Source organism: Vitis riparia, unplaced genomic scaffold (genome assembly GCF_004353265.1).
Source record: "Vitis riparia cultivar Riparia Gloire de Montpellier isolate 1030 unplaced genomic scaffold, EGFV_Vit.rip_1.0 scaffold627_pilon_pilon, whole genome shotgun sequence".
Classification (NCBI taxonomy): Eukaryota; Viridiplantae; Streptophyta; class Magnoliopsida; order Vitales; family Vitaceae; genus Vitis; species Vitis riparia.
The window spans coordinates 33,351-105,439 of NW_023269717.1; the positions used below are offsets into that span (position 1 = coordinate 33,351).

Here is a 72,089-nt window from a genome sequence, read left to right on the forward strand (position 1 = left end):
AATTCAAGAAAATAAAAAATAAATCAAAACTACAAAATCAAAATAAAAATCTAAAATTAAAAAAAAAATACTAATTTTCTACTTAAAATTTGCACTTTTTAAATTTATTTTTTTTATAATTCATTTTGCTTTTAAAAATCATTTTTAACATCTAATTCTTTATATATATATATATATATATATATATTTCTTGGAAGGATTTTTTAAATTTCATTATTTTTTTAATGTTCATTTTGTGAAATAACAATGTCCATTAAATTTCATCTGAATTATATAAAATAAAATTTTAGTAACAAAATATAAAAATGTTTTCAACTACTAATATGATAAGACATGATATTATAATAAGCATGAAAATTGTGCATATAAGACAAAAAACCTAATTCATTATTTAAAAATGTTAAAAGAAAAATTAGAATGAGAAAGAATTAAAGAACTTTTTATAAAAATTATTGATTTTTTAACCATAACAATTATTAATATATTGGTTCATTTTTAAATACTTTCACAAGAATACATTTTAACTACAAGTTATTTTAATTTATTAAAAGATTTTTAGGAAATGAGCTATTATCCATTTATTATTATCTTATTTTTCAGAAAATATTTTCAATCATTTCATACATGTTTTCAACTACTAAAATTATTGTTTTTATAGAATAAACAAAGAAGCATACACTTCTCCTCCACTCATTAAGTCAACTATTACAATCACCATAATATTTTATTCACCTACCAATATCTCATTTCATTTAGATAACTCTCTCAACAAAATCATTTCCACAACACTTTTTACTCTCCTATGATATTGAATATTTTATTCCATTTAGGTGACTCTCAACACAAAGAAAAGTAGGAATGTCTTCTTAGATTAACTGAACAAAGACTTTTTTTTTACTTTACAATATGTATAAAAAAACAATTATTTATTACAAGGAATGTGGTAGAAAGGTCATTTTATTTTTAAAGAATTTTTTTAGAATTTCTTAAACATTTACAAAGAATAGAACCTAACAATTTTATTTTTAAAAAAATTGATGAATTCAAAAAAGAAATAAGAATATTATTTTTTAAGAAAAGTTAATAAACTACTTTATTCTTGAATTATCTAAACAAAACTTACTAAAAAAATTTTATCCCAAATTTATTTTCAAAACTTTCTTATTGACAACTATCTCATATATAAATTATTTTATTAAATAGAGAAATTCTTATTTTATTTTTTTTAGAGAAAAATTCACTTGTTTATTAAATATCAAAGAAGTCTATTTTTATGTCTATTATATATATATATATATATATTTTCTTATTTTCATACAAGAAATTTCCATTTATGCCTAAAATACTTTTAGAAAAATCATTGCCAACAAAATTTTATTTTTAAAAATTATTTTCAACATTCTTATTTAAAAAAAATTATCATTGGATTATTTTCAAAAAAGATAGTCCTAAAAAAATTAACCATTTATAACCCAATTTAAACTAAAAAATTATCCCCAATATTATTTTATATTCCTAAATTATTTTCAAACAAAATGACAATTATTAATATTTTGATTCATTTTTAAATACTTTCACAAAAATATATTTTAACCACAGATTATTTTAATTTATCAAAATATTTTTAGGAAATGAGCTATTTTCCATTTATTATTATCCTATTTTTCAAAACATATTTTCAGGCATTTCATTCACATTTTAAAATTTCAAATACTAAAATTATTGTTTTTATAAAACAACAAAGCATGTAAATTTCAACTACTAAAATTATTGATTTTATATAATAAACAAAGCAACATACACTTCTCTTCCATTTACTACTTCAACTATTACAATCACCCCAATATTTTGTTCACCTACCAATAATTCATTCCATGTAGGTGACTCTAAAAAAAAGTCATATTTATAATACCCTTTACCACTCTGATACCCAATATTCTATTCCATTTAGGTGACTCAATACAAAGAAAGTGGGAATGTTTTCTTAGGTTAACCGAAGAAAACCCTAAATAGCTTAAGTGCTTTTGGATTAATTGAGCATCATCTTGTAGTAGATGTCAATCTCTGTTGTTAGACTTCACCAAAAAGCTCCTAGCACGATGGAAAAAAGTATCAAATATAGTCAAGTCTTCAATAAAATATTATTTCGTGTGAAAAAATATTACAAACTAGTGTATCTCTCATTCTCAATTAGACAAAAATTTTAAAAATCATTCATTTTTCTTGTTTTCATTTGTTTTAGGGCTTATTAGCTATGAAATGAAAAATATGTTAGAATGTTAAACCTAGTTTTTATTTCCCTGGAACTCGATAAAAAACACCATTTACAAAACCCACATCATAGATATACTAAATCAAGAGATATAAAATAATTATACTAACAAAGATTTTTGCATTAATAAAAAAAAATGAAGATGATAGTAAGGGATTTTGACTTACCCGAGATTTTACGAAGCAAAGAATATCAATTATGGGTGTGCCGACCATGGGTGTGAGAAGAAGGAGAAGAAAACGATGGTTAGGGTTAAGCAATAAGATCTTTTATATTAGTTAATGTATATATGGAAACAATGAACTTTTCATAAATTGTTCCTACTCACTATTTTAAAAAAGGGCCCATTGAGTTATAAAATTTTAAAAATTTTATTTCATATGGTGTCACTTCCAAAAAATGACACCATAAATCTAAAATTAGCATAATCTAACTACCCTAATTGAAGATTTTTTATACGATGTGTCACCTTTATAAATTTTAAGCTCAATGGTGTCATTATTTTAAATGTGACACCATCAATAGTGACATCATAAATTATTTTTGTAGTAGTGAGGCTTTATATGGCCTTAAGCAGCGCCCCCCCCCCCCCCCCCCCCCCGGGCATGGTATACCAAACTCAGCACTTCACTTCTTGGCTGGGGATTTCAAGCTTCTCGAGCTGACAGCTCGATGTTTATTCATCATTCAACACATGATGTCCTTATTTTACTCATTTATGTAGACGACATACTAGTAACTGGTAGCAATTCAGCTCAGGTTTCGTCATTTATTACTCGGCTCAATTCTTCTTTTGCTCTTTGTGACCTGGGCTATGTCAATTATTTTCTGGGCATTGAAGTAGTTCGTTCTGGTACTATGTTTCATCTCAGTCAGCACAAGTACACACAAGACCTCTTATCTCGCACAGCCATGTTAGACTCCAAGCTTGCTACTACTCCGGGATTGTTAGGACAAACATTATCTCATCTTGATGGTGAACCTCTCTCAAATGCCACCTTATATCGCAGCACGGTTGGTGCGCTTCAGTATCTTACCCTTACCAGACCGGACATTTCTTTTGCTGTTAATAAAGCTTGTCAATTCATGGCTACACCCACTACTACTCATTGGCTTGCTGTGAAATGGATTTTGCGATATCTCAAAGGCACTTTATCCTATGGCATTCAGATGCAGCAGTCCACCTCATTGGATATTCATGGATATACTGATGCCGACTGGGCATCTTGTCCAGATGATAGAAGAAGCACCGGTGGCTATGGCATCTTCCTTGGTCCGAATTTAGTGTCATGGTCTTCCAACAAACAGAAGGTTGTGTCTCGCAGCAGTGCAGAATCTGAGTATCGTGCTCTTGCGTCTGCTACTTCAGAGATTATTTGGATTCAATATGTTCTACAAGAACTTTGTCTCTCTTCCTCCTCTCCACCTCTACTTTGATGTGATAATAAAAGTGTAGCTCACTTGGATGCAAATCCCGTGTTTCATGCTAGGACCAAACACATTGAAATGGATCTTCACTTTATACAGGATCATGTTCTTCGTAAACAGCTCGTCATTTAGTATCTTCCTTCCGCTGAACAGGATGCTGACATTTTCACTAAACATATTTCAAGCTCCCAGTTCCTTAGTTTCAGAACGAAGCTTTCTGTTGTTCCCTCCCCTGTGAGCTTGCGGGGGGATGATAGACGATACCTAGCTGATCAACAAGAAAATAACTGTCCGGGGTTAGCTGCAACAAACCGAGATCAGGTGCAACAAACCAAGGTCAGCTGCAACAAACAGAAGCCGGTTAAGAACGTCTTGAAGAAGGAAGTTAGTTAGTTAGGTTGTTGTAGATATAAATATAAGACAACGTCAGTGTACAAAGACTTATCATCTTTCCTAATAGACAATGAGAAATATTGGTTTTTCTAAAACCCAGTTTCTAAAACTTTCAGAAATACATCCCTATAGCATGCCTTTTGGACACAGATATTTGGGCATGATTTGATCTGTATACGCCCCTATGAACTGGTTGGCTTGTCCTTGGGCTAGTGCTATTAATTTATTTATCTTCAGTGACAGCTTTTTCGCGCTCACATGGCTATCACTTGGGATCATCTGGTGGAAGATTAGTTTGTGGCCTGATATAGCTGGTATTTGACATGCAAGGATCATACACACGTAAAGACATGATCGGTCAGCCATGATGCCCTCCGGAGCAGAGCGGATTTTGTATAAAAAGCCACCCCGTGTTGGGCTTTGTGTTATATCCTCGTTAGCAAGAGAACAAATTGGTGAGACAGCATTGTTTTGGAGTTCTGATTTATTGGAATTGGTGTGCAATTAGCAAGGTAATTGTTTTGGGTAGAAAGGGTTGAGGGATGATATTTGTATGGGTCAGTGGAAATGGAGATGTTCGCGTTTGGGACTGCCATACTGGTCGATGTGTTGATCAAGGCAATCTTGGTGCTCAAATTGGATTTTTAATGAGCCAAGGCCCATGGTTATTCGCTGGATTAAGGAACCTTGTTAAAGTAATTAAATTAATTTCTTTTGAATTTGATCAATAAGGCCCAGTAATTGTTTTCTGGACAATTCAGTTAATCGTACTGCTTGTGTTGGTGGTTCTTCCAGGCATGGAACCTGAAAACAGAAATGCAATACAGTATCGATGGGCCGGTTGGGCAAGTTTATGCGCTTGAGGCAGCCACTGAAGATGTGCTTTTTGCTGGGATGGAGGTACCTAACTAGCTACTTAGTTTACGGACTAACAAACTATCTTGGCTTTGATTAATGTTTAAGTACTACCGACCTCTTCTTCTGTTTGAAAGCCACCATGGTCACATCTCTTACGTTCACACCTTTTCCTTTAGTTTAATTAATTAGAGCAAATTATTGGCTTCTTAATTGTTCCCAATTAATTTAATTTCCTTTCTTTTGCAGGACGGAAGCATATTTATCTGGAAATACAATCCCGAAAGCAACTCATTTCCGTTGATTACAATTTTGAAAGGTCACATTGCAAGTAGGATGCAAGTCACTGTATTCCAGTTCAATGGATAATATGATTCGAGTAAGTCGATGTGATTAATTAAGCTCTATTCCTTGTTAATTAGTTCTTATACCAAAATCAAGTGTTTTTAATATTTTCCAATAGTTATGATCAGAATATTTCATCAACTCTACTTGATTTATCCATGGGGGTGTTAATTTGGATTAATTGCTTCATTTTCCATTCATTATTTATCAAATTTCATTAATTTTCTGTGGCAATCAGAGTTGGGATCTTGACACACTAACATGTAGTCAGACACTACTCGGGCACAGTGCAGCTGTCACATCTCTCGTACAGAGCTGGAAGGGGTGTTTGTTGTCTTGTTCTTTGGATCAAACAATTAAGGTTTGTTAATTTGTTTCTCAGTTGTACTTATTGTCTTGTCCTTAATTTCATTTTTCTTCTTAGATTGGTCTTAATTTCCCAAGGCAACAATATTTGTCCTAGAAATTTAATTAATATCTGAATGTACCATATCTTATTGATAAAAATTTTCTTGTTGCAGCCTATCCTGGCACTGTTTGGGATGGACGATGCATATGATAAACCCATATTGTGTTGCTCTTGCAATGATAATTCTGCCATATTATATGAATTACCATCGTGAGTGCATTACCCATTTATTAATATTGATGTTTTTCACATCCGCATATAGTCATAATTAATTCATATGATCCGTCTGTTGATGTAGGTTTACTAAGAGGGGAACGATATTTGGTAAGCAAGAAGTCGGAAGAATTCAATCAGGTCCAGGGGGGCTTTTCTTCACTGGTGATGGGACTGGACAGGTTGCTGTGTGGAAATGGCTTACTCCACGCACTGTTTTAGCAGCTAGCACTTCTTTCCCTGGAAATTAATTAACTCGAAAAAAAACTCCTACCTGCCTTGACACCTCTACATAGGAGTCCATAAATATGCCACATTGGCAACTTAGTTAGAAACCAACCCCCACCCCTGTGTGGCTGCAGCCTGCAGTGTAACTGAATTGCACGGAGTTACAAGTTCTGGGACACCTGCAAATGAAGTGGTTATTTCCAGCTTATACTTAACACACGCCCAGCACGTTGACTAAACCCTGGTTGTAGGTTGAAAATTTGAATTTCTTGGCTTAATTTCTCATCATTATGTTGCAAGATGGATGGAACGCATGGATTTGTGTTGGGACACCTTGAATAGAAAAAAAAGAAAAAAAAAAAAAAAGAGACTGCTAAGAGCCTTTGATGACCCGAGGGAGAGGTCCGAGGGGGATTTTCTGCCCTGGTGCCCTAAAATTGTCCGGTTTGGGAGTCACCGACTTCGATCTTGCTACATGGGTCAGAGAGGGGATTAAGTAGACCACTGCTGGTGTTGTACTTACGTAAGCCTTTCCGATTCGGGAGGAAGCCCGTAGGGGACCCTTTAAATCCTAATGCCCTAAGCCCAGAAAGGGTTGGGAGCCATTGGTGGAATCTCGCTACAGGGATCGGATAGAAAGCCAGTATAAGCAGCATTACACTCCAGCAATAAGCAGAAGCAAAAAAACAAAAGAGGAAAAAGGTGCGTTCCCGGCCAGCTTATGCGAGGATTCCATGGCGCGATATATAAACGGCATGTAACAGTTGAGGACATACAAATTTGATACTTACAGCCAGGGGTTAGTATAAAAAATTAGCACTCAAGTAGAGGTTGGAAAGGCCTTTATAGAGCAATTGTGGTGTTTCCGCAGGCGGGCTTTTTGCAAGGAAGTTGCACTCAGGTGTGTTGTTGTGCATATATCGGTTAGGTTGCGGGAGTAGGTTCCTTTGATACATAGATTGTTTAGAAAAGGATTTGCAATTACTGGGGGTGTCAAAGCTGATCAGTTTTGTTTGTAATATAACCACCATTTATTGAATGAGAATGAGAATCACAAGTTCCATTCATCATGCATAGAACAATTACAAATATAGAATCGGTTAATTAATTAAAGAAGTAGATGCTATATATAGAATATATAAAAAGTATAATTAATTAATTAAAGAAACACATATTGATACAAAGTGAATGAAATTATTTTTATATTATATTTTAATTTCCACTTTTTGAAATTTTATTTTGTTAAATTTGAATTTGAATTTATCCTCAAATGGCATGAAAATTCAGCCCCACTTCACAACTGTTATTTAAAAGAGTTTTATGCTCTACGAAACAAAAAAACAAGAAAACATGATTAATAATTAGAAAATAAAAAATATTTTAATTTTTATGCTTAAAAACAAAAAAATAACATATTTTAATCATTTTCAATTGTTTTCACTACATTGTTTTTAAGAAACAACAATTTAAAAAAAAAAAATTGAAAACGATTCTCAAATAGACTCTGACACTTCTGACTTCTAAGGCTTGTTCATTATTTGTTTAGTTGTTTAGTTTCAATTTGTATTGCTGCCAAATTAGGATGGACTCGCCACTCATGTTTGGAAATGAGGTTAGTGTTAGGCAAAATTTGGGTTGTCATAAAATTTGGTTAGGGTTGAATGGGTGTTTTGATCTTGCCATGAATCCTATGTTCATAATAGGATAAAATTATTTCAATTTCAATACATTGATCTACTGTGAATTTTTTAGTATTATGTGTGGAAATGTTTGTTGATTCCTTATTAACACCTTCAAGGTAAATTCAACTAGGTTTCTTTGGCTCGAAGGCTGTGTGTTCTGTATTCAAACACCCATCAACATCAAAGCGTTGTGACAATTTGAATCTCCCAGACCATGTTCTTTCTGATCCTGTCCGGCCCATTTTTGGTGTTCAAGGCCTCCCCCTTTTTGTGGGAAGTCTTTATCATACAGACCCGAGATGAAATTTGAAAGGATCCCTGGCTTTGGCCCATAAAGCAATACACCAAACAAAACGCTAAGTGGGTTGGGTGGGGCCTATGGTCACCCAAGCCCAATCCAAATTAAGAAATCCTTAAACCCGATTCCACGTGATAGCGGACCAAACTTGCTAGTAATTGTTTGGGTTTGGGCTGCTGATTTATGGAATGTCCACCCTACAAACACAATCCTGTTCTGTAATTTTGGTTACGTTATAAAACGGGGACTTGGTGACCTCGCAGAAAACCATGACGGAAACATAGTAAATGATCCAAAGAAAGAAAGAAAGTCGCAGAGAATTTATGCCTGATTCTTTCAGTAAACCAAAGAAATGGAAGGGGAAGAAAAAACCAAAGAACATGGGCCCTTACATTAAGATTCAACTACATACTGTAATGGTGGAGAGTTGATGAGGTACCTGATATCCATTGTGCTTGATCAACTCCTTTATCCTATCAACAATGTAAAGGAATCCATCCGAAGTGATGGTTGTAGCTGTTGCTTCTGCATTTCCCAGGTACCCTTTCATCACACTAGGACTCTTCACCCAGCCCTGTTTCAGTATCCACCACCTTGGCACAAAATCTTGGAAGGAATCTTCCGCTGGAGCCTGCACACGCTTGGCTTGCTAATCGGTTACAAAGTCAGTGGCTGCTCCACAGCTCTCTGTCAGCCCATATAGCCTCTCCTGAGCTCCACCCAAGGAAACTTCTCCCTGAAAAACTTCATTGCCGTATTAAACCTGTTAATGTTGCTTCAATTCTTTACTTGAATATAGTTCTTAATTCGTAGTTTTTTGCTCTGCTTGATTTATGTTGATCATATAGAATAGTGATGCTTAATTAGTGGAAAGACAGATGCTTGAAAACTATTGATCATATGCCTGAAATAAGTTGATTTAAGTTGAACATATCCAACTATGATCATTTACTGCATTAGTGAGGAGGATTAACTTGATTTAAGTTAAAAGAGAGGACAGAAAGAAGACCAGAGAAAACTTGGGTTAAGGTAGTCAGAAAAGATACAATTGTCTGATTTAGCAATGGAGGAACTGTTAGGATGTTGCTCTCATGGTAAGAATGAACTGCATCAAGCATGGACTTGAAATCAAACTTGGGCATCAAGGATAGTGGCAGTTCCATATGAGAACAGCCCATGGTGTAGTTCATATTAATATTTTAATCAAAATATTAGATAGAATTTATTTAATACACTAGAAGGTTTTTGACTTCTCACAATGAATGGACATCAATGAAGGTTGGTGAAGAGTCATAAACGTGAGTTAAGGACTATTTGTATATGATATAGAAGCCAACTGGTCATTAGAGTAAAAAACTAGTTGGTCTAGTTAACCACCAAGCTAGCACTTTAGGTAATCGTTAGAGGGTTGAATGTTCATATTTAAAAAAAATATGAAGAACATGACATTTTTATTAGGGATCCACGTTGTTTAGTTGTTTTTAGTTTCAAAATTAGTTTTTGGCTATTAGGTTATATTAGGTTTTTATTTTTTTCAATTTATATTTTTTCTTTTATTGGATTTCACCTATTTTGTGTGGAGATTTTTGTTGGAATGTGATTGCTAAAGTCCAAAATTTGGGTGCTATAATGGAGTACCTGAATCATGATTACTACAGTACTACCAGAACACCATCTAAGTCTTGCACTAGTTTACAAGATGACAAGGTACTACCTTCATCCCAGACCTATATCAGAAATTAGGAAAATTCTACAATGCCTCATTCGGTACCATGCCTCCATTTTTTTTCAGCCATTGGATGAAAATGACTAAATCTCAGCCATCCAAATGGAAAGGAAAAAAAAAAAATTTCAAAACCGGGTACCTCCTCCTCCCCCCCCCCCCCCCCATCTCTCCTCCTTTTCCCCCCTAATTTGCTCTCTTCCCCTCCATAGCTGGCTGTGTGGCTCTCATCTTTGTTTTCTCTCCCTTTTCCCATTTTTCTCTCCACTGATTCTCCACGGCTAGGTGAAGACCACGCTCGGCTGGGTGAAGACCACGGTCGGCTCTCATATTTGTTTTCTCTCCCTTTTCCCGTTTTTCTCTCCATTGATTCTCCACAGCTGGGTGAAGACCACGACCGGCTCTCATCTTTGTTTTCTCTCCCTTTTCCCGTTTTTCTCTCCACTGATTCTCCACAGCTGGGTGAAGACCACGGTCGGCTCTCATCTTTGTTTTCTCTCTCTTTTCCCGTTTTTCTCTCCACTGATTCTCCACAGCTAGGTGAAGACCACGGTAGGCTTCAATCGGTATCAAAGACATCTCCACAGCTAGGTGGAGACCACCTTCGCCGTCAACTGGGATCAAAGACGTCTTCACAGGTGGGTGGAGACCACCATCGCCATGAACCGGGCCAACCTCCTCCAAGCCGACATCTTTGACCTCATCAAAGAAGTCTCCCTCAAGGACCGCGAGCTCAGGATTGTGGGCGAGGTCGGTGCCAAGATCCGAGTCTTAGACTTCATTTCTCCCGATGTCCAGGTCAGCTATTTTTTCTGCTAGATTCTTCTTCTCGAAGATTTAGGGAGGATGTTGTAGTTGTAATGGTATTTGTATTTTAATTGGCATTTGATTGATTGTAGGAAGATATAAATATAAAATTTATTGAAACGTGAAAAAAAACTTATGTTGAGATAATGTGGTGGTGAAAGTATGTTTGATTTATTATATCCGAAATCATATTATAAAAATCGACTTAAATGATTTGATTTAATTTTTAGGAGCGAACGCGATGGTCTTGAAGTTGTTAGAAATCCAAAGAGGCCTATCGGCGCTTGGATACATTACTAGTAAGGGAAAATAGAAATATGTAAAATAATATGTTTTTTAATGTAATTTTTGTGGTTGTTATAGTTAAATTTATTTCAAATTGTTTTGTAGTAACGATCAATTAGCCATGATGAAAGAGAAGGACAAAGGAGTGAAGATAAATGATGATGTAAGGAGTAATATTACTATGTCTAATCTAATTACATTTTAAAATTAGAATTTAAATTATGTGACCAATTAATGTAGTTGAGGAAAAAATTGGGCAAGATGTGGAATGCACTTTCAAAAGTAGAAAAAGAAAATTTCATGGCAAAGTCCAGAGAAAGTTCAAAACAATATTCACTTCAAAAGGGTGTGGTTCCAAAGGTAATTTTTTTTTGTAATGAATATTTAATTTCTTTACTTATGTATTTGTTGGAAATTATATTAATGTAAACATGTTTGATGTTTGTGTATCTTTTCAGTTATATCTTTAGACTCGATGCTCCCCTAAGCGAGTGATTAGAGTGATTGAAAAATTAGAACCAAAGCAAAAGGCAGCCATAGAAGAAATAGGATTTGGTAGCCTCTTGCAACTTCGATGTAGGAAAATTGATCATGGGTTATGTCTTTGGTTGATAAATAGTTTTAATCCGAACACTTATATGTTAAAGTTGTATAATACTTGTATCAAATTATCCCCCATTGATGTTGAATTTATTATGGGATTGAGGGCAAGAGGGTTCAAGATTGGCATGAACAAAGATGTTAGCCATAAGAATGATTTATGTAAAAAATATTGTGATAAAAAAGGGCGATTGCCATTAGTGATGTTAGAAAATCAAATTAGGGAGGTTAAAGAGGGTGGAAACAATTTTAAAGTTCGTTTTGTATTATTTGTGTTGGGTGCATTATTGTGCCCAACAATGAAGCTTTTTGTGAATCGTTCTTTCTTACATCTTGTGGAAGACATCGATTCAATAAAGAAGATGAATTGGGCAGAATTTGTGTTGTCCTATCTTGTGCACGGGATTGAAGAGTTTAAGAAGAAACAACAAAGTGGGGTTTGCGGTTGCTTATTGTTTTTAATGGTAATGTCCTTGTAATTAATTTACATCATAGTGAAATACGATTTTGTTTTAATATAATTTATGAACTAACTATATATCTATGTCAAATATACTCGTAGTTATTCTACCACAAGCATATATCGTTTGAAGAGAAATTTCTACCGCTATATACTCGACCTTCTCCTCGGATTACTGCTTGGGGAGATGATGAAGTATTGGACAGGAAACGAAGATTGAAAAAACTTGGTGGATATGCAAATGAGAATGTAAGTTATAGTTTTGAAAGTCGTTTACTATTGCTTTAAGTTTTAAGTGATTTAAAATCTGATATGTATTATATTTTGATGAATATATTGTAGCTCAAAATATGGGTGATAGAAAATGAGATAAGGGATTGCGTTGATGGAAATGCAACGACAATGGCGAGTGAGAATGAGGACGATGAGAAATTTGTAATCAATCTAAACAAAGATGTTATTAAACGAGTAAGTGTTTTACAATATTCATCGTGACTATCTATATTAGCATTGAACCTTTGTATTATGATGTTATTAATCACGTTCGTATATATCACTAGGTTGATGGTGAGAACTTAATGGAGATGGATAAAACCTTTCAACAATTAAAGACACATCTAATTGATATGGCTTATGGTGCAAGTAGTAGTAGTTGTGATCAAATTTTGGCTAAATTTGAGAATTATACTACAGTGAAAGGTCTCTTCCTTAGGTCAAGTGGAAAACCTTTGAGAATGCACGAGGAAGGAACGAAGAATGACATTCTCTCATGCGAGAGAAGTTTGGAAGATACGAACAATATGAATGTGAATGAACATTATCTTCACACTTTGTCAAATGAGAAGTTATGCAGTGAGGACTTGAATGAAAAGAATGAAGATGCATATGCTACATCAATTGAAGTGCATATCATTCCAGACGAAAATCAAAATATTTTACCACTTTTAATCAAAAGGAGTAAAAGAGATTATGGAAAGGTATGTATCATATAAAAGAAAAAAATATTTTCTTTACAACTACTTAACCATTACATAGTAAATAGATGTATATTAATGGCATTTTCCATATTAGGAACCATTACGAGCACTATGTGGTTATCCTAATCATGTCATGAAAACACGTACATCAAGGGAGAGGAAACCAAGTAAATTCAAGGTCTCCCCGTTTGTACATAATTTAAGGAAGATGGTAAAACGCGAAGCATCAGAGATATAATACAAATAGTTTAATATCATTGTTCTTATTTTTGATACTTAACATATATAGTTAATAATTATGTCTTGTTTTCGATTTAGTCAATCCCCATGTCCATTCGTAAAGACGTGGTGGATACTCAATCATTCAATGTACTTCAATCTCTTGTCGCTAATTATGTTTTCAATAGAGCATTGTCAAAAAGGTTTGTCATGTCTAGAACATTCATAGATGTGTTGTTACAATTTTAGCCTTCATATGCTTCCAATTTATTCAAGTTTGTTTGAACATATTATTATTTTAGTGAGCTTCTTGTTGACTTTGGTCATGAACATGGAGTTCGTGGAGATTTTCAGTGCTTACGTCCTAGACAAAATTTGATGGATGTTGTAAGTACCTACTTCATTTATATCAAATGCATGCTATATTAGTTAAATAAATTTATTGAAGTTATTGTTCAACAACAAGTAATAAATCTAGAAGCCTCAAAGCTAAATTATTTTGAAAGACAATTCATAGGCATACGAAGTATAAGATGCTATCTTCCCACGACATTTTCAGTAAGCTCATATTTCTCTTGTTGTTTACTTACATATTAAGTACAATATACTAATGTTCGTATTATGTTTTCTTATTAGCAAATGATTTTGTACAGGAGTCCTCATCCTTTTTTCGATAGAAAAACATCCATCGTGAGTAAGTACATTAGCGAATTGGATGATTGCGAGAAGGTTAGTAATTATTTGTAATGTTTAATTGCATATATGAAATTTAGAGTAGATATCATTTTCACCTATAATATACTATATTTTTTGTGGCCCAACTCATATATATTGTTTTCCTACCTTTACAGCTATTTATTCCAATGCATGACGATTGCCCTGGTCATTGGTATCTGTGCGTCATTGACTTCAAACACTTTGATATCTAAATTTTGGATTCATTACGATCGAAGAGTCGGGACGAGTTCCGGTTTAAGAGTGAAAAAAGTGGTATGCTTTCTCCTTTTTGTTTTCCTTTTTATTTGGTTTTTTTTTCTCTTCTATATTTATTAACCACTTTCAAAATAAATTAGGTTGAATTTTGTCAAACGTTCTTCAAACTGTATGACATAGGGAAAGATGTCTTCCAATTCTCTATTGATTGGGCTCCTTCGATTCCGACCCAAGATAATGGGTTAGTATGAATACATAACTCACATTAATATTCTTTTTCTGATGTATAATTAGACAACCATTCAATAAGTTGTTTTGCTTTTCTTTTCTCTTTCTTAGGTGAGACTGTGGAGTGCATGTCATTAGACATATGCAGAGATTCAAAAATAGTGATTCGATGACAAGATCCGACTTTTGTAATTCTATTAAAATACGTCGAGAAATAGCATGTGATTTAGTTTTACATGAGGGAAATAGAGAAAAACAAACCATTGTGGCTATTGTTTGTACAAAGACGTCGACACGAGCAATGAAAAAATTATTATTATGATATTTTTTATTTTTCTAATATTTATCATTTCCATCTCCACATATCGTCATGTTTATTGGGAAGTTGTAAGATTCGATAACCATACATTATTAATGATTAAGTCCATTTTATTTGAATATCCAAATACTCTTCTTTCAATATGGTAGGCAAAATGAAATTGTAATATATTGGTATCATTCATGTTTGACATGTGTGATTTTGTACGATCTTTAACCTAATCAGATTTGCAAATATTCATTTATCTATGCTAAAAATATATAGTTAGTACATTAGTAGACCGGTTGACGAATGACGTTCAACCGGTAAGAACCAGTCCAACGATTTAGCTAAGTCCACTTTTCATAGGCATACACATTATGCCTACCGGTTGAGAACATTCCTCATATGGATAATGACCCTATGGATGCAGTATGAACTCGTTGAGGATTTGTTCCAACCACCTCAAACAATTTTGGATGCAGAATGACCCGGTTTCGGCGTTCAATTGAGTGATTGAAGATTTTTCTAAAGGGAATGAGCAATTTTTTGAGTTGTGGAAAGTGGTTGATCAATGAAGAAATTGTCTCAACCGATTGACGAATGATTTGACCAGTGGGAACCGGTTGACAAATATAGCAAACTGGTTGAGGAATTTTCTCAATCGGTTGATGGTTTTTTAACCAGTGGCAACCGGGTGAAGATGGGTATCAACCGGTTGAGGAATTTGCTCAACTGGTTAAGGGTATTTGTAACTAGTGGCAACCGGTCGACGCAACCGGTCGACCGCCTGTATCAACCGGTTGAGGAAATTTTCACTAGTGGCTACCGGTCGAGGAATTTTCTCAACCGGTTGAGGAATTTTCTCAACCGGTAGCCACTGGTTAAAAAAATCCTCAACTGGTTGAGAAAATTCCTCAACCGATTGAGAAAATTCCTCAACCAGTTGAGGATTTTTTTAACCAGTGGCTACCGGTTGAGAAATTTTCTCAACCGGTTGAGAAAATTCCTCAACCGGTAGCCACTGGTGAAAATTTCCTCAACCGGTTGATACAGGCGGTCGACCGGTTGCCTCCTGCAATGCTATTGTGCAATTTAGGAGTACGACTACCGTCCACAAAAAGGGTATGAGTTGTACCAATAACTTTTCACTACGTAAACATTCGACAAGGTACCATTAAGTTCAATTAAAAGGGTTGAAATTGATGGAAACCGGCATTACAAATTACCTAACTACGATTTACCCATTTTGAGTAAAATCACTAAATTTACCTATTTCATATGAATTACATCATATTGATTACTTTCCTATAGTTAACTCATAACCACCTAATTGTCAAACTTTAACCACAATTGAATTTAATTAAATCCGCATAATTAACCGTTTTTTTTACATGATATAAATGAATCGGTTTCTCCATTTACCAATCATTTTATTACTTGTTATCAATTAAATTATAAATGTAGAGGATATTGCATTCTATCAATCAACTTGACTCTTGATCAAAATTCAAACTTTTCATTAAATAGTTAAGTTAAAAGTACACATTACTGGAAGTGATAACGTCAACTAATATAAATACTGATTTAATACCTACCATCTCTTACTCCGTTAAGGAATAAAAAAAAGGTTGCATATCCTTTTCATTTGGATATTTGTTTGGATCCCCACCTTGACATGGTGTTGTCATATTTTGTTCATGTTGCTGAAATCTTGCTATCTACACATGCACATTCCATTGTTTTTTTTAGCTGTCCAATTCCATTCCAATTAATTAAACCTAATCATTAAATAATGCATAGCTCAAATTCATGTCAAAAGTGTTTCTTTATTCTCGATCTTACATTATTAAGTTCACCACAATCTATGTACATGTCAAATCGGTCATTCGACAAATGCTCTCCTAACATTCCCTACATTTTTCAATAATTAAGTGTTGTCAATTATTATTGAATTAGATGTTATCAATGTTTGGAAATTATATAACAAGCCTATTGTACATACATGCATGGTTGCAAAAATGTCAACTGATGAATTTGTTGAAGGCATCATTTCCATTTGAATGTCACATTGGGAAGACAAATAAGTTTCCTCCTACGTACTCATAATTCCATCAAAACAATTATGTTAGTCATTTATGTAAGTACAACTACAAAAATTAATCTTAAGGGCAATTTTTTATTGAATATGACATACCATATAACCCGGTTGAGCATTTTGAGGGATTGTAGCTTCTGGACACTTTCGAATTGTGTGACCCACTCTTTTACAACGACTGCATCGTCTTCCCTTTTGAACATTCATTGCCACTTTGCCTGGATTCCCTTTAGTCTTCACAATATTTGGATCACGAACTTGGTTAGTACCTGTCGCTCCATCTGCTGCTATTTTCTTCCCTTTCAAATTACAGTTATAGAGTTCCTCCATTCTCGTCGTCAAATTTTGTATTTCATTTTTGGCCTCTATAAATGAAGATGACGTATCTGACGCAAAGTAGGAGAGCTTGTTGCACATCGAACTCAATGAACCATATCGTACAAACCGATCCATGTCGTTATCTGTCTCATTCACTGGTACTGATCTTGTATACACCTTTGCTAACTTTGTCCACCTCTTCATAATACATGACTGAGGAATCTCTTCCAAATGCTCCACCTTCATAACCACCACCATGTGGCAACATGGGATGCCAATTGACTAAACATCATGCATGAGCATTTTAACGTTACAATATCCGGGCAAAATTGTACTTCCCAATTTAAGTTCGGGTGTCTAAACTTAGATAATGTGTATGCCCGCATTGAATGATCACTTACAAGACCTACCACAAAGAATAACTCTGTATTTTTCATCTCCTCAAGAAATTTAAGGAAAGATTCTTTCGTGTATACCGTCGCAGCATGATTTTCAATTATGGATAGTTTAGTTGAAAGCACGGGTGAAGAATTGTTCGACTCGAACTCTGCCTTTGCCTCGTTTTGCCGTATTCTCATTATGGCTCTATTAAATTGTTGTACAAACTCATACAGTCGCAAGCGAATTTTTAAGAATCTATTTAGATATGCATTCATACTCTCACACCTTTGTGTGGTTCTCATCCCTCCAAAGAAATTTCCACGTAAATACGCCTCTGCCCATCTTTTACGTTTCCCATATATCTCGGTCACCCAATGATTCTCATTAAGTCCCAAATTTGCAACCATTTCATGCCAAACCTTTTCAAATTCTTCTTCATTCCCACGCATGAACATGCACCTTGCAAATATGCTTGAGAAGTCCTTAATATGCACATTCGTGAATGCATTTCGTTGCAAATGCCATAAACACAATTGATGACACGTATTGGGTAATACTTTTTTAATTGCCTTACGCATAGCTTTATCCCCATCGGTTACAACAGATATGGGTTTCTTATTCATCATTGCATCAAGAAATGTCTCCAACACCCATTCATATGTCCCAACACTTTCATCTATCAATAACGCACAACCAAATACAACAGTTTGGTGGTGATGATTAACACCGACCAACACTACTAGAGGCTTTTTATAGGCATTTGTCCTATAGGTTGTGTCAAATGCTAGGACATCTCCAAAACACGCATAATCCATTCGAGCGGTTGAATCAACCCAAAACAAATTTGCTAGTCGACTTTCTTCATCAATGTTGAATTTATAAAAAAATGAAGAATCCATTTCTGCCTTTCCACACAAATAAGCCAATGCCGTTTCTGTATCACCGTCTTTAATTTCACTTCTATGCATTGCATCAATGTGATTGTATATATCTTTTTGTGTGAAACCGACGTGCCCATGTCCCCCTGATTGTTTGACCATATAGTCCATAATTTGTGTGGTTTTAACACCTACTTTACGCAAAACATCAACTTGTGCCTTATCTGGATTGCTTATTGTTCGATGAGACCGAAGGAATTGTGTGTTGATAGCATCGACCAAATTATGATTATGATCTCCCATAAATTCCTTTACAATCCATTTTCCATCTTTCTTATTCAAGCCTACACGAAATGCAGCTTCACATCCAACTCTACTCAATGATCATGGCTCACGCTGTCGCTTGTCATTTTCAATAAACTTTGTCGCTCACTGTCCTTCTCTAGAACACACCCACTTTCGAGATATTATATCTCCATTCTTGTCTCGCTTCAAATCATCTTTTCGAATACTAAATCCGGCTACTTTTGCTAACATGTTGTAAAATGTTTCAGCCTCATCTATGCAATCGAATTGCAATTTGTAGACTTCTTCATCTGCAATACCCTTCAACACCTTCTCTTTCAAACCGTTTCCACCCAGGTGGTAAGTGCCACCGATATATGCATCGTCATTGACGACGTCCTCCTCCTTCACTTCAAACTCCCGCTTGATTGTTTTCTCCTTCACCGATTGCATCATCTACATTACATAAATAACGTAAAAAAGTGCCCCAATAATACTTTAAAAAATTGTCGTATCACTATTGTATCAATTGATTGCATACTTGAAGATAAACCGAATTCGACAACGTCATCTATTCTCATTTTTGGATAAAATTTGAGAATTTGAGAAATTATATAACCAGTGTAGAATGCACACATGATAATTTCCCCGTGATTTTCAATTTAAAAGGTCATATGTTGCAAAATTGATACTTGTCTGCTATACACAATCATAAGCAAAACTTTTTAAAATCATTAAATATCACTTAATAATCATTATGTTGAGGAAATAACTTGTGAAAATGAAAATGTGACACCAATACCCTAAAAAGATGGCGTTAGACAATGATCGAAGTTTGACATCTATACAGAAATGCACCATAATTTAAATTGACCTCAGACAACCAAAAGAAGGAATAGTTAAATTCAACTTCCTAGACATGGTTCTGCTGTTGAGGCTAAGGTTGTAGTGCTTTTGGAGGTCCTTGTGCAAGAACAATATTTCAGATTGTCCAACTTTTTTGTGGTAGGGGATGGTGTTGTTGGTCTTGATGAGCATAAAAAAACAATCGGTACAATTGTTTGGTTCCTCGTAAACCGAATCTATTCTCTTCCCTTGCTCTAAGCTATTATAATGTGGAAGAAAGTGGTTGACCTACAAATTAGCCGGATGCATTTTGGTGCTGCTTACAAAATTTGGCAGTGTCTACCGGTTGAAAAAATGTATCAACCGGTCTTATGTAACCGGTCGACCGCTACATGTTCACTATTATAATATGTTAACAGAGTAGCTAATTGTTTGTTTTCGTTGTTCATTTCATTAAGGCCTTCATTCCTTATCAGAACGTTAGAATGTTGCCCTATTTAGGCATACTCTGTTAACAAAAATTCCATCATTAATCTTAGTTGCCATCTTCAAGGAGTTTGGCAGTCACAATATTTAATACCTCTCATGCACATTCTTTAAAAACATGGAAAATCACTTTTATATAATTCTATCTAAAAGTATGGAAGCTTTTGGTTACGCCGCCAAACTTATTCCAAACTTACCCCATATTGGGAGTCAATAATACACATTTCTTAAGGTTGATTCTCTCCTTTTAAGTCAGTTGAATATGTATTACCCTATAATTTTGATGATAGTGTGATTTTTAAAGCCAACATGAATCACTTATATTAAATAAATTAATGTCAACTGTTCAACAGATCACTTATGCATATTACTAACAATGTGCTATAGACAATCAAAATCCAAACTCTTTAACATCATTACATACCCTTTAAAAATCACTATTAGGTTTTGGGAATATTTCCCCATCCATTTGAAAGATGAGGGCATTCAACTTAAAAAATGTATTATGGATTTGTTTACCTAATATTTATTGAGTTAAAGATCATATTATTATAATGGAAAGTCCAAGTGTGATGCAGCTTAACCTGAAGATTTGTCTTCTGGATGTTTCTTGTAACCTGTTCTCCAACAGATAGCAGACCTCGTTCAGTCTCCAAGCTCCTTACAATATGTTCCATTCCAAATATATACTAACATATGTATGTGGTTGTTTGATGGAGTTATTACATTTTTTAATAGGTTGCCACATGTTGAAAACCTACCACCACAATGGTACACTTGGTGGTTGATAGTTTGGATATTTGCATCAGTTTTTTAGGTGCCATTAAAAATAACATTTATAGCAGGTGGGAAAGTCAGTCTAATGTGGAAATTTTTTACACCCATTTGCAATGGATATATCTATAACTTAACAAAATATAAAGGGGAGATATGGACTTAATTGATAATATTGACATTTCTTACTGTTGTTTAGCCTATTTATTGTAACTATGTTTTCATACTGTTTCCTACTTACTATATTTTTTCATCAATTAACGTGATTTATTTTTAATTAATGCTTCCTAATATATCCTAGATATGAGAAAGGTTAGTTAATTAGACTTAATTACGTAAAATGAGATATGTTATGATATTCTACTGATGGAAATTTTAAATAAATTCATATTCATTAATTTATTACAGTCACCATGCTATATCGTACTTATTCGAACAATTTGTCATACAACCATAATTAATTTTAATGGCCCTATGGTAGTATATGTTAGTTAATAACAATTTTAATCTAATAGGTGTAACTATATCTTAGTGAGTTCATTATACTATATTTTTTCATGAATTAACGTAATTTATTTTTAATTAATGCTTCATAATATATCCTAGATATGAGAAAGGTAGGTTAATTAGACTTAATTACGTAAAATGAGATATGTTATGATATTCTACTTATGGAAATTTTAAATAAATTCAGATTCATTAATTTATTTCACTCACCATGGTATATCATACTTATTCGAACAATTTGTCATACAACCATAATTAATTTTAATGGCCCTCTACCGTATATGTTAGTTAATTACAATTTTAATCTAATAGGTGTGACTATATCTTAGTGACTTCATTATACTATATTTTTTCATGAATTAATGTAATTTATTTTTAATTAATGCTTCATAATATATCCTAGATATGAGAAAGGTAGGTTAATTAGACTTAGTTACGTAAAATGAGATATGTTATGATATTCTACTTATGGAAATTTTAAATAACTTCAGATTCATTAATTTATTTCACTCACCATGGTATATCGTACTTATTCGAACAATTTGTCATACAACCATAATTAATTTTAATGGCCCTCTGGTAGTATATGTTAGTTAATTACAATTTTAATCTAATAGGTGTGACTATATCTTAGTGACTTCAGTATACTATATCGTACATATCAGAAAGGTTAGTTAATTTATATGATTTAATTAACTTAAGTTGTCATATTTTATTTTCCTTAATATAAATTTTGTGAAATTAACTTCAATTAATTTATTTCAGGTACATCAAAATATTTATTCATTTAATCCATTATAGGTTTAATGAGTTCATATGGAAACTATTAAATTATAAGTGTAGCAAATATAATGTAAGACATTAAGTTAATTAAAATTTAATTAGTTCATAAACTGGATGTCTTTCCATATACTAGGAAGGTCAACCGATGTTCAAACCACTTGTAACCCTCAGCCCCTTTGTCTTCTACTCTATTCTTCTTCATCCTCGCGCAAGACCTGAACCCGTCCGTCTTCCACTTCAGTCTTCTTCATCCTCACACAATACCTGAAGGCCATTGGGAATATTCATGGCTCCAAAATGAGCACCGGTCGAAGCATCCTCCACTGGTTGGAAAGGGAAGAGAACGGCGGTATCAAGGATGCGCGGGACCAACAAAAAGACCTTCGACCGACAACAAGCCAGCGACAGCAACCAGCACGCCTTGGATGGAGCAAAACGCACCACCAACAAAGGAAAACGGCCGGCCGTCGAAGCAAGTCCGAAGGTTCGTAAGAAGGCCACCTTTGATCAATCTACGTTTGCAACCCCTGACCTAGCCCAACGATTTCATTTTCACTTTGCGAATCGGACCGTAATCCCGGGTAGGAACATTGATTTTGCAAAGCTCAGTTATTTCCATTTCGATGTGCTTTTCGCGAGAATGGGTTGGCTTCCTATTGTCTCCGTCAAAGAGTTTTTTTTTCCCAAGGTTGTCAAATGTTTCTACTCCAATATGACATTCGAAGATGAAGGACCCATTACTACCACGATTAACGGTGTACAAATCGTTTTTGGTGTTGCTGAACTTTGTCAGATTTTAGAGATTCCAAATGAAGGGGTTTGTTTGTATGAAGCCAAGAAGTGGCCAAGGGTGGAAGGTTTCAAACTTGTAGAAGCTATACAGAGGCTATGTGGTTACCCGAGATCTAGTAGACCAACTTCTCATTTGTTGACTGTGTTGAGTCGTATCCTACATCACATGATATCGTACATTTTCATCCCTAAAGGAGGGCACCGAGATGATGTATCTTTCTTGGAGGCTTTTTTGGTTGACAGCATTCTCACAGAATGAAAGGTTAATATTGGTTACATAATTTTCCAACATATGAAAGCATGTTCAATCAACGAAGATTCAGTTCTCCCCTATGGCATGTTTATCACAAAGATTGTCAAATACTTCAATGTCAATTTGCGCAATGAGACAGACGGGAAAAAACTCAAATCATTTGATACATATGATCAGGCTTCACTTCGGCGCATGCATTTTGTTCGGAAGAAAGATGGTTCATGGGCAAGGAAGTCTTCCGTTCCCCCCTCAGAGGTTGATGTGTCTTCAGACAATGGGTCCTTCGAGGATGAAGAATATGAAGATCAGGATGTACAGGGAAGAACTTTTGCAAAAGCAAATGTCACACGAATACTGTTAACAGGTGGTGAAAGAGCTAGGGCGTTAACAAATCATCCTTCACTAATTGGACCGGACGACTCTGAGGCATCAGATAACCTCAATGCCCAGATTAGCTCCCTTGGTACCCGCTTGGAGGAGATTGTATTAGCCAATGACCGATGTTTGACATCTTTGGAGAATTGCATTGATGGTTTACACGAGGAAGTCAAAGAGGGTATGCAAGTTATACGAGGCCAGCATGATGAGATGATGGTCTTCTTGCAATCCCACTTCCCGCTTTATGGACCAGACCATATATGACCCCTTCTACATTTTGTACTAGTTTTATAGTTATTAAACTTTCATTCTGTTTTTGGACATTTGGCTAATATAAATGACCTTTTGTAATTATGACTTCTCGTATTACTTATGGATGTAGTGATCGACCATTCACATAAATGGCGTAAATGTATTCGCTCAATGCTGATGATGGTATATGGATGATGTATTTTCTTCTAAATGTATATATTATATCTAGCTTATTTTGTTTATAGCTCTTGATATATAGGTTATTTTCATCTCTTTAAACCTTCTTCTGTAGATTTAAAATTATTGGTGGACATCACATAATTTAGGTTCCCATTTGGGTGCCATGAATATTTTTGTGTTTTGAATATTGAGTCTGTAATCCCTGGTTTCGGATGGCAAAAGGAAGGTTATGACTATTTCCATCAAAATCATAGAAGAATCATGCGTTAGGAAGGTTATATTGAGTATTGGTTCCTCATAAAACGTATGTATTCTCCTCCCTTGGTCTAATCTACTATAATGTCTACGAATATGGTCAGCCTACTATATTTTTTTTTCATAAAACTTGGGCAGTTTCAACTGGTTGAGGCAATGCATCAACCGGTAGTAGTTTGTTTTGGTACAGGTAGCAAGTGCCCATTTTGGTTTTGCAAAAAAAATTGGCAGTGTCAACCGGTCGAGAAACAACCTCAACCGATCGCAACTTGGTTTGCAACTGGTAGCCACTGGCCATTTTGGGGCGTGCATCAAGAAATGACCAGTGTCTACCGGTCGAGTTCACAGGTCAACCGGTTGCACATAACCGGTCGACCGGTTCAACTTTAATGCATTTGATGGCACTTTAGTTGCAGTGAAATAAATTCTTGATTTGGATTCTCAAGGGGATGAGGAATTTTCCAATGAGGTTGAGATCATAAGCAAAATAAGGCATAGGAACCTTCTTTCTCTTCAGGGTTGCTGCGTTACAAGTGACGACTGTAAAGGTAAAAGGCGATATCTTGTTTGTGATTACATGTTGAATGGTAACCTAAGTGATCATCTTTTCAACTCTAGCAATAGCAGGAAGGAACTAACTTGGCCTTAGCGAAAGAATATAATTCTTCACATAGGAAAAGGACTCGCTTACTTGCATGATGGAATTAAACCTGCCATTTATCATCGAGATATAAAGACGACTAACATTCTTTTGGACTTGGAAATGAAAGCAAAAGTGGCAGATTTTGGGTTAGCCAAGCAAAGTATAGAAGGTCAGTCTCATCTCACCACAAGGGTAGCTGGTACACATGGATATCTAGCACCAGAGTATGCTCTCTATGGACAATTAACAGAAAAAAGCGATGTTTACAGCTTTGGGATCGTGATTCTTGAAACTATGAGTGGGAGGAAGGTGTTTGATACATCAAGTTCTTCCATGGTTTTGATCACAGATTGGGCTTGGATGCTTGTGAAATCAGGAAAAGCGGAAGAGGTTTTTGACGACTTCATAAGAAAGGAAGGGCCAAAAGGTGTCATGGAGAGATTTGTTCTCGTTGGGATTCTTTGCGCACATGTGATGGTGGCTTTTAAACCTACCATTGCAGAGGCTCTAAAGATGTTGCAAGGTGATATTGACATTCCAAGATTACCAGACAGGCCATGGCCTCTTAGCCACGAGGCGTTTCGATCTTCTTTACAGTGTAGTTTTTTAACAAATGAGAGATCAAGACCCAGCACAAGCATGAGTACGATCTAAATTTTATCTGCAAAGCTTGGAAAGCTTTTTCCAAGTGAAAAATATTCAAATATGTACCCTGGTAGGTAGGAACCACCACCTCCCAAATCAGCTCTTCAGAGGTGCCTGTGTTGCATATTTTTCTTCTTTATTTTTTATTTTTCCATTCTTTAAGTGTATACTGCAACCCTCGATGTACACAAAATTTTATGATAGAAACAAGATTGCATTCCTTCAATACTAAAGAACCACATGGTTTCCTAGATTGAAAAAGAGCTTTGCTATAAATCTCAGAAAAATTTTGACTCATTAATCAACTAATGAAAACAACATTATCTTCAACTAAAAATCATAAAAATGATCACCAAAAGATTATGTTTTCAACTTTCACTAACATCTTTTGACAGTAAGGATGATTTTATTTCCAAAAGATGTACAAGGATGTATAACAGTGTATGGTCTTGGCAGGATTGAGTTGTAGCAAGCCTAGTGGAACTGAGTTTAAGATGGGGGCTTCGTTTGAATTTGTCCTCTATTCTTTTAGGCTTATTAATATCATTGACATAAATATCAATTTGTTTAATAAAACAGCCCCTACATACATATTACTTTTTTTCTATCATTTTTTTTAAAGTTCTGATTAATTATGTCTCACCAATATTTTATGTCTGCAAAATAACGAGGTATTCGTGTATCCATAAAAACTTATTTTTTTAATTAATAAATATAGTTCGAAAAGAAGTTAACACTTTTGAAATTCAATAATAATAATAATAATAATAATAATAATAATAATAATAATAATTTTAGTTCTTTTCATATATTAATTTGTCTTTTATGATTTTTTTTAATAAATTTTTTTTTTTTTTGTTTTTGCCTTTTCTTCATTTTTTTGTTTATTTTTTCATAAGGTCTATAACTTTAAACTAAACAAGCTTCAATATATATGTTTGTAATAATCTTATATTATATTAGTAGTTAAAAACAATTGTATGTCATTTTTTTTTATGTTTACTAATAAATTTTCAATATTAAAGTTAGAATCTATAAGAAAATCAACAAAAACAATATATCAATTTAGAAATTATGAAATTTAAAATTTATATAAAAAGGTTAAAAGAAAAAATTATTTATAAATATTAAAAAAATGAGAGTTAAAATAAGATAGTGGTTCTATGAAAATTTTAAAAATAACTAAGATATGAAAAAAAAAAAAAAAAAACAAGTTAATTGTAAATTGGTGATAAGTTTTAATAAATAGAGATCAAATTTAGAAAAATTTAGATTATATCTTTTTTATTTAGATTTTATTTTTAATTTTATTTTATTTTGATTGGGTCTTGCTTAAATTCTAATACCATAATATTTGATAATTTTTGTGATCATTGATTCAACTTTCAACCGCGGTCCATAAAAGGAAAATAGAAGAAAAAAAGAAAAAAAAAAAAAAACTCTTTCATTTTATTTTTTAATTTTAAAATATAAAGGTAAATTGTATCTAAAATCAGATTCACCCTTCACTTGACCTGAAGGGTCATAAATGAATCCGAACAGGTGATGAAGATATTACGGTCTCTCCCCTCAAAGTGGCAAACAAAGGTCACCGCTATTCAAGAAGCTAAAGATTTGACCAAGCTACCTATGGAAGAGAACTCTTAGGGTCATTAATGACTTATGAAATCAGTTTGACAAAGCAACTACAAGAGAGTGAGTAAAGACAAAAATTGGGGATTTCAACTGAAAAGGGTAGGGGGAGGATCACGAGACAAGGAAATGGCCAAAAATCGATGCGTTGACCGTGTTGACCGTCGACCAAGCGGTCGACCGGGTTACAAACCGGTTGACCGGTTCGTCGGGGGTGAGAATTTAAAGCGCCTCCTGCGCCTCAGTTTCTCACCCATTTCTTTTGGTTCTTCAACCCTTGTGCCGTTCCAACTGCCCTCAAGGGTTTTTTTACGTCATTACAACCTTCTGAGAGGTACGGATTGGATTGTGGAGGCTAGGGTTTTGGATTTTGGGACTCTAGGCTTCGCATTTGGGCGATTTCTTCCTCAGTTGGCACGTCAGAGCCTGCGTCAGTGTCTTCCCGCGCTTGAGGGCTTTCAGGTGTGTGTGCATCCCTCTCTTCAGCCTCGTCTCCTTCATCTCAGCCTTTCGGATGACGCCTAGGAGAGAGTCAGTCGCTTCTAGGGCTCAGGGTAAGCGGCCTACTGAGCCATCTCAGCCATATCAGTCCGAGGCTCGCCGAAAGGCGAGGTACGACACCGCTCTTTTCGGCTCTGTCAAAGACTACTAGAGATATAAACAAAAATTCGCCCAGGAGAAAGTTGTTCCAGGGAGAAGCATCAATTTCTCCCAGCTTAAGTACTTTGGATTTGAGGAGATATTTGGACGGATGAGATGGCTGCCAGTGGTGACTATTTTGGAGCCTATCTTCCTGACTCTTATTCGCACTTTCTACTCACGGGTGACCTACGGGGTTGGAGGACCGATCACTTCCACTATCAGAGGAGTTGAGATCACCTTGAGTCAGGAGAGCATTTGCCGGATTTTCGATATACCATCAGTTGGACTCAGGGTGTATGAGTCCAAGGTGTGGCCCACGGTGCCGGGATTTAAGCCCAGAGAGGCTATTCAGAGGCTGTGTGGACTTGTTGATGCCCAGGGGATGGGGAAACCCTCTGTACATAGCCTGACAGTGATCAGCCGTATCCTGCATCACATGGTCTGCTCCATTCTGTTGCCACACGGTGGACATCAAGATGAGGTATCCTACCTCGAGGCTTTCATAGTGGATTCCATTTTGACAGGGAGACGGATTCATGTCGGGTACCTGATGATGATGCATATGATATCTTGCTGTGAGAGCAAGACCCGTGTGCTCCCCTATGGTCGCTTCCTCACGAGAGTATTCAAGGATACCAAGGTTGATTTGAGCCGCGAGACAGATTTCGAGGCCCCAACCACGTATGACACATATGACGAGCAGTCTCTAGGGCGGATGAAGTTTGAGAAGACCCCTGATGGCTCTTGCATCAGGAGAGCTGAGCGACCATCGGCACAGGACCAAGGGCAGGGACAGATGCATCCTGAAGATGAGGAGGAGGCCGAGACTCGAGAGATAGAGGGTGGGCTAGACCCTTAGAGGGACTTTGAGCAGAGCATGCCTGAGTGTGACATTCCTCCTCCTGAGCCGATGATATCTGAGCCGGCATACACAGCTGGACCATCTGAGCCTTCTCATGCAGAGATACCATTTCAGGCACCTCACACACCTGATCATGCACCTTGGATGGATTTATCCGCTCAGATCAGTTCTCTCGAGACTCGTATGGAGGAGTTTGCAATCGTCAATGATACTCATTTCCACTCTATGGAGGATCGTATAAATAAGTATCAGACCGGCTTCACCTCTCAGTTTGAGCATCTCGATCAGAGACTTGGGCATCTTGAGGAGCGTATGGATCAGCAGCATGAGGAGATGATGGCCTACCTTCGCTCAGTGTTTCCTCCACCTCTGCCTTGATATCTTCGAGACCCCCCCCCCCCTCTTCGTTTCTTTATGATGTTTCTATATGACATTTCCATATCATTAGTCTTGTGTTGTGTATATGCGATATTATTATATATGATATGATATTTTCATAATTCACATTTTGTCCTATTGAAATTTTGCATGTCATTTAAAATTTTCGCTTTAATTGATCCATGTTTGGATTGAGGGGGAGATTTCTTCTCTCCTAGATAACAAGGTTTGTCATCATAAAAAAGGGGGAGATTGTTAGCCCAAGGGTGCCCCTAATCAGGTTTTGATGATAACAAACGATGGTTAAGTGACTAATTGTTTTAAATGTTTAAGAATCTCAAGTATAAACTCAAAAATTCATCAAAGGACCAAATGGATACATGAGCGAGACGCTTGGAAGACTTGAAATCATAGGAAATGAATGTAGGAACCGGTCGACCGGTTGAGCCTGTCCGGTCGTGACCGGGCGATGAGTGTCAAAAACACATGTATTTTGTTTTCTTCAATCCATTATGGAAACACATAAATCAAGGAAGTTCTCTTAGTATTCTTTATTACCTGTTGTGATTGAGCAGGCAGTTGTCCTTTGCCAAGTAGATATTTCCAAGGAAGATATGCTTAATCAGTTATACAGTTCTGTCAGGTTGGTACTCTTTGCCATATGGAAACACACAATTCTCTAAAAACCTTAATATATATGTTATCAAAAAGAGGAAATATGAATGCTTTACTATCGGAATACTTTTGGTTGTTTGTGTTGGTATATTTTTTTATAGATAGCATAAACTCTCAGAGGAAGTGGCCAAGAGGGTACAAATCATGTAAAAGAGAGTGAATACTCAGATTAGGGAAACTAAAACAGAACATATAAGAAAGAAGGCAATTCAGAACTCCCTAGACCCTCTTGCTACCCAAATAGCTAATCAACTATAGAAATATTGTTTCCTAAGAGGCCAACATTTATGCCAGGATGCAGCACATATGCTAGGCAATAAAGATGGGAGTAAGGAGTAAGGACTAGCCACATTTAGAATCCTTCAATGATTCATCCTGCTCTCATCTTTTCCACCTTAGTTATATTGCACCTCATAAAATCAATTCCAAGAAATCTCCCGCCACCTGTAATTCCCTAACCTGGAACTAACTCACTACCTAGGTTCCACATACCACTCACTTCAATTCTATTGATGCCTCTGCATTCCTAGTGATGGAATATGAGCACAATACAAAGATATTGAAGTATCTTTAGCTGTTACATAGAAATTATATATGTTATGGAATTTATTTTGGCTCCATTTCTAGCAGAGAATGAGTTTTATGGGAAAAAAATTACACCATTCTCCATCAGCATGCATGAAGAACATCTAAAGAATAAAAAGGAAAAATATATATTCTATCCTCTTGACAGGTTGTGAGAGAGGGGGGGGGGGGGGGGGGGGAGTGAACTAGTATCTTAAAGAATTTTTACATGAATTGGTTGCATGATGAATGGTGTCTTTGCATTTAACACATCATGAAGCTGACACTTAAACACTACCTTAATTATTCAATATCTTCTCCTTTCCCGTTTGAATTTTTTTTCATTAAAAAAAACTGCAATTGTTTATACATTGGTTCTCAGTGCGCAAAGCACCGCAAGGATTCAAGAACTACTTCAAGAGGATCAGAATGTGAAACGAAGGAGGGAGCGTAACCAGAAACAGTCCTCTCTTCTTGCAAAGCTCAGAAAGCAGCTTAGCATCCATGACAACCGTGCAGCTGCTGCTTGTAGCAGCTGGTCCAATGGTGGTGCAGGTATTATAGCTGTTACTGTTTAACTGACCATTTGATCGAGCCTTAGAATTATAGGGTTGTCGTGACATTATGTTAAAGCACGACTCAGGAGTGGGTCCATTTGGCATGCAGGAATAGGAATAGAATGAGAATGAACATGTAGGTGAATCATTATACCGTATGTGCAAGAGAAGAATCAAAATTCTTAGAAGACCGGGTTTTAATTTTCTTGAAAATGAATTTTTTATTCCTATTCCTATTTCTAGTTATATGCTAAGCAAATTAATGAATGAGAAATGGAATGAATTTCCAAATTCCTATTTCATATTCCAACATTCCAAATGAACCCTACAATGCTTTCTTTCAAAGGCAACTCTGGTGAAAATTGGAATCATATTTACTCCTGTCAGTCTCAAAAGTTTTTTATGGAACCTTAAAACTCTATAAACTACTATATGAACATTTGATGGAAGTCTTACAATCACGGGAATGCCCTTTAACCTTCGCTTCTTATTAGATAAAGAGTTTGAAGAGTGGATGTTATTTTTAAGGAGAAGGGTAAATAGAAATGATGATTATTTGAGTGCTTGTTTCTTGTCTTGCTCCTCTGTTTGAAGGACCAAACTTCAAAGGTTAAGTTGTTTGTTTTTTATGAATTATCTATAGTGATGTAGTTTTCTATAGATGTTGAGCTTGCCGAACCTAGTTTATTATGAAGAGTCATATTAGGGTGCGAGGCATAAGCAAAAGTTAACGTGGAGACCTTGGTTGTTAAGGGCTTGGTTCGTGATTATGCAACTCTTTTGAGATATATACATGATAAGGTTGGGTTTTTTAAGGATCACATTAGTATTGTTTGGTGTTTGATGTGAGCTTGTTTGTGGGTAAGCCTATGTCTTGATCTCATCGCCATATCACATACCTAAATGAAAATAAAATGAAGTGTATGAACCAGTCGACCGGTTATCTTCTACCGGTTGCATACTTATCTCAACCGGTAGCCACTGCCCCTTTTGGTTGCTGCATTGTCAAAGGGGCAGTGGCTACCGGTTGAGATAAGTAGGAAACCGGTAGAAGATAACCGGTCGACCGGTTCATATTTCCTTGTATAAGTTGTAATTTGTTTGGATTCCTCCATAGATTCGTGTATTGATAGGCCATTTGGTATTTTGCTACATGTAATTGCTCTTTCTTTGAAGGGACATCATTGTGGTAAACGAACATCCATATAACCCAACCTTTAGTTGCGTGCAAGTGGTTATATATTTTATGAGAAGGTGCGTTAATAATAAAGGTGGAATTGAAGGCCTTAAGGTGGAATTTGTGTCCTTACACGGAATTTCAAAAACAGTAGCACACAAGGTAGGGATAATCCAATGGGAATAATGTTAAAGACGATGGTCAATGTAATGACACTCGACTAACATGGTGGTCAACTCTATCAGGTAGTATATGCATAGGAAATAAAATTTGTTTGGTGTAAGTGACATGAATTTTATAATTGAAAATGTATGTATAGGGATGAGTATAGCTGAATGTTTACTCATCCATATTGAAAATACATTTACACAAACTAAATATTATAAGCATTAGAAACCTCTTAATCCAACTTCAAGTCTTCAAATTGTGATCTTGTAATGCTCGAACAATCATCTATTGAGTAATCATGACATCCTCGTACATTGTGATGAATAAGAAGTCAAGGTCTATACAATTTGGGTTTCAATCCTCATAGGTTATCCATACAAACTAAATAAATGAGTCATAATGATTATAAGTATTTAAAACCTCTTAATCCAACTTCAAGTCTTCAAATTTTGATCTTGGAATGCACGAACATTTATGTATTTAGTAATTACGACATCCTTGTACATTATGATGACAAAGTAGTCAAGCTCCGTAGAATTTCGATTTCATTTCTCGTAAGTTTAAAACACACTTGGACATATCAAATGAGCCACGCGCCCTCCATTGATTGGGTGCAAAATAATTATTTAAAAATTCATTTTTATAATTCTTGGTATATATGGAATATCATGTCCCTTTCATGGCATTCCATGATATTTACTCTATTTAGGAGACTAACATGACAAGATGAGAAATTTCACTTACTTTGAATAAAATGAGAGCGGAATGAAATTAATAAATGATAAAAGGAAGAGGAAATACTTGATAAAATATTAAATTAATAGTAATTAATTATATCTATATTAAATTTAAGTGAGGTGAATAAAATTAATCTTAGAAAATAATGATGTTCAAATTTCCACGGTTGGATTTGGATTAGGTTTGGGTTGTTCGAATTTTTATTTGTATTTCACCTGAATTAAGTTTGGAAATAACAAATTGTACCCAAAGATTATAAATAATTGTCGAACCTTATCCAAATTAAGGTTGGCTTAAGTCATGACAACTTGCCTAAATTGCACCTCCTAATTCCAATTATCCAAAAAATACTTGATGGCCTATTGAAGAAAAAGGATCAAATCTCAATAACCCCTTAAATGAGGATTCAACATAAGTATTGACATTTTTTAAACAAGTCAATTTTGGAACGACTATGTGGGATTGGAAGAAACTAACAAAAACCAACAAAGGTACAAAAATTAATGCATATGGTGGTAGCATAAGGTTATATAATTCATTAGTTACTTCCAATGCGCATCACATCTTAAAGTCACCATTCAATATTTTTTGCCTCACTTTTGGTCAAATTGCTTGACCACCATGATACAATTTAAATGTTATCTATTTTGGATATAATATAGATAATATCTATATAAAATAGACCGTTATAAATAATTTCAAAGAAACTACATGGTGTTTACCTAGAAGATGATTGATTCATTCCAATAGGGTATGTTAAATTGATGCAAGAGAATATGTACACAAAAATATTTTAATGAAAACATTCATATTGCATATTATAGTTGTGCTAATTATTATGAGAAGAGGAGATCGTAGAAGATGAGTATTAAATTGCTTGAAACACAATGGTTCAAACCACTCGATGCTTCATCATACATGTTTGTAGTCACACTAATATATTTGAAAGGTGCTTTGTAATAATTTTGTTTTTTGTGATTTTTTATTTGTAATGATAAAATATATTGCCCTATAAAGTTCGAAAAACCCGCTTAATCTTTGGTCTTGTTGTCACCCTTATGTGTCATTATTTTTTTGGGACATCATATAGTTTGAATGTTGTTTAAATAGGTTCATTACACTTAGGAGGTGGTGAAATGATTTCCGGAAAAATCCAAATCCAAAAATACTAAAAAATTCACAATGGTACGAAGAATGTGAGGAATCCTCACATTGTTCGTACCCTCCCAATTCTCCACTTCTTTGGAGTTTTTAAAATTTTTTGGGACATCATATGGCTTGGATGTTGTTTAAATAGGTTCCTTACACTTAGGAGGTGGTGAAATGATTTCCAAAAAAATCCAAATCCAAAAATACTAAAAAATTCACAAGGGTACGAAGAATGTGAGGAATCCTCACATTGTTCGTACCCTCCCAATTCTCCACTTCTTTTGAGTTTTTAAAATTTTTTGGGACATCATATGGCTTGGATGTTGTTTAAATAGGTTCCTTACAATTAGAAGGTGGTGAAATGATTTCCGAAAAAATCCAAATCCAAAAATACTAAAAAATTCACAAGGGTACGAATTCTCCACCTCTTTTGAGTTTTTAAAATTTTTTGGGACATCATATGGCTTGAATGTTGTTTAAATAGGTTCGTTACACTTAGAAGGTGGTGAAATGATTTCCGGAAAAATCCAAATCCAAAAATACTAAAAAATTCACAAGGGTACGAAGAATGTGAGGAATCCTCACATTGTTCGTACCCCCCCAATTCTCCACTTCTTTGGAGTTTTTAAAATTTTCTAGAACATCATTTGGCTTGGATGTTGTTTAAATAGGTTCTTTACACTTAGGAGGTGGTGAAATGATTTCCGTAAAAATCCAAATCCAAAAATACTAAAAAATTCACAAGGGTACGAAGAATGTGAGGAATCCTCACATTGTTCGTACCCTCCCAATTCTCCACTTCTTTGGAGTTTTGAAAATTTTTTGGGACATCATATGGTTTGGATGTAGTTTAAATAGGTTCATTACACTTAGGAGGTGGTGAAATGATTTCCGGAAAAATGCAAATCCAAAAATACTAAAAAATTCACAAGGGTATGAAGAATGTGAGGAATCCTCACATTGTTCGTACCCTCCCAATTCTCCACTTCTTTGGAGTTTTTAAAAATTTTTGGGACATCATATGGCTTGGATGTTGTTTAAATAGGTTCGTTACACTTAGGAGGAGGTGAAATGATTTATGAAAAAATCCAAATCAAAAAATACTAAAAAATTCATAAGGGTACGAAGAATGTGAGGAATCCTCACATTGTTTGTACCCTCCCAATTCTCCATTTCTTTGGAGTTTTTAAAATTTTTTGGGACATCATATGGCTTGGATGTTGTTTAAATAGGTTCGTTACACTTAGAAGGTGGTGAAATGATTTCCAGAAAAATCCAAATCCAAAAATACTAAAAAATTTACAAGGGTACGAAGAATGTGAGGAATCCTCACATTGTTCGTACCCTCCCAATTCTCCACTTCTTTGGAGTTTTGAAAATTTTTTGGGACATCATATGGTTTGGATGTTGTTTAAATAGGTTCCTTACACTTAGGAGGTGGTGAAATGACTTCCAAAAAAATCCAAATCCAAAAATACTAAAAAATTCACAAGGGTACGAAGAATGTGAGGAATCCTCACATTGTTCGTACCCTCCCAATTCTCCACTTCTTTGGAGTTTTGAAAATTTTTTGGGACATCATATGGCTTGGATGTTGTTTAAATAGGTTCGTTACACTTAGGAGGTGGTGAAATGATTTCCGGAAAAATCCAAATCCAAAAATACTAAAAAATTAACAAGGGTACGAAGAATGTGAGGAATTCTCATATACTTCGTACCCTCCAGATTCTCCACTTGTTTGAAGTTTTTAAACTTTTTTGGAACTTAATATGGCTTGGATATTGTTTAAATAAGTTCATTACACTTAGGGTGGTCAAATGATTTCCGGAAAAATCCAAATCAAAAATAAAAAAATACCAAAAAATTCAGTACATTTTGAGGGTGTGAAATGGATCGAAAAATTCAAAATGAAAATTTACCGAAAAAATATGTGAGGGGTTTGGATTTCCATATTGTTAGTAATTATACCTTTTTCGTATTTTCAATATTTCAACCAATCTTTTTGAAAAGCTAAGAAATAATTTAATCGTATATTCTCAATTAATAATTAGTACACAACTAATTTAATTTTAATTTAATATATATTTTATAAAATTTAGTTCTAGTTTTCCCATTTTTTTAACTTCATAAACCAATTATATTGCTTTTCATACATCAAATATTCGTCAAATTTTTGTCAACAAATTATTTGATCTTAAAATAAATTAAATTTACTCTTCCTTAATTTATAAATTATATCACCAAATTCTTTATAATTTTTTTTATTTATTTTAAATTTAATTTTTATGTGGGGTTTAATCACTTTATAGTACAAAAATAAATAAACAGTAATTTATTTTTTCAAAATTTTCTTTATTTTTCTGTTTCATAAAAAAAATTTCCTAAACAAAATAATTATATTAAACAAATTTATAATTGGTTAATGTAATAAATGTAACAATGTGTGTTGCATGAGATTATTTCCCATGGCAACCGGTTGGGTGACTTGAAGAAGAGGTTTTTTTTTTTTTTTTTCATTTAGCATGCCATGTGTCTCTGCCCTATTAGCCCAAAAAAGTGGGTATGGTACCGAAAAGCACTTTTCGGTACCGTAGCAAGACCCCAGAAATTATGGTGTGTGGTTTGTTCTCCACCACGGCTGCAAGGTGGGAAGATAAAGCAGCCCACACATTAAAGAAGGACGATCATCCATGTTCATGAACAGGCTGTCCATTAGAGGAGATGCAACAACACCATTGGGAATCCTTCCCAACACACACACTAGAGGTACGATCCACCATACAAAAAGGTTGCATCATTATTGAAAGACACCAACACGCACCTTGAGGAGGAAAAGACACAGTCCACTCACACGGGTTCAAGTAAAAGATGCACAGCCCCATCCATGATTCAAGGGGACTGCACCTAAAAGATCACGCTCACATATTGGTGCAAAATCATGCACAGGCGGGCTGCGCCTTCATGATAGAGGGGGAGCCATCAAGCATTCACTTGACAAGCAAGGGAAGCACATAGGCCGCACCATTCTCCAACAAGACACAGCAACATGCATTCTTGAAGGTAAGTTCTTTTTTAAAATTTTATTGTAGTTTAATTTTAATTTATTTTATTAGTTTAGATGTTTTTATAATTAGTTTTAATTGATTCTACATGATAAAGTTCTTATTTTTCATTCCCATTTAGTTTAGTGTTGATTTCTTTTTTTAGTTTAGATGTGTTTGTGAGTTTCTAATTTTTTTTATTTAATCAATTTTATGTGAAAAAAATCACGTTTTTAGTCTACTTTGATTAAATTTAATTCATCTATTTAGTTTAAATACTTTCGTAGTTTTAGATCATTGATAAAATTGATTCTACGTTCGAAAGTTCATACTTTTAGTTTGCTTTCATTTAATTTGGTTTATTTTAATTAGTTTAGGTACTTTTATAATTTTAGTTCATTAATGAAATTAATAACATGTTTGAAAGCTCACGTTTTTAGTTTGCTTTAATTTAATTTGGTTCATTTTAATTAGTTTAAGTACTTTTATAGTTTTAGTTCATTAATAAAATTGATTCTATATTTGAAAGTTCAGGCTTTTAGTTTACTTTGATTGAGTTTCATTCATCTATTCAGTTTAGGTATTTTTGTAATATTAGTTCATTAATAAAATTGATTCTATGTTTGTAAATTCATGTTTTTAGTTTGCCTTGATTTAATTTGGTCCATTTTAATTAGTCTAGGTGTTTTTATAAATTTTAGTTCATTAATAAAATTGATTCTATGTTGAAAGTTCATATTTTTCTTTTTGCTTTGATTTAATTTGGTTTATTTTAGTTAGTTTAGATATTTTTATAATTCTAGTTCATTAATAAAATTGATTTCATGTTTAAAAGTTCATGTTTTTAGTTTACTTTGATTTAGTTTAATTCATCTAGTTAGTTTAGACACTTTTATAAATTTTAGTTCATTAACAAAATTGATTCTATATTTGAAAGTTCATGTTTTTAGTTTACTTTGATTTAGTTTAACTTATCTATTTAGTTTAGATACTTTTATAATTTTAGTTTCTAAGCATAATTGATTCCTTTTTTTTTAATCTTTTATACTAATTAGGAATTTGGGGCACTTTCCAACAACATGTCCTTTTGTTGATTATTGGAATTAATACATTTCAAATTTTTTTTTCTATATTTTAAAGGAATCTATAAAAAAATTGTACATGTTGTGCTAGCAAAAGCTCTAATACCATTCAAGAACATAAATATAAAATAATTACTCACATGGTACACGAGATTTTAACGTGGTTCGACCAAACACGCCTACATCTACAGAGGAGAGAATCTTTCCACTATACAATAGACAACATTACAAATGATAGAACTAGATACAAGTATTGAGTTCTCCAAACATATCATATTCCTCTACTCTTTGTATCCATATCCTACCATAAGCTCTCTCGTTCCACCGGGTATCTCTCGTTTTCTCTTACATCTCTATCCACCTTGTATGGTTCTCCCTCACATCTCTATCCACCTCGTATGGTCTCTATAGAATCATCTCTATCTCATAACATTTTCCTCTCATGACCTAAAATATTTATAGAGATATTCCAATAAACTTTTTTATTCTATAAGAAAATCTAATATTACAATAATATATCAACTTAGGAAATATTCTATATAATATTCTTTACAAAAAGGAATCTATACTAATTAGGAATTTGGGACACTTCCCAACAACACACCCTTTTGTTGATTATTGGAATTAATACATTTCAATTTTTTTTTTAATTTTTTTTGCTATATTAGTTGTCCACTTTATTTTGCAGGAACTGAAACTTATGCATACAGCCATCTTATTGAAACATTCAAATGCACCACAAATATAGCTTCTTAAGTAACCAAATCTTAAATAAATCCATTTTGTAGAGGCTGGAGGCGAATTGGGAAGCCCTTGGAAGGAATGGGTGATGGATTATATGCAACCTTTTCACAGGGATCTACTTTCTCCCATTTGAATCTTGTCACCACATTATGTATGAATGCAAGTACCTGCGCTCGAGCATATTCCCTTCCGGGGCACATCCGAGGCCCTCCCCCAAAAGGCACAAAAGTGAATGGTTGAGGCCCTTTTCCTTCAAACCTCGAGGGATTGAATTCCTCGGGATCAGGAAAATACTTGGGATCTCTATGTGTTGTATTTACATTCCAATGCATCTGCAGGACAAAATTTTGCAGTAAGTTTCATGAGTGTACAACACACAATTTGATTTTACAAAACAGCACTTTATCTATGACATACCTTCCATCCCTTTGGAATTGTAAAACCTGCATAGGTGAAGTCAGTTATGGCTTCTCTAAAAGTTCCTTGCACAGGTGGGGTTAGCCTCATTGTTTCATTTGCCACATTCCAAGTATATTTCATCTTTTGAATGTCATCCCACTTCAGAAATCCTTCCGGACCTTTGCTCTCTGCAATCTCCATTTGCTCTATTGAATAAAAAAAAATTAATTTTAAATTTGGTCTAATGAACAACCCTTCACAATAGTTGGGGAAAGATGAGGAAGAAAAACTATCTTAAAATTTTTAAAATTTTTCGTCAACGAATCTATTCACCTACCCCATGGATCAAGGCAAAGACGAAAGAAAAGACAAATACTTGATATCTCACCTAAAAACATTTTTTTAAAAACACTTCAAATGAAAACACTATCAAACAACAATGCATGTAAGCTTGAAATGGATTCAAAAGAAAGGAGACAAAGCCGGTTTTTTAGGTATTACCTTTTAAGACTTTGCTATAGACATCAGGGAACTCGGCCAGGTACTTGAGGATGAATGTGATGACAGAACTTGTGGTGTGATGGGTAGCAAAAAGCAGACAAATAACTTGAGTACTGATCTCCATCTCACTCTTAACATTACAGTTTTCATCTGATGCTAAGAGCATGTGAGACAGTAGGTCTCTAGTAGCAGAGTCTCCCTTCTGCTCTAACTCCATTTTTCGCTTTCTGATGATTGCTAGAAGCTCATTGTGAATGAATTTGCTGGCTTTGAGAGCACGGTTGAATGTCGTCCCAGGAATATCTATAGGCACAGAAAGGAATCCTTCGTTCAAAATCTGGAAGTGATGACAAATCATCTCAACATACTCAGGATCTGCAATGCTCATAAAGAGCCGGAAAGCCAACGCAAAGCTGTACTTCCTTGCAAGCGGAAAAACCAGTACCTCTCTATTAGGAGACCAACTCAGCTCAATGTGTTCACTTGCCATCAAATCCATGGTGACTATGTAGTGTTGGAGAGCTTCTGGCTTGAGAAATTCAGGAAGGAAGGTAGGGGGTCTGAAGTTATCTCTTGTTAAAGTTTCATTGAAGACAGATGGGAAGCACAAAATCTTCTTCATTGAACGCTGCCACCATGAGACTACAAGTTTGTCCTCGTTGGAGAAAAGAAACTTGTTCCCCGAAGCTCCGCACATCACAGCCATGTTCGCTTCCAATAAGGAGGTCTTGAACACTTGAGGGGAGTACTTGTTCATTCTATCGTTCAAGAATCTCTCCGGATTCCCCCCTTGACAAGCCAAAGCAAATTCCAAAGTTTCTCCTATGATTGGCCATCCCATTGTCCCAGGGGGAAGGTTTGGATTGGAGGATTTGTGCCTGTAAGTAATAAGGAAGACTATTGGAAGTGATATGAGGAGTACAAAGTATAGTAGATATGAAAAGAAGAGATCCATGTCTGTTATTCAATGATAAAAGATGGGCAAAAGGAGAGTTTGAAGATGGAAAACCTAACGCCAACTTCTGGGGTATATGTAGGCAAGTGGAAGGGCTCCAAATGTCTGTGTCTCACAACAACCGTTTAATGCTTATCTTTAGTTAGTAAAGCTCAAAAAGGTTGTTCCCATGTCATCAAAGGAAAATCAACTCTTAATATCAAGTGTGGATATGTATGACTAATCAAGATCATTGATGGAAAAAAAAAAAACTTAAATAAGAGTAAGACTCTACCCAACAGTTATTTCAAAAAAAAACTAAAAGGGTGTTTGGTAAAATTTAATATTTATTACTTAATAACTTAAGTTGACTTTAATTATACTTAAGTTGTTGACATAAAATTTATTAATTAATTCTTACTTTAAGTATTAAGTTTGTTTGATAAAATTAACTTAAAGTTTATTTTACACCATTAAATTGACATATTTATCATCATAAATTATAATTAGGATAGAGGAGGTTGAGTAATAGTGAAGCTCGTGAAATTGCAAAGATTTCAGGAGTAAATGAGGGTAAAAAGGTAAAATAAAGATATGAACTTAAAAATAAGTTAATTATTTTTACTTATTACTTAAAATTGTTTTTAACCTTAAGTTATACCATTAAGTTATTTTACCAAACATACGCAATATATTTAGTGACTTAAATTAAATTATTAAGTTGGTTTACCGAATACCCACTAATTATAAGTTTAATATATATATATATATATATATATATATATATATATATATATATATATTTAAAAAATGAGGTATTTGATAAAACTTAAAAAAAAACACTTTAAAAAAGTTAGAAAAATCTTTAATAAAACACGGAGAAAAAAGTTTTTCTAAAAAAAAAAAAACGGTGGGTATTTAGTAAAACATAATACTTATTACTTAATAACTTAAATTGACTTTAAGTTAAATTATACTTAAGTTGTTAACTTAAAACTTATGATTTAATTCTTATTTTAAGTATTCAAGTTATTTGATAAAATTAACTTTAAATTTATTTTAAATCATCAAATTAATATATTTATCCCCATAAATTATAATTTGGACAAAAAAATTGAATAATAATGGAGGTTTTGAAGCAGTAAAAGAGATCGTGAAGATAAATAAGACAAATAAGGGTAAAAAATAAAATAAAGATGTGGATTGAAGATTTTTTTTTTTTTAAGTTATTAAGTTGGTTTGCCAAACACCTATTTAGTATTTGATAAAATTTTCAAAATATTTAAGAAAAAATGAAAATTACTTGTGATGTTTACTTAATAGATTATTTTTAATATATATATATATATATATATATATATATATGCTTAAAACACTTCAATTAAAAAGAATTCTTAGAAAAACTCTCAAAAGTATTTAAGTGGGATAAAAGTACAAAGAAACAAAATTTAAATATAAAACATGGTATTCTAGTAAATAATAAAAAATAAAAAAAATTGATACCATTGCTTAAGTATAAAAATGACATATCACATGAGTACTTTTCATTGGTTGTGACTTCTCCATATATGACTCCTCATAGTATAAAAAAACGGCTGCCTAAAAAGGAAATTTGGAATAGAACATGTTGGGCTGCATTTTGACAAAAAAGGAAGTGGTGATGAAATGATTGTCCCAATAGCAAGCACTCAGGGGAAGGGTCCCTCAATGAAATTAATGCGTCTTAGTATCTTATCCCTACCCTTTGTCATTGCCATGGCAATCAATGAGATCCCACTATTCTTTTGACTTTATAAAAGATATATATTCTGATTTATGGATGTGGCCGACCTCATGACAAATGTTATAGATACTTGTCAATCATAAAAGATATTTCCTTTTTTGGTTTATACTTTACTTCTTCAATCATATATCATATAAATTTGTATGAAATATTTATGTTGGAGTTTTTTGTTATCTGAATTTTATTTGGTCTGATCCGAAAAACTCATGATGCGAAATATATGGTAAAATCATAATTATGAGATTTTTTTTAGTATTTATGGTGGTAGTAGATCCTTTTCCACATTCTTATTTTATTTTTAATTTCTTATTCTCGTTATTGTGTAACAATTTTATTGATATTATTGGTTTTTAAGGTAGAAATGAAAATTGCTTTGTTTCTATGTTGATTTCATTATGTATAATCAGTCTTTATCCATGACCCAACAATCTCTCTCATATTTAGTTGAATTTTAGTTGATTTTTTATTTTATTTTTATCACCATAATATTAATTTCTGACTTGAAGGACCAAGCCTTTCTTTTTATTTTACTTGTTTATTATTATATTTTTAATTTGCCCAATTATGATAGATCTTGCACAATCTCTCATATATACTAATTCTAGGATCTGATTTTGACCATTTCATTTGAAACCAATTGATGGTTAATAAAAATAGGCCAAACCTTTGGCATTCAACATCACACCTTAAAGGCATGTTCTAAGAATCATTATCTTGGTAATCCATTCCTGGACTTAAAAACTTTTTGTGATTTTGATATCACACCCTAGAGGCTTGTTCTAAGAGTTATCATTTGGGTAACCCATTTCCAAACTTAAAAAAAAAAAAAAAAAAAAAAAAGATTATTACACCCCATATGTATATAAAAACACAACCCATTATCAATGATAAAAATTAAAGTATTTAAATTATTGTCATCAATCATGAACACAAAAGCAGCTTACACCCATTAGAGACAAGTCTATACTCACGAACATGGTATAATCTTATTGCCTAGGGACCATTAATTAATTAAGCACTACTTTATGAGAAGTGCTGAGATGCATTACAAGAAATTTAACTGTACGAAAAAATTTATTTCCAACCAAATACGAGGAAATATTTAAGTTAATGTAATCATCATTTTTATTTATTTAGCACTCAATGTCTCAATTAAAAATGAGTGAAAAGAAATATATCCCTATCAAAGACTCATGATATGGTGCCCCTACCAAGGTATAAAACCATGAAAAGTCAAATATTATTGTAGACCACATTCCAATGATAGGAGTTCTCTTTAAAATTTAATCAAGGGATGAGTTCATCACTTGACTATAAAATACAGACATGCACGTCCATCAATAATAAATACAAATCTAGGTTGAAGCACATTTATTTTTATTTATGATATCATATTTCAAATATATATATAATCTATGGTGTTGTTTGTTGTTGTGTTATGTATATAACTTTTTATTAAAAGCAAGTTGTTTTCATATTTTGAATCATTTGTTTTTTTTTTTCTTTTTTCTTTTACTTTTTATTAACTTATTACTCATTTCTTAAAATTTTCTATTGAATATAAAAAATCAAAATATTTGACCTTTTCTAAATATTAAAAGTAATCAATTTTTATTTTTATTTTTTTACTTTTTAATAGTTAATAGAAATAAAATATTAAAAAAACAAATAACTTAATTCTTAATATCATCAAACACTATTTAGTTTTAATTTATATTTAGAATTAAGTTAAAAACAAACAAACACCATCTCAATCTTTTATGCCTAAACTAAAAATTTCAACTCAATGATCTTCAATCAATGCTTTGTAAGTCCTTAAAGATAATGGAAACATGTAACCTACTAACAACACTAGTGAAAAGCAATGTGTGGGAATGATAGTAATTAATTTATGTGATAAGCTATAAATATCACAATTCAAAAATCCCAAACATTATAAGAAAATTCTAAAGATTATGAGAAAATGATAAAATATCAAAGAATCATCGTTACTCAATATAACTGTATGTATCATCTCCTCTTTTTGTCACAAAAATGATTAAGTATATCAAAAAAAAAAAAAAAAAAACAATATATAGATGTAGTCTTCTATTAATATAATAAAAAGTAGTGAGAATGATGTCCAAAATATATAACTAACACATCAAAATGATCACTACTCTCCACATTTACTTTAAAACTACTTTCCAATAATAATAGGCATCTTCAAAGAAGAAAAAACACTAAAGATTAAGGGTCTATTTGGGAAATGGTTTTGAAAACAATTATTTAGAATAGTTTTATTAAAATTGTTTTAAAAAATATTATACAAATATGGAGAATAATTTCAAATAAATATTTTTTTTATAAAATATCAAATAACAATTTTCAAAAAGTATTTTTAAGAATTGTTTTCAAGAACAATTACCAAAAAAGATATTCATTACACACTTAAAAATGAATTGTGATGATTCAACTTTTCCTTTATCATATTTTCAAAAATTATAACATGTGAAGCATTATTTTGCATCATGATAACTCTATAACTTGTGAGTTGTATATTAGGGATTCGTAGTGCATTTTAGTGGTCCACTTTAGTGTTAGAATAATGATATGTGTTCATGGTCAAGTTTGTGCCGCCAAATAAGAAAATACGAAAAATTTCTTAACCTAGACGAGCTTAACCCAAATATTGGGGTCTTATATTTATATCACCAAATCAACTTTGACATTGCCAAATACATTTCACATGATGTGGTTGATTGGATATCACCTCATATCCGGTCAACGTAGAATATATTTGGTCATATTTGTAACAATCACTTCCATATAGAATACATTTGGTCATATTTATCTTGAGTTCAAGTACATAATTTAGAAGAATCAACTAAATATATGTGGGCATAACATCTTCGTTGTATTTCACAAGATTACATGGCGACATTGACAAACATCCTTTACTATTGGGAAACCTAGGTTGCTCCATTTCTTGGCCGATCACATAGGGTACATGCATCTATCCTTGGCTTCTTGAGATCTAAAGCAAAGGAAACCTATGTGTATAAAAACCATAAAAATACCATATTTAAAGGGGAAGAACTCAAACTTGCAATTTGAATGTTCCTAGATCGAATCCCATTCGATGAAAACATTGTGGTCATCATAGACCTCGTCTATATAACGATCTTCCTCCAAATGCTTGGTAGAAGAAAAAGGTAGGCTTCTGTTGAGGGTGACTAGGGTTTCTCTCTTTGCAATTTCAGAAAGCTAAACTAGAAGACTAAGTCTTAACCCTTAAGGGGGTTTATATAAGCTTCTTTGTGGGCTTTAATGACTTGAACAAAAATTAGGCTTAGATCACTTAATCACCTTAATTAATTAATTAGTCATAACGGGCTCCAATTAATTAATTAGGCCATTTAAGAAAGTTGATTCATAAGATCTAGTGCAATATTACATTTTTACTAAAATGCCCTTATACACACTTATGAATTACATACCTAAAATACTCTCAAAACATGCCACCATGAACTAAGAGCTTGATGGGGGACCATTGGGACCCATAGGAAAATATTAACTCCCTTAGAATCCAATTCTGAAGCTTACTTAATACTTCACTAAAAAGAGTCAATTACACTCCAGTATCTTATGAAATTATAATGAGATAAAGCTCGAGTCCATGACCTACCATCCGTTGTTGCAAACTCCCCCATGAATTGGTGTTCATAAACTAATAGGGTAGTGCTATCAACCCATCAAGATTACCTCTCTAATCCTTGAGTTATAGATTCTTCTATTGTGTGTTCAACCATCATACTCTCTCTCTCTCTCTCTCTCTCTCTCTCTCTCTCTATATATATATATATATATATATATATATATATATATATTATTGATAGATAAAGAATCACAAATTGAATTAAAAAGAGCCGCCAAAAGAGCAATCCAAGGTATATAAGAAACAAACCTTCTTCCACCACTAAGGCTCAAATAGAAAAAAAAAAAAAACAAAACAAAAGAATTAGAGTTTCAACAAATGCCCAGCTAATAAAAGAAACTCTTTAAACAATCATATATAAACAACTTAGTCTCTGACCAAAGAAACCAAACAAAATCACTTTTCAATTTTTGGAAAAAAAAAACACCTCCTCACCGAATGCATTTTGATTCTTTGTCTTCCAAATTGTCCAAAACAAACATAAAGGGCTTGCACTTCAAACCTTCCCATGCTTTTTTCCCACAAAAAACCATGTCACCCTAGCAATGTCTCTTTAACTAATGAGGGAAGCACCCAAGATACCCAAAAAATTACAAAAAGCAGCTCCTATAAAACCCTTGTTTTTTCATAGTGGAGAAATAAGTAATCTATGAATTCTTCAAACAAATGGCAAAAATAACACCTATTTCTTAAAGATTATCATATTCTCTCAACTTGATCCAAGGTTAGTACTTTACCTCACACCACCTTCCACACAAAAAAAACTAACTCTAGGTTGTACCCATGAGAACCAAATTTCTCTCATTGGAAAAGACTCGAAGTTGTCTGTGTGCAAAGCATTGTAAAGGGAATTAATTGTAAACTTACCACTCTTTGTTGTTGTCATTGTATCTTCTGCATCCCTACACACTATCTTCCAATGCAAACATGCTAGAAATCTCTCCACATAATCCATCTCCCAATCATTAAAAGGTTTAGAAAAACAAGGATTCCGCCTCCCCATTTTCACTCTTCATTTGAGTAATTCTAAACTTCTTCCACCCACAAATCCTTAGAATTGACTAAAGCAAATAAAGAAGGGAAAGACACACTCAACAAACTACCCCCATACCACTTATCCTTTCGAAATTTCACCCTTCACCTGTTACCCACCAAGAAAGAACACCTAATTCTCACATGATCTCAATCATTCCTTACCACTTTCCACAACCCAACACAAACCCATACTCCTCTCTCACCTCTTGAGAATACAACCCCCCTTCTTTCTTGTGCATACTTCCCATAAATATCTTGATTCTAAAAAGCAATCTTTCTCATTAATAAAACACCAACTCCACTTGCAAAGAAAAGTCTTATTAAGAATTGAGATACTTTTAACACCTAAACCATCATTCCTTTTGTCTAAGCAAACAAACACCCATTTAACAAGATGTGGTTTACACTCTAACGCCCCACATCCCCACAAAAAGTCCCTTTGAATTTTTTCTAGCCTCATTCTAACAACCCTTGGAATATAGAACAAAGACATAAAATAAATGGGCAAGCTACCTATAGATAAAATATTTCAAATTAAAGTAATTTGCCCTCCTTTGGAAATGTATTGTCTCTTCCACATAGATAATCTCTTGCAAAAATCTCTCTTCTACTCCATCCTAAGCTACCGTAAACTTAAACAGAACACCTAAAGGGAGACCTAAATAAGTGGATGGGTGCGAATTCTACTAAAGGAATTACTACAACCACACATTTCATGATGATCACATGTCCTTTGAATCACCCTAGGAGACACATTGTCTTAATCTCATGAGATATCACAGTATTTGTATTGAGAATACTTGTTATCACTAGCCTCCATCAATAATGACCTAATCTATAGGAATATATGACTACATTACGGTCTCACCCATAGGTCAGAGTCTCTTGTTGATTTCAACACAAACTTAAAATCCTCTCAAGATTGAGAGTCCATGCAATATATATATAGTAGTTTGGTGAATCATGACAATATAATAGTCTTACATCATGATTCACTATAGGTCCTATCCAATGTGTAATCATACATACTAATGTACTTCCCATGGAAAGCCTATCCTGACAATCAAGATAAGTCATCCTTCCAATTAGGAGGTAACGCACTACAACTTTTACTAGATTACCCAAATCCATGAATTGATTATGAACAACTTATCATCTTGTAAGGAACCCATAAATTGTATCATCTATGCAACTTATAATGCATCCAAATCATGTACAATGCAAGTGATCATATGGGTCTGAATGCTTAAATCAATATCAATGCATAAAAGGGATAACAAAGGGATGGTAAAATCTAACTTTGTTACGTTTTGGCTTATTATCCTATCTTATTTTATATTTAATCAAATATAACCCAAATCCTTTTTAAGGTGAATACCACAATAAAAAAAGTTAAAAGGATACATGTCCAACATGCTAAGTATGTGCGACACAGTGAGTTGGAACCATAAAGTAGATTAAAAATATTTTTTCATTAACTATTAAATGATTTTTTTACTTAAATGACATGGCAATCTCAATCATGGTTTTTCACCAATTCTATTCAGTTCTTGGAGATATTGCTCAGAATATGCTTGAGCCTTTTTCGTTGCCCATTTTTAGATTCATTATCATCATTGTGGGAGAGCCATGGATCTTTTCTCATTTCTTCTTCACCCTATACTCCTTTCTGTGTCTCTATGCATAATCTTCCTTGTTATCAGATACAAATCTGCCACCGCAAGGCTTCCGCTGGGTAATCAAGGATGGCCCATCATAGGAGAAACTTTGGCATTCGCTTAGGGAAAGAAGAGTGGGAACCCCACAAGGTTCATAAAGGAAAGAATGATGAAATACTTCCTCGATGTGTTTCAAACCTCCTTGGTGGGCGAGAAGGTCGTTGTCTTCTGTGGTCTTGCAGGGAACAAGTTTCTATTCTCAAACCACAATTACAAGCTTGTTGCCACTTGGAAGCCGCGATCCATGGAGAAGATACTTGTTGAAATCCGTGCAACAATTTAATGGCGAAAATAAGAAAACGAGAAAGAAGAACACGTAGATTTAATGTGGTTCGGCTAATTGCCTACGTCCATGGGAACAGGGAAAAGAGGATTTTCACTATGTATCAAATTAGGGTTACATAAAAGGATATTTATACTAACCCTTAGGAATGAAATTCCAAAAATACCCCTGAACCATACCGCGGGGAGCGTTGCCCCTCGCACCCCCCCAACCTATCGTTTGCCCCTTTTTCTCTAACATGAGCCACATACTACAACAATCTCCACCTTGGCTAATATTCACTTCCCCCTTAGGAGAAGCAATGTTTGAACTTTTCTGTGGTAACAGGCTTTCTCAACATGTCTGCTGCGTTCTCAGAACTGTGAACCTTCTCAAGTAACAGTTCACCAAAAGAAACCAATTCCCTGATATTGTGAAACCTCACATCTATGTGTTTGGTCCTTACATGATACACCTGGTTCTTTGCCAAATAAATGGCACTTTGACTGTCACAAATATAATTGAACTCCACCTTGCTGAATACTCAACTCCTTAACCAAACCTGTAAGCCATAATGATTCCATTGCAGCCTCAATTATTGTCATATATTCTGACTCAATAGTAGATAGTGCAACTAAAGACTATATCATAGACTTCCAACAAACAGGTCCCCCACCAAGGATGAATTCATAACCTGTGGTAAACCTCTTTTCATCCAAGTCTCTTGCATAGTCTACATCAACATATCCTCTAACTGAAGGATCACTTTGTTGTTTGCTGAACATGATGCCATAGTCTATAGTACCCCTTAAGTTTCTAAAAATCCATTTGACTGCATCCCAATGCATTCTTCCTGGATTCGATAGAAACTTGCTCACCACACTAACAGCATGCACCAAATCTGGTCTTGTACAAACCATAGCATACATCAACCATCCCACTGTAGTTGCATATGGAACCTTTGACATGTCTTTCACTTCATCATTTGTCTTTGGACATTGATTAGTAGACAACCTAAAATGATTTGCCAAAGGTGTACTTACTGGTTTTCCATCATCCATGTTGAACCTCTCCAATACTCTCTTGACATAGCTATGCTAAGATAACCATAATCTCCTTGAAGCTCTATCCCTGTGAATCTTCATTCCAAGAATCTTCTTGGTTGCACCTAAGTCCTTCATGTCAAACTCCTTACTCAACAAGGACTTCAGATTATTGACCTCAACCATACTCTTTGCAGCAATTAAAATATCATCCACATAGAGTAATAGAAAAATAAATGATAAATCATCATCTAGGCTCTTTACATAAACACAACAATCATACTCACATCTCTTGTAGCCAATCCTGATCATGTAGGAGTCAAAACGCTTTTACCACTGCCTTGGAGACTGCTTCAACCCATAAAGTGATTTCCTCAATTTACAGACCAAGTGTTCTTATCCAGGTTGAATAAATCCTTCTGGTTGTACCATATAGACCAACTCCTCCAAATCACCATGAAGAAAAGATGTCTTTACATCCACTTGCTCCAACTGCATGTCAAAATGTGCTACCAAACCTAACACTGTCCTAATGGAAGTGTGTCTGACCACAGGGGAGAAAATCTCATCATAGTCAACCCCTTTCCTCTGTGAGTAACCCTTTGCTACTAAATGAGCTTTGAACTTTTCACCCTCTTTTTCCGAAACTGCTTCTTTCTTCTTATACACCCATTTGCATCCTATTGCCCTCTTCCTCTTTGGAAGCTCCACTAAATCCCATGTCTGGTTCTTATGCAAAGACTAAATCTCCTCCACCATAACACCCATCCATCTACTTTTCTCTTGGCTATGTATTGCCTCTTGAAAAGCAGTAGGATCCCCGCTACTAGTAATCAATGCATAAGAAACCAAATCTTCAAAACCATACCTGATAGGTGGCTTAATAATGCGTCTGGGTCTATCCATGGCTATACTATGATGCTGCCGATCTTTTGAACTAGACTTCCCTGCATTCCGAGCATGATCCTCTATATCATGGGTCTCTAATTCCACCTATATCAGCTGCTCATTACTGTTGCAACTTTCTAGTTCCTGTTTCTCTACTTTTTTTAGTACACTGTAACATGGGTTTCTCATCAAAAATCACATCTCTATTGATGACCACCTTGTTTGCTCTGGATCCCATAACTTGAAGCCTTTCACCCCTTTCTAATACCCTAGAAAGATACACTGTCTACACTTCGCATCAAGTTTTGATCTCTCCTCATTAGGAATGTGCACATAGATTGGGCACCCAAATACTCTCAAACCAAAGTAATCTACCGGACTACCTGTCCATACCTTCTCTACTACTTTCCCATCTAATGCTGCTCTGGGTGACCTATTGATCAAGTAACATGTCATGTTCACTACTTCTGCCCAAAATTTCTTTTCAAGGCTTGCATTCAATCTGAGACATTGAGCTCTTTCAATTATTGTTCTGTTCATCCTTTCTGCTACACCATTCTGCTATGGTGTCTTGCATACTGTGAAGTGTCTCTTAATCCCATGCTGCTCACACAATTCCGTGAATTTTGAATCTGTATATTTAGTATTATTATCTGACCTGAGGCATTTTATCTTTCTTCATGTCTGGTTTTCTACTTCAGGTTTCCACAACTTAAACTTGGCAAACGTTTCTGACTTGTGCTGGATGAAGTACACCCAAACCTTTTGTGAGTAATCCTCAATAAAACTCACAAAATACATACTTCTTCCCAAAGATGCTACCCTTACTGGTCCACAAACGTCTGTATGAACATAGTCAAGAACCCCCTCTGTTTTGTGTGTGGTTCTCTTGAACTGCACTTTATTATGTTTTCCAAAATCATAATACTTGCAGAAATCAAGTTTACATGTTTTGATACCCTTCAACATATTTTACTTATGAAGCTCCATCATCCCACACTCACCCATATGCCCTAACAACATATGCCACAAAACTATACTGTCTAACTCAAACACTGCAGTTGCAACTCCACCTACAATTGTGGTACCCAACAGTTTATAAATATTTATTGTTAGTTTTTTCCCTTTCATCATTGTTATAGCACCTTTGCTTACCTTCATTACTCCACTTGTAGACTTGTAACTAAACTTGTTACAATCTAAAGTGCCCAAAGAAATCAGATTCTTCCTTAAATCAGGTACATGTTTAACATTACACAACATTCTAACAACACCATCAAACATTTTAATTCTAATATTCCCTATTCTAGCAACTTTACAAGAAGCATCATTGCCCATCAGAATAGAACCAGAATTTACCGACTTGTATGTGTTAAACCAATCTTTATTGCGTGTCATATGATAAAAGCATGCTAAGTCCAGGATCCAAGAATATGTAAGATGATCTGAACTGGATGAAACCGATAACATATCACCATCACCACTCTCTAAGTCTTCTTCTGCCACTACATTTGTAGACTTTGATGAACCCTCTTTATTTTCTGATATGGAGGCCCCTCTTTTTTTTTTCTAGACAATCTCATTTCATGTGCCCCTTTTTTTCGCACTTGTAACATTATATGTCCTTTCTCTTCCTGGATTTAGATCAAGATTTATTGCTACTCAATTCACTTCAGAACTTGTTTCTCCCACGTTCCTTATTAGTCTTTGCCACAAGCCCTTCATACTAAGAACTCTCATCATTGGCTTTCTCCCTCTAATTAAATCCTAAAAGAATGCTCGTGATCTCCTCCAAATTAAGAGTTTTTTTCCCCCACATTAGAGTTGTAACCAGATTTTCATACGTAGAAGAAGCAGGAAGGGTATTCAGTAACATCAACGCCTTGTCTTCGTCTTCGAACCTCACATCAATTCGCTTTAAATCACTAATGATCTGATTGAACACATTGATATGCTGGCTTAGATCTGAACCCTCTGCCATCTTAAGACCATACAGTTTCTGCTTAAGATACAACTTGTTCGTCAATGACTTGGACATATACCAACTTTCCAATTTCAACCAGATTGTCGTCGGTGACTTCTCATCCATGACATGGTACATCACATCATCAGCCAAACAAAGTCTGATCGTTGCCGCAGCCTTCACTCCAAATCCTTCCAATCCATGTCGGTCATTCCTTCTGGTTGCTTTTCGTATAACGCCTTCACCATACCTTGCTACACTAACAGATCTTTAACCTTCCTCTGCCATAGGCCGAAATTCCCAGATCCATCGAACTTGACCACGTCGAACTTTGTAGAAGAAATCCTAGACATCAATCCCAACCTCGCTCTGATACCAATTGTTGAAATTTGTGCAACGATTTAATGGCAAAAATAAGAAAACGAGAAAGAAGAACACGCATATTTAACATGATTTTGCTAATTGCCTACGTCCATGGGAACAGGGAAAAGAGGATTTTCACTATGTATCAAATTAGGATTACATAAAAGGGTATTTATACTAACCCATAGGAATGAAATTCCAAAAATACCCTTGAACCATACCGCGGGGAGCGTTGCCCCCTGCACCCCCCAACATATCATTTACCCCTTTTTCTCTAATATGAGCCACATACTACAACAATACTGCTCTTCGAGTCTCCCCAAAGGTAGAACCAAGAGGATTGTCTAGCTATGTCCTGGAATTTCTAAGGCTAGATGTGCTATAGCGCTATATACAAATCATGGATTCCATGGCATGGGAGCACATAAAGATGGATTGGGCTCCTAATAGAGAAGTAAAGGTTTATCCACTATCAAAGAAGTACACCTTTGCTTTGGCTTGTCGCTTGTTCATGAGCATAAAAGACTTTAAACATGTCACTAAGGTTGCTCATCCCTTCCATTTGATTACATCTGGGCTAGTGTCTGTGCCTATAGATTTTCTTGGTGTGCCATTTAACGATGCTAAGAAGGGAGGCAAAATGCTAAAGGATGAGCTTGTAGCAATCATTAAACAGAGAAGAAATGAGTTATCAGATGAGGGAGAGCCAGAAGTCCAAGACCTGTTATCTTCGTTGCTTTTACAATCAGATGAGAACGACAAGGGTTTGAATGACATGGAGATATCATATAAAATTATTGGTTTGTTTCTTGCTAGCTTTGATTCCACAAGTGCTACCTTAACATTCGTTTTGAACTATCTTGCAGAGTTCCTTGATGTCTATGATAAGGTCTTAAAAGGTAAAACCCTTGTCTCCTCTTTCTTGTATCCTTATCAAGCAAGCTTGATTTAGTGACAAATTATATAGGCTGTGTTTGGTTCTTAAAAAATTTGAACGGAATTTCAAATAGTTTCTTATGCTATTAAATTTCTATATATTGCAATCCTCAGGAATTAGTTTTGTTATGCTAAAAGATGTCATGTAAGGTCCATATATAAAAACAGAAGTGACATCATATACCTGTGATCTTAGTGTATATTTCATTATCCATCAATTTCAAAAGTTTTATATCCTTGCTCATATCCTATAATGTCTTCTGAATCTTCACAGTGGATACCCATTTACATGTTCTTTTTGGGACTCGCTGCAACTTTTATAATACATATCATTGTTTCAATAATTTTTTAGTAGGAAACTCTTTATAGAGGGGGGATTCTTAAACAACAAGCTTAATACTAATTCCAAATTGGTTTCTGTTATGCATATATAGAGCAAATGGAGATAGCAAAGTCCAAAGATCCAGGAGTGTTTCTGAAGTGGAATGACATTCAGAAGATGAAGTATACTTGGAGTGTGTGGCAAACGAAACAATGAGGCTAGCACCATCGGCCCAAGGAACTTTCCGAAAGGTCATAACTTGATAGGTCCCAGCACAGTTAATACAAGAATAAATAAATAGTTTCTCTTCTGGTGAGACAGTACCACAAGCTTTGAATAACAAATGACTTCTTCCTCCCCCCTTAACAACTGATGGCTGCTTTAAATAAGCAAGGCCACGTACAAGCAAGCAAACCGAAATAAAAGGAAGCTAGAAATGAATAACTGGACACGTAAACAATACCTGCAAATACACTTAAAAACCAAACATAACTGCATGAAGAAAAGTGACGTAAAACTCGCAACCAACTGAGGACCCATTCATAACTGGAGACCCATTCACACGAAAAACTCTCAATTGCACGACCCAGTCCCTCCTTCATTATTCTTCATGTGCAAGACCCACAAGACCCACTGCATACGTTGCATGCATGCTGCATGCAATGATCTCTTATGTACAAGCTCATCCCAAATACTTTGGATTCGGCTTATAGCTCCTTACAGAACGCCTTGGCCTATCAATACCTCCCCCATAAAGTGGATCCTTGTCCTCAAGGTCCAAATTTGGGAACATCTCCTAGAGCGTGTTTGTTGCTTCCCACGTTGCTTCCTCTGCTGGAAGATGCTTCCAGCGCACCAAGCCTTCTTCGACAAGCTGGGTTCCTTGCTTGATCCAGCGGTAGTCTAAAATAGCTTGAGGCTCCAAGAGAACCACTCCGTCGTCCATGAAAAGTGGGATCTCGGCTGGCTGGGTCTCAGCAAGTCCCCCATTGTCCTGGTATCGCTTAAGTAGTGACACGTGGAACACTGGGTGAACTCGTGCCTCTGCGGGGAGCTGTAATTTGTATGCGACCGGTCCAATCTTTTCTAAAATCTGGTAGGGTCCATAAAAACGGCTAGCTAGTTTCTAATGGACCCGTTTGAAGACCGTTTGCTGGCGGTATGGGTGTAACTTCAAAAGTACCTGTTCGCCGACATCGAACGAAATGTCTCTTCTCTTCCTATCTGCCATCTGTTTCATTCTATTCACCGATCGTTCTAAGTTGACCTTTAGTTGCCATAACAGTTCATCTCAATTTAGGAGTTGCTGATCCACTTCATGGACCGGTGAAAGTCCGTCTTTGTATGGTGGAATGGGAGGTGGCAATCTTCCATACAGTGCCTGAAAAGGGGTCATCCCTGTCGAAATATGGTAAGTCGTATTATACCAGTATTCCGCCCAAGGTAAATAGCCGCTCCATCTCTGTGGCCACTGATGAACAAAACTCCGAAGATATTGTTCAATGCAGCAATTGATGACTTCCGTCTGGCCATCTGTCTGCGGGTGGTATGTGGAGCTAAGCTGTAGTTTGGAGCCCGACATCGTGAAAAATTCCTTCCAAAAGTTACTGATGAAGATTGGGTCCCGATCACTAATAATTGATTTGGGCATGCCGTGAAGCTTGAAAACGCCTTCCACAAATTTTTCGGCTACAGTTTTTGCAGTAAAAGGATGACTTAAAGTAAGGAAATGAGCGGACTTACTAAGTCTGTCGACCACTACCATGATGGTGTCCTTTCCTTGCGAAATTGGTAGGCTCTCAATAAAGTCTAAGGTGATGTCGTCCCATACTTGGCACGGGATTGGCAACGGTTGAAGAAGCCCAGCCGGAGCTAAAGTCTCGACTTTTATTTTCTGGCAGACCGCACATCCCTTGATGTAGTCTTGCACTGATCTATGCATTCCAGGCCAATATAACTGTTGCCCCAACTTCTTGAACGTACGTAGGACGCCCGAATGACCCCCCACCTTGGTGTCATGCATTTCATGTAACAGTTTGGCTCGTAAGGTGGCAACGTTCAGAACAATGACCCTTCCTTTGTATAGTAATAGCCCTTGGCGCAATGTATATGATCCTCCAGGTTGTTCCGTGGCCATACGGACCTTCAACTGAATGTACTGGTCTTTGTCTGCAACTTTTTTTATTTCCTCCCATAAGCTAACCTGCAGAAAGAAAATATTGTGGAAAATGGGACTGCCCTGTTTTCGAGAGAGAGCATTAGCTGCGGAGTTCTCACGGCCTGGTTTGTATTTAATCTCGTAATCATAGCCCAAAAGCTTAGCAACCCATTCTTGTTGCTCCGGAGTTGCTATTCGTTGCTCTAGAAGATATTTGAGGCTACGTTGATCAGTCTGAATATAGAATTTTTGGCCTAGAAGGTAAGGCCGCCAGGTGCGTATGGCTTCGACGATAGCCAACATCTCTTTGGCGTACGTCGACCAAGATTTCTTGGTCACTCTGAGGGCTCGACTCATGTAGGCCACTGGTTTGCCTTGTTAAGACAGGACTGCTCCAATTCCTTCCCCAGATGCGTCCATTTCAATAGTGAAAGCATCATTGAAGTTTGGCATGGCTAATATAGGAGTGGTCGTCATGGCCTGTTTGAGAGCAAGAAAGGCGGTTTCAGCTTCTCCGTGCCATCCGAATTGGCATTTTTTTTAGAAGATTGGTGAGAGGCCGAGCTATAATGCTGTAATCTTTGACAAACTTCCGGTAATACCCTGTTAAACCTAGAAACCCACGTAGTTCCGAAATGTTAGTAGGTCGAGGCCAAGCTACCATAGTAGCAATTTTATTTTCATCCACCTTCACGCCCTTTCTAGTGATGATATGCCCCAAGTACTCCAATTCTTGCTATCCAAATGCACACTTGCTAGCTTTAACAAAGAATCTATGTTGCCTTAGTATCTCGAAGGTCTGCCTTACATGCACTAAATGTTGATCCCAATCCGGACTATAGACTAAAATATCATCAAAGAAAACTAATATGAATTTTCTAAGATGACGTCGAAAGATGGAGTTCATGATAGCTTGGAATGTGGAAGGTGCATTACATAAGCCGAATGGCATAACCAAGTATTCGTAATGTCCATTATGTGTTCGGAAAGCAGTTTTATGGATATCACTTGGTTTAACTCGTACCTTATGGTGTCCCACTTGCAAATCAAGCTTGGTAAAATAAGAAACACCGTAGAGCTCATCCAACATATCATCCACGGTGGGAATCGGAAATCGATCTTTAATGGTTGCGGCGTTGAGTGCGCGATAATCTGTGCAAAAGCACCAATTCCCGTCTTTCTTTTTTACCAATAATACAGGTGATGAGAAGGGGCTAGTGCTGGGTCGCACAAGCCCGGATTGCAACATATCTTGGACATGCTTCTCGATCTCGTTCTTCTGATAATGTGCATACCTGTAAGGCCGAACATTAATCGGTTTGATGCTTTCCTTAAGGGCAATGCAATGGTCAACCTCCCGTGTTGGTGGTAAGCTCGAGGGCTCTGTGAACAAATCTGAGAATTCCTGCAATATCTCCCGCATGCTTGAATGAATATTTTGTTGTGGTTCCGTATGGGCAACTTGTAGGCATAGAGCAAATTGAGCATGGCTAGGACGAATTTCTTTAGTCAACTCTTCGATTGATGCCGCTTGGATATGTTGCTCGTCGATGCCTACCAATTTCTTGGTCTGGTTTTCCCACATGAATTCCATGGTTAACTCCCTCCAATCACACACCACAGAACCAAGTAGCTCAAGCCATTGAATTCCCAAAACTATGTCCAACCCTGTGAGAGGTAAGGAATAAAGGGTTAAAGAAAAATTGGTGCCCTGCAAATTGATTTGTAGCTCTTCAAACCTCCCTTGGCATCTTAGATTTTCTCCATTAGCCACTCGGACCGTGAAACTTTTCGTAAGCACCACTGGTAGACGTAGCAGATTGGCCATACGCTCACTAATGAAGTTGTGAGTTGATCCGCTATCAATTAAAACGACGACGTCGTGGGCATTGATTCTAGCAGCGATCCACATGGTTTTGGGCACAGTCCATCCCATTAGTGCATGTAGTGTAATTTCGGGTCCAGGAGATCCTTCATGATTCTGTCCAGCTGGCTGTTCTTCGGTGACCTCGTCACACAACAGGTTGTCATTATCCTCGTAACCTTCCAACAGGAGTATCCGTGGTCCCAGACATTTGTGTCCTGTAGTAAAACGATCATTACAATTGAAACATAAGTTTTGGGCTCGTCTCCGCTGCATTTCTTCCCAAGAAAGTCGCCGCACAGGAGCGGCAGGGGCTGGTGGTGTTGCTAGTTGAGTAGGGGGAAGAGTTAAAGGAGCTCGCGTTGGTGGTGCAAGCCTTCCAAACCTCCTTTGTCTAGCAAGTTGATCATCCTTCATTCTTGCTAAACTGATGGCTTCTTTAAATGTCTGGGGCTTAAACATCTGTATACCATCCGAGATGTCCGGCCTTAAGCCATCCATAAAAGTTCCTACAAGAGCTCTTTGCGTCCATCCCTGTATTCGATTGCCCAAGCGCTCGAATTCCCTTTGGTAATCACGCAAAGAACCCACCTGTCTTATCCGCGAAAGGGCTTCATCAAAATCTTCTCACTCCGAAGGCCCAAAACGAGCCCAGAGTTCGTCTTCAAAATTCGTCCACGAGAGAACTCGTCCTTCTTCTTGGAACGTCCTGCGAATCCACTGCCACCATTGGTTGGCCTCTCCTTCCAAGTGATAAGAGGCTAAGGAGACTTTTTGGGCTTCGGGAGTATTTTGGAACTCAAAAAATTGGTTCACACGATTGAACCACTCTGTCGGATCATCTCCTGAAAATCGAGGAAATTCAAGCTTTGCTGTTTTGGAAGATACCACCAACCATCCCCCACCATTGCCTTCTCGGTTGGTGATGCTGCCCAGGATGGGATTCTCCGGATTTGCAAGCAAGACATCGGAGAGGCGGTTGAGATTTTCTTCCACCTGACAAAGCCTATCGGCCATGCCGAGCTCCATCCTGTGTAGCCCATCTTCCAACTGCTCAATACGCTCTTTATTGGTTCTCATAAGCTAACCTGGCTCTGATACCAATGATAGGTCCCAACACAGTTAATACAAGAATAAATAAATAGTTTCTCTTCGGGTGAGACAGTACCACAAGCTTTGAATAACAAATGACTTCTTTCTTCCCCCTTAACAACTGATGGCTGCTTTAAATAAGCAAGGCCACGTACAAGCAAGCAAACCGAAATGAAAGGAAGCTAGAAATGAATAACTGGACACGTAAACAACACCTGCAAATACACGTAAAAACCAAACATAACTGCATGAAGAAAAGTGACGTAAAACTCGCAACCAACTGAGGACCCATTCATAACTGGAGACCCATTCACACGAAAAACTCTCAACTGCACGACCCAGTCCCTCCTTCATTATTCTTCACGTGCAAGACCCACAAGACCCACTGCCTACGTTGCATGCATGCTGTATGCAATGATCTCTTACGTACAAGCTCATCCCAAATACTTGGGATTCGACTTATAGCTCCTTATAGAACGCCTTGGCCTATCATATCTGACTTCACTTATGAAGGTTTTACCATTCCAAAGGGATGGAAGGTATGTTATATACAATTATGCTCCCAATTAGTCATTAAACAAAAGGAAAAAATCTATGTTTCATGCCCATGGCTTATCACTACAAAAATTTTCATTTTCTTGCAGACATATTGGAGTGTACATACAACAAACAGAAACCCCAAGTACATCCCAGACCTGGAGAAATTTGATCCCTCAAGATTTGGAGGAAAAGGCCCTGCACAATACACTTTTGTACCCTTTGGAGAAAGCCCTCAACTGTGTCCAGGGAAGGAATATAGTCGACTGGAAATACTTGTATTTATCCATAATATGGTGACAAGGTTCAAATGGGAGAAAGTAGATCCAAATGAAAAGGTCATATATAATAACCCTTCTCCCATTCCAGTAAATGGTCTCCTGATCCGCCTTCATCCCCGTGAGAAATAAAGTGATTTATAAGCAGTAAGTTGAGAAGGCTTCCTATCATGTCTGAATTTAAACTTTTTTGGGGTGAACATAAGTTGCATATATAAACCAGAAAATAAATGCAATATATATATATGCATTTTAATGTTTACATGATCCATTACTATGTATAAAATGTTTTACATATGCGTGCCTTGATTTATTATTAAGCAATACTCTTAATTTATGTTTGATTCTCGGAAAATATAAGAAAAATTATGAGGGAAAGAAAATAAAGAAGAAAAGTACTAGAAGAAAAGAAAAAATGGAAAAAAAAATTTTTAAATCAATAAATTATTTTATACACTACTTCAAACTCATTTCACTTTTTTTTTTCTTTTATAGAAAATTTAAATAATTCAAAAATGTATAAAATTCTAACTAATTTTAATTATATTTGAATTTCTTTCGTATTTTTCCATGTTAAAACAAAACATGATAAAATCATTCTCGTAGAAATTTTTTCTTTCTTTCTTAATACTTTCCAAGAACCAAACATAACCTAAAGGCTGGACTGCCGAACTCAATTTAGCAATATTTAAATCTATATTAGTTATGAAAGTTAAGAATTATTTGTATTTACATATGTATTAGTTGTAAAAGTATGAATCGTTTCTTTAGTTTTCATTTAGAAAGTTTCGTAATTTGTAATTTATTTTCACAAATATCCCACTCTTCAAAAGCTTAATTTTAAATATAAGTTATAGTAATTTAGTAGCATGAAACCACCAAGGTTAATGTGTTTTTACCTATTCAATCCTAATTTTACATGTAAATGCTATGCAAAACCTCCTAATCTACATGTTCTTCAAACCTATAATTTTAAATACAATTTTAAGTTATGTTTGCTCCTGAAAAGTACTTAAAAATAATTTTTTTTTTAAAATGATTTTTTATATTTTGTTGTATTATAAAAAAAATATAAAAAATCAAATATTATTAAAATTAATTAAAAAATTATATATTTTTGCATTAATTAATTTTTATATGAAAGAGTTAAAATAAGTAGTTTCACTAAAAAATTTCGAGCATCAAACATAACCTTAAATTATTTGAGATGCATTTCTAAGTATGTAACTTTTATGACTGATAAGTGAAGTGTTAATGTTCGATGGTTCTATTTGAACTGAAGGCATTTCATAAATGTTCAATTGGTTAATAAATAACCTTTCTTCCATCCTCAGTAAGCTCCCCATCCTTGCAAGAATGGGACCTACAGTCAGACATTTGTGTCAGCAGATTCACCTGCATGTAACCGCAACAATGACAAGTGGTTTTTCATTACTTTTTATTCAATTCTTGGAGATATCCCCAGAGATTATCTAGAGCTTGTTCGTTGCCTCTTCATTGTCATCTTCAGGTGAAAACCATGTATCTTTTCTCATACCTTCTGCACCTTATAGTCCTCTTTGTGTCTCTCTGTATAATCTTGTCAGTAGAGACAAATCCGCCTGTTCAAAGCTTCCGCCGGGTAAACTATGGGATGGCCCATCATTGGGAAAACATTAGTATTTGCTTTAAGAGGAATTCTTATGCATGATTTTTGGATCATTAAAAATTGAAATCATATACAACCAAATAAATAGATGTTATTTAGAATTTTCAAGATATAAGTATATATATTATTCAAAAATCTCAACTTTCTATATTGAAAAACAAAGATAAGATTAATATCAATTATTATATCATATCATAATGTAATTGTGTATTAAAAAATTAGAATAAAAATAATCTAAAATATCACCTTTAACACAAGAATATTAAGTATAAATATTATATTTTCATACAACCCAAAATTTCACATCTATATGTAAATATTTTTACTAATGATGATATAACTTCTAATAATAGGAGTTTATAAAAAAATTATCAAGCACTTACCTATTTGTATAGTTTGATATACAAAATATTAATCTTTTAAATAATATGTAAATATTATCTTCATGTTTGTTATGATAGCTTCAAACTACAATATATTTTATTATAACTTTTGGTTATATAAATTTCATAAAGTTGTACAAAATTGTTAGTTAATAATTTTGTTCTCTGTAGCTTCTAGCAACAAAAAAAAGAAAAAGAAAAAAAGAAATACATATTAACAACTTTGGCATAACCTTTTATCAATATAAAGAATATTAATTTTTTTATTTTCATAACTTCGGGTTATAAATAATAATAATTATATAACTACTTACTATATAATATAAATTTATGATAAAATATTCTAATATAGCTTTTGGCTATATGAGCTTTAACAATTAATATTCTTCATATCTTTAGGTTAAGAATAATTAAAATTTGAGTAATATTATAATAACATTAAACAATTGACAGTTATATGTTATGATATAACTTTTAGTTATATCACAAAATTAGAAATTGTGTACATAGCTTTTAACTATGAAATAATTGTTAATAAAGATCATTTTCATAATTTCTAATTATAAAAAATGTATGAATATGAAATAAAAATTAAAAATCAATATTAATCATAACTTCGGTTTATGATTATTTTATCAGAACAAAAAATGTGTAAATTTGTATCTAGCTTCAGGCTATTAACTATTTATTGTGCAAACTTGTACAATAAATTATTCATTGTGTAGCTTTAGGCTATGAATTATTTATTTTATAGCTTTTAGCTATATAATGTTATTTTATATAACTTCCAGTTATATAATATAATTAAAAAGTAATTATGAATTATATGCATAACTTCTGGCTATGTATTTTTTTAATTTTGTAATTTACCTCATAACTTTTGATTATAAAGATTGTATATATTTTTCATAACTTCTAGCTATCAAAAAATTTTCTATAACTTCTGGTTATTAAATAATTAAAATATTTACAATATTAAGTTTTTGGCTCGATTATATGAAATATGATTTACATTACTTTTGACTATGAGACAAGGTAAATAAAAATTATAATAATAGAATACAATGCATACTACTTTTCATATTTCGTTTCGTTTGAAGAAAATAAGACTAAATACTTATAAGAAACTTCATAGATGAATTCTTCTTTCTTCTCTTTTTTTATCTCAACCATTCTTCTCTTTTTCTACATACTCAGAGTCTTATGCTGATAACATGTTGTAAAATAAAAAAAAAATGAGAAGAAGAAAGAAGTGAGAAAATAAATTGAAATACTCAAAGAAAAGCTTAATATAGGAAATAAATTGAAGGAAAATGTCGGAATGAATTCTCATTAGAGGTTTCTCCCTTTTATACGGAGTTACAAAGAGATATATATCATTATAGATGATCATTCACAAGTTCCCACAATGCAACACATTCTCATATTTTATAACCTAGAGATCTGAGTTTAATTGGTGCTTAGAAGTGATTACTACCCAAAAAGTGCTATTTTGTGCCTTTAATTCATTATGTTTTAAGCACTTTTGTGTAGTAGTTCTCCATTTTTATTCCAATTGGCATGTTAAGGACCTAGCAATGACTTCTAATCATATTTGTGGCTAGTTTTAGTGTTTTGACAGCTTTTTGGATCATTAAGAAAAGCCAAGTAAAGGAGAGAAGCAAAGAGGAAAAACAAAGGAAAACAGAGTGAAGAAAATAGAGGACAGCAGCTGCAGTCTTCCTTCGCACTTTTGGAGTACTTCCTGAAGTCCATTTTCTACATGCTATATACCATTTCAAAGCTCAAGAAGTCAAGAATCCAACGCTTCAAACTGTGTATGATTTGGAATTGAAATGAGGGAGATATGGCCTTCTGAAGACAACTGCATCAAGCTGAGAGACGAATTTCGCACCACCAGCCCATGCAAGTGCGAATTTCGCACCACCAGCCCATGCAAGTGCGAATTTCGCACGACCAACCCAAGCAAGTGCGAATTTCACACCAGCCCATGCGACTTTGGTGCGAAATCTCCTCTGTTCTACCGACTCCACATGAGATCTTTTCTTTTGTATTTTTTTGATGTAAATTCCTTTCTTATCCTTGTAATTAGCCAATCACAGGCTTTGCTTTGTAAACACTATAAGAGGGGTGGAAATCATCTCTCGAAACATATATTGTATATTTTACACTTAGTGAAATACAAGGATCTTTTTGCTTTCCTTTTCTCTCTACTATATTCTATTTTCTTTTTCTTGGAAGCCAAACAACCTCTGAGGATGTTTTCCCAAAGGATGAGAGGCTAAACCTTTGGTTTCTTGGAGTGAAGGAAGCTAGGTGAAAAGTCCAGATGCAAAAGTGGAAAACTCTCGTGCATTAAATACAGGTAGTTGGAGTTCATAAATGGCTTTTAAATCTAAAGTTTTGCTTTAAATCCCTTAGAATAACTTTGAATGGCCAATACATGGTAAGCTTTAGGTCTCTGTGGATACTTATTGCTAGATCCACATCAGACCATTAGTTATCATGTACGAGCCATTGGAAAGTGGCTCAAGGTGAAGACCCATAGTGTCTAAAGCCATTAATGGAACTTGACTACCATTTCTATTGACTTTTTATGGATTAAACCTATACCGGCTCGGGAAACAACCATCCTTTATGTTGTTGTCCCCAATACGAGAAGAAAAATCCGGAATTTCCCACTTCGCATTCTGAACTTGATCCTAGCAACCTCTAGCTCCGGGAGACTTTCTTTCTTCCACTTTTACCTAGTTCTATATTAGTTTAGTTCCACACACCACTTTCAAAACAAAATTTATTTTCTTTTAAACCTTAAGTTTTTGACAAAGGAAATCATCAGATTCAATTTCTAATCTTGAGTCTATCACTGGTAGAATGAAAACCCATCCCAGAGTTCGACCCTAGAGCTGCTATACTATAGTAGCTTTGCTACGCTACTATGAGGTCATAGGATTTATAAATATTTTTTATTAAAATACCCGACTGGGAACGAATCAAAATGGCGCCGTTGCCGGGGATGGTGCCACGATACAGTGATATAACTTTTTAGAGGCTACTTGTGATTTCCATCACAAGTTTGGTGAATTCCTTTTTCACTAACTTCATTTCCTTTCTTTTAATTGTAGAATTCCTTTTGTTAAGTTTACTTTCATTTTCTTTCTAACCTTAACTTTCTTCTAGCTTTCTTTTGTTTTTGTTTTCCTTGTTTTGTTTTCAGGTAAGTTGTAACTTGTGCATGCCCTATTGGATTCGGGACCAAGAGGGAAGACTAGTAAGGATAGAGAATCCTCAAGACACAGAGTTGGATATCTGTGTAAACATCATGGACCCTCCACAAGAGGATTAGAATTCTCAACACGGTCAAGGGGGTAATCCAAATGCATATCTATCCATGAGGGATAGAATGCACCCACCAAGGATGAGTGCACCCTCATGCATCGTACCTCCTCTTGAGCAGCTGATTATAAGGCCCCATATTGTGCCCCTCCTACCAAATTTCCATGGAATGGAGAGTGAGAACCCATATGCCCACATCAAGGAGTTTGAGGAGGTGTGCAATACTTTTAGAGAGGGAGGAGCTTCAATAGACTTGATGAGACTCAAGCTATTCCCTTTTACTTTGAAGGACAAGGCAAAAATATGGCTTAACTCTTTAAGGCCAAGGAGCATAAGGAATTGGGTTGATCTTCAGGCCAAATTTTTGAAGAAATTTTTCCCCACCCATAGGACCAATGGGTTGAAGAGACAAATCTCAAACTTTTCTGCCAAAGAAAATGAGAAGTTCTATGAATGTTGGGAAAGGTATATGGAGGCCATCAATGCTTGTCCTCATCATGGCTTTGATACATGGCTCTTGGTGAGCCATTTTTATGATGGGATGTCTTCCTCCATGAAGCAAATTCTTGAAACCATGTGTGGGGGAGATTTTATGAGTAAGAATCCGGAAAAAGCCATGGACTTTTTAAGTTATGTGTCTAAGGTATCAAGAGGATGGGATGAGCCCAACTCAAGAGAAATGGGAAGGATGAAAGCTCCTGTAAATCCAAAGGGTGGAATGTACATGTTAAGTGAGGACATGGACATGAAAGCTAAGGTGGCAACAATGGCAAGGAGGTTGGAAGAACTTGAGTTGAAAAAAATGCATGAAGTCCAAGCCATTTCTGAGACACAAGCCCATGTCATGCCATGCACCATTTGCCAATCATGTGATCATGTGGTAGATGAGTGCCCAACCATCCCAGCTGTGAGGGAGATGTTAGGTGATCAAGCCAATGTTGTGGGGCAATTTAGGCCCAACAACAATGCACCTTATGGAAACAAGCCCATACCAAGGCTTGGAAACCAAGGCCACCTCCATACCAACCACAAGCCCAAACCCAAGCACCTCAACAAACCTCTTCAGTGGAGTAAGCCATTGTGAACCTAAGTAAAGTCATGGGTGACTTTGTGGGTGAACAAAAGGCAATCAACTCCCAATTGCACCAAAAGATTGAAAATGTTGAGAGTTCTCAAATTAAGAGAATGGATGGGATGCAAAATGATCTATCTCAGAAGATAGATAATATTCAATACTCCATCTCTAGGCTTACCAACCTCAACATAGTGAATGAGAAAGGAAAGTTTCCCTCTCAACCAAGCCAAAATCCAAAGGGTGTTCATGAAGTTGAAACCCAAGATGGGGAGTCTTCAAAGTTGAGGGAGGTCAAAGCTGTGATCACCTTGAGGAGTGGGAAGGAGGTTGATCAACCCTTGCCTAAGGTGAGGCAAGATGAAGAACTCATGTCAAAGAGAACCTTGGTTAAAGAGAGCAATAACCAAGAAGAGAAGAGTGGGAAGAAAAATGCATCAAATCAAGCATTGAAGAAGAGCCAAGGATAGTGATTAAAGAGGATATGATGAAGAAACATATGCCTCCCCTTTTCCTCAAGCTTTACATGGAAAGAAGGGAATCAAGAATTCATCAGAAATTCTTGAAGTTTTGAGACAAGTGAAGGTGAATATATCCTTACTTGATATAATCAAGCAAGTCCCCACATATGCAAAAATTTTAAAGGACTTGTGCACGGTCAAGAGAGGGTTACATGTGACAAAGAATGCATTCCTCACTAAGCAAGTAAGTGCCATTATTCAGTGTAAGTCTCCAGTTAAGTACAAAGATCCGGGATGTCCCACCATTTCAGTCAACATTGGAGGGACACATGTGGAGAAGGCTTTACTAGACTTGGGGGCAAGTGTGAATTTGCTCCCATACTCTGTGTATAAGCAACTGGGACTTGGAGGATTGAAGCCCACAACCATAACTCTCTCCTTAGCTGATAGGTTAGTCAAAATCCCAAGGGGGGTGATAGAGGATGTTCTAGTTCAAGTGGACAAATTCTACTATCATGTGGATTTTGTGGTGCTTGATACTGATCCCATTGTTAATGAAGCAAATTATGTGCCAATCATCCTTGGGAGACCTTTCCTAGCTACCTCCAATGCCATCATCAATTGTATGAATGAGGTGATGCAGCTCACATTTGGAAACATGACCTTGGAACTAAACATATTCCACCTATGCAAGAGGCATCTTCACCCCGAAGAGGAAGAAGGATTGGAGGAGGTGTGCTTGATCAACACTTTGGTTGAAGAGCATTGTGACAAGAATTTAGAAGAGAGCTTGAATGAAAGCCTTGGAGTGCTTGAAGAAGGGTTACCTGAACCCTCTAATGTGTTAGCCATCATGTCTCCTTGGAGGAAACGGGAAGAGATCTTACCACTGTTCAATAAGGAGGATTCATAAGGAGCAGCTACGGAGGACCCTCAAAAGCTTGTTTTGAAGTCGCTTCCTGTTGATTTGAAGTATGCATATTTGGAGGAAGATGAGAAATGTCCAGTGGTGGTTTCTTCAACTCTCACAAGTGATCAAGAGGATAGTCTTTTGGGAGTCCTCAGAAAATGCAAAAAAGCCACTGGATGGCAAATTTCTGATCTGAAAGGGATTAGCCCTTTGGTATGCACCCACCATATCTACATGGAGGAAGATGCAAAACCAGTAAGGCAGCCCTAGAGGAGGTTGAATCCTCACATGCAAGAGGTGGTAAGGGGTGAAGTTCTGAAGCTACTTCAAGTAGGGATCATATATCCCATTTCAGATAGCTTGTGGGTGAGCCCAACCCAAGTAGTCCCAAAAAATCTGGAATTACTGTGATCCATAATGAGAAAGGGGAGCAAGTCTCTACACATCTTACCTCAGGATGGAGGGTGTGTATAGACTACAGGAGGTTGAATTCAGTGACTAGGAAGGACCATTTCCCATTGCCTTTCATGGACCAAGTCCTTGAGAGAGTCTCAGGGCATCCTTTCTACTGTTTTTTGGATGGTTACTCGGGGTACTTCCAAATGGAGATTGATTTGGAAGATCAAGAAAAGACAACCTTCTCTTGCCCCTTTGGTACTTTTTCCTATAGGAGGATACCCTTTGGTCTATGTAATGCACCTGCAACTTTCCAAAGATGTATGCTAAGCATCTTCAGTAATATGGTGGAGCGCATCATGGAAGTCTTCATGGATGACATCACTGTATATGGAGGTTCTTATGAGGAGTGTTTGTTGCATTTAGAAACTGTTCTCCAAAGATGTATTGAGAAAGACCTAGTGCTAAATTGGGAGAAGTGCCATTTTATGGTACAACAAGGAATTGTCTTAGGACATATAATCTCCAAGAATGGCATTGAGGTAGATAAGGCAAATGTGGAGCTAATTGTTAAGTTGCCACCTCCCATAAATGTTAAAGGAATTAGGCAATTCCTAGGACATGCCGGGTTCTATAGGAGGTTCATTAAGGATTTCTCAAAAATCTCAAAACCTCTTTGTGAACTCTTGGTAAAGGATACCAAGTTTGTGTGGGATGAGAAATGTCAGAAGAGTTTTGAGGAACTGAAGCAATTCCTCACAACTGCACCAATAGTGAGAGCCCCAAATTGGAAATTACCTTTTGAGGTAATGTGTGATGCAAGTGATCTTGCTATGGGGGCTGTTTTGGGGCAAAGAGAAGATGGAAAACCCTATGTGATTTATTATGCAAGCAAAACTTGGAATGAGGCTCAAAGGAACTACACAACTACTGAGAAGGAGTTGTTGGCAGTAGTTTTTGCCTTGGATAAGTTTCGTGCCTATTTGGTAGGGTCCTTTATAGTGGTGTTCACTGACCATTTGATTACTACCAAAAAGTGCTATTTTGTAGACCTAATTATAATGGTTTTAAGCACCTTTGTGTAGTAATCATATTCATTTAACCCAATTAATTCATTAAGGTCCTTAGTAATTGGTTTTAACCATTTTGTGGCAAGTTTACATGTTTTTATCAGCTTATGAATCAATTCAAGCATGCCAAATGATGGAGGAGCTACTTGGACAAGTTAAAGCAAGGATTTTGGAAGTTTACAGGCTTGAATTTCAAGTGGAAGCACGAGCACAAGCAAAGAGAAGCGAAGAGGAGAACAGAGGACAGCAGCTACAGTCTTCTTTCGCACTTTTGGGGCACTTCCCGAAGTTCATTTTCTACATGCTATATACCATTTCAAATCTCAGGAAGTCAAGAATCCAATGTTTTAAACCGTGTACAATTTGGAGCTGAAATGAGGAAGATATGGCCTTCGGAAGACAACTGCATCAAACCTTGAGAAAATTTCGCAAGGTGAATTTCTCCTTGCGAAATTTTGCAAGGGGATTTTCCTCACGATGCGAAATTTTGCCATTTCGCAACATTGCGAAATTTTCGCAAAGAGAAATTCACCTTGCGAAAATGCCAAATCTCCTCTGTTTCTCCACGCACGCACCACCGACTTCTCAGATATTTTTAGCTTGATATTTTCTCATGTAAATTCCTTTTGTAACCTTGTATTCAGCCATCATAAGGCTTTATCTTGTAATTTTGCTATATATAGAGGTGCACAACACCTCCAGGACGGGGGAGATTGGATTGGAAGAGAGATAGGATTTGGGTGATCGATCCTCTGTACATTAACTTAGAAATATAAAGCTCTGTTTTTTTTCTTTTCTCTTTTCTTTCTCATTTTCTTAGTAGCCAAACAGCCTCTGAGGACTTTTCCTCAGAGGATGGTTGGCTAAAACCTTTAAGTTTCTCAAAGTATGGATGTTATGTGATGGCTTGGATGCAATCCCATGGAAATTTCTCGCACCCGGAAGGTAAGGTAGTCGTTTTTCATTAATGGTTCATTAATGCAAAGTTTGGTTTTTATTTCCTTTGGACAACTTCCAACGGCCAATACTTGATAAGCTTTTGGATTTCTATCCATTAGTTATCTCCTACGAGCTATTGGAAGGTGAGGTTTTCAATTCCAAGTTTTGCATTAATCCGTTAGAACCAATTTCAATGGCCATTGAAAGGTGAGTTTATCACCTGGAATGACTTTGAGTTGCCAATATTTGGTAAGCTTTTGGCTTTAGACCATTAGTTATCTCTTACGAGCCATTCAAAGGAAGTCTAAGGTGAATAACCATTGATGAAATTCACTACCATCTGTTTTGCCATTTTAAAGGATTAAAACTTGATTTGCTAAATCCATACCGGTTCGGGAAGCAAGCATCACCATAGTTGCAACCCCAACGCGAGGAGCCTATCCTGAGATTTCCAATTTGCATAAGAGCCAGAGCATAGCTATCCTATCTTTGAGAAACTTGTTTTTACACCCTTTCATTTTAGCCTTTAATGTTAGCTTAAATTAGTTTAAATCTCTTTAAAACATTTTCATCTTCTTTTAAAGCTAACATCCATAAGAAAATCACCTATTTTCCTAATTTGAATATCACTTGTGTTTGCGAAAACCCTTCCCAGTGAACGATCCTAGAACCACTATGCTATAGTAGCTTGGCTACTTTAGTAATAGTATTTAAGGTATAAATTTTGTTGATACGCCTTTAAAGCTAAGCTACCATGAGTCGCATCAAATGGCGCCGTTGCCGGGGAGTTTTCTTCTAATTTTTTTTTAGTTTAGTTTTTATTTAGTTAAATTTTTTATTCTCTTTTCTTTTATTTTTGTTTTAATTTAAATTTGTGCATTCCTTGTTGGATTCGAGACCAAGAAGGAACCCTGGTACAAGTTGAAGAAAAGGGCCTTAGTTGAATATCATTTTTTTTTAGAAATGGAAATTCCACATGAAGATCAAAGCTCTCATTATGATCATGAGAAGGACAAAGTTGCATATTTATCCATGAGGGATCGGATTGAATTAGGGAAAAGGCAGGTTCAACAAAGCCAATGGGGTAGTAAGAATGCTTTGAATGAAGACATGAGCATGAAGGCAAAGCTAGCATCTATGGCTAGAACGATAGAAGAGTTTGAATTGAGAAATGTGCATACTGAAGCACAACCACAAGCCATGCCAACTTCATTTGAGTATGTAAACCATCCCAACCTTACAAGCCAACCTCAACATCAACCGAATGACAAATTCGCATACCTAT

The 72,089-nt window shown here is 35.3% G+C and overlaps 4 protein-coding genes, 1 long non-coding RNA gene and 1 pseudogene across 5 annotated transcripts; 3 read left to right on the forward strand and 3 right to left on the reverse strand.

The window, feature by feature from the left end:
* Window positions 1-10,506: 10,506 nt before the first annotated feature.
* Window positions 10,507-11,076, forward strand: LOC117910155. Its single transcript, XR_004650564.1, has 3 exons — window positions 10,507-10,644; window positions 10,884-10,952; window positions 11,044-11,076. It is a non-coding gene; the product is annotated as an uncharacterized LOC117910155 (long non-coding RNA).
* Window positions 11,077-16,832: 5,756 nt separating this feature from the next.
* Window positions 16,833-18,265, reverse strand: LOC117910156 (protein FAR1-RELATED SEQUENCE 5-like). Its single transcript, XM_034824210.1, has 2 exons — window positions 17,471-18,265; window positions 16,833-17,351 (listed from the first exon to the last, which is right to left on the reverse strand). Exons 1-2 carry the CDS (start codon window positions 18,263-18,265, stop codon window positions 16,833-16,835), a joined length of 1,314 nt encoding a protein of 437 aa, XP_034680101.1.
* A 492-nt stretch (window positions 18,266-18,757) lies between these two features.
* Window positions 18,758-19,184, reverse strand: LOC117910157 (protein FAR1-RELATED SEQUENCE 12-like). Its single transcript, XM_034824211.1, has 2 exons — window positions 19,155-19,184; window positions 18,758-19,069 (listed from the first exon to the last, which is right to left on the reverse strand). The coding sequence occupies exons 1-2, from the start codon at window positions 19,182-19,184 to the stop codon at window positions 18,758-18,760; spliced, it is 342 nt and encodes a 113-aa protein (XP_034680102.1).
* A 5,323-nt stretch (window positions 19,185-24,507) lies between these two features.
* Window positions 24,508-25,416, forward strand: LOC117910158 (annotated as a pseudogene).
* A 13,354-nt stretch (window positions 25,417-38,770) lies between these two features.
* LOC117910160 (beta-amyrin 28-monooxygenase-like) lies at window positions 38,771-40,152 on the reverse strand. Its single transcript, XM_034824215.1, has 3 exons — window positions 39,717-40,152; window positions 39,234-39,421; window positions 38,771-39,148 (listed from the first exon to the last, which is right to left on the reverse strand). Exons 1-3 carry the CDS (start codon window positions 40,102-40,104, stop codon window positions 38,840-38,842), a joined length of 885 nt encoding a protein of 294 aa, XP_034680106.1. The 5' UTR covers window positions 40,105-40,152; the 3' UTR covers window positions 38,771-38,839.
* A 13,650-nt stretch (window positions 40,153-53,802) lies between these two features.
* Window positions 53,803-54,354, forward strand: LOC117910159 (beta-amyrin 28-monooxygenase-like). Its single transcript, XM_034824213.1, has one exon. It carries the CDS (start codon window positions 53,803-53,805, stop codon window positions 54,352-54,354), a length of 552 nt encoding a protein of 183 aa, XP_034680104.1.
* The last annotated feature ends 17,735 nt before the right edge of the window (window positions 54,355-72,089 follow it).

Bases quoted from the DNA above. Each gene is read 5' to 3' on its own strand.
- LOC117910157 (XM_034824211.1), bottom strand. From the start codon at position 19,184: ATGACGTTGTCGAATTCGGTTTATCTTCAA. The intron at 19,070-19,154 runs GTATGCAATCAA...TATGTAATGTAG, and splicing joins CGAATTCGGTTTATCTTCAA to ATGATGCAATCGGTGAAGGA.
- LOC117910159 (XM_034824213.1), top strand. From the start codon at position 53,803: ATGGATTCCATGGCATGGGAGCACATAAAGATGGATTGGGCTCCTAAT.
- LOC117910160 (XM_034824215.1), bottom strand. From the start codon at position 40,104: ATGAGCATTGCAGATCCTGAGTATGTTGAGATGATTTGTCATCACTTC. The intron at 39,422-39,716 runs GTAATACCTAAA...TTTATTCAATAG, and splicing joins CTATAGCAAAGTCTTAAAAG to AGCAAATGGAGATTGCAGAG. The intron at 39,149-39,233 runs GTATGTCATAGA...TTTGTCCTGCAG, and splicing joins CAATTCCAAAGGGATGGAAG to ATGCATTGGAATGTAAATAC.
- LOC117910156 (XM_034824210.1), bottom strand. From the start codon at position 18,265: ATGGATTATGCGTGTTTTGGAGATGTCCTAGCATTTGACACAACCTAT. The intron at 17,352-17,470 runs GTAAGTGATCAT...CATGATGTTTAG, and splicing joins TATTCTTTGTGGTAGGTCTT to TCAATTGGCATCCCATGTTG.